The following is a 72,089-nucleotide window of genomic DNA, read 5'->3' on the forward strand; positions in this document are numbered from 1 at the left end:
TGGTAGCATATGATTTTTCTTCTATTTCTACCCAGCAAATGGTTAGTTTTTCTAGATTTAAATAACTTTTTAAATTGATTTACCATCATCGTCGTTTCCTCGTCGTCGAAAAAAGATTCTAACTCTTGTTAATTCATCTTCACCTTGAGGGCAATATTGTGCTTCGACCCCTTCTTTAAATCTACACATCTTGATTCATGGACTTCAAATGTTGAAAATAACTCTTTTAAGGTAACAGATTCTAAGTCCTTAGAGATATAGTAGACATCTACTAATGATGCCCATTTCATATTTTTAGGGAAAGCATTTAGACTGTACCCTAGCGAATCTCGGTTGCTTACCTTTTCTCTTAGATTCAAAAGTCCAGTGATGAACTCCTTAATCCTCAAGTGAAGGTGTGCAATGGATTCGTCTTCTTCAAATCGAAGGTTGGTGAGCTGGTTGCGAAGTAAGTCTCATCTCGCGAGCTTGACTTCGGACGTCCCTTTGTGTAGCTCAAAAAACTTCTCCCAAAGCTCCTTTGTTGAGTTGTAGGCGCCGATCCAGTTGACTTCTTGTGTCGATAGGACTCTTAGCAGATGAAACTCTGTTTTGCCGTTTGCCACGTAGTCAGCCTGCTCCTTCGTCCACTGATATTCTTCCTTACCTTCGAGTGCTACAGAACTGAACTTCATTATTAAAAGCAATTCAAAATCGGTTTTAAAGAATACCTGCATTCTCTTTTTCCAGCTTGTGAACTCCCCCTCAAACTTCGGTGGGTATATGCTTGGTCCGACCATCGATTCGGTGCTTCGATCAGCGATTAGTCCTCCTGAAGCATCCTAGCTTTGATACCATTTGTTAGGACCCTTGGCGGCCGGCTAGAGGAGGGGGGGGGGGGGGGGGGGGAAAAACCCCTGCACAAAAATAAATAAAAGTACCTTCCTCGGCTTATAACTTAAACAAACACTTGCACAAAAATAAATAAAAAATAAACTAAAAAGACGATGCCCACAAATTTACTTGGTTACAACCGGAAAGGTTGTTAATCCAAGGCAGTTAAATCACATTAAGAAACTCCTTCAGGCGGAGAAGCCTCTTACAGTAATGAACGCATAGAAAAAAAAAGCTAAACAAAACAGAAAGCGTCTACAAGTGTCATTGCACTATTTCTTGTTATTTTGAAACTTTGGGAGCAAGACTGCTTATATAGTTGATCCTGTCCGAATCGCTGAACCAAGGGACACTGGGCACGCGGCACGCTCCCAATCGTTGGAGTGAACCTCCGGCTGGTCGAACGAAGTTCCGGCGATCCTGCAACAAAGTCTAGCAGGGAAGGGGTTCCCGGCGACGACCCTCCGACGCTCAAGTCAGGTAAGTGGTGGAGAAAGTGGCTGCCAAATTTGTATCATGCGTACCTTCGGCGAAGTAATAGCCTCTTTATATAGGATGGAGAAGGAACTGATGCACGCTTACCGAGGTGCGTACGTGTCAGCAGCCCATACCACGGTATGCACTTGTCAGAGAGCTTACCTGACACCATGCTGCCACAGTCGAGCATGTTCTTTGATGGGACGACAGGACTAGAAGTATGGCATAGCCATACGACTTGACGGCTGTCAGCAGATATCCCCGTCTTTTACCCACCGTCTGACTGGGGTGCCCGGCCCGCCGAGCGGGCGATGAACGTCGTCCGGACGAGCTTGATTCTTTGCGCCGTCCGGGCGGCACTTCCTTCCGCTCGGTCATTACGCACTGTTTTATTTGAGCGTCGGAACCCTGGTCCCTACCAGGGTGCCTTTTACTATCAGATTTCCCTTTCTTCTGAGTCCGGTCGGCTCGCCCTTTTCCGGCGAACCACTAGACCCTTTGACCTCCCCTCAGCGTTGACTCCTTATGGGGTTCCGGATTTTTACTGCCGGATCACTTGCCTTCCTATCGAGTCTAGTCGAAGGAGGCAAAGTCCGACTGACTGGACCGCCGATCTGTCGAACAATGATCATTGCCTTAGGCCGCTCGGCCATGCATAAGGATGCTCATCCGAGCGGCGATATCTGTCCGTTCGGCAATACTTTGTCCATGCCTTGTATTTTCTTGGAATCGATGTCCGTTGTTCTCCCACACTACCCATCACGTGCTCTGCGCACGGTAAGAGGAGCTCATTAAATGCGGCTAGTAACCGGCTGACACGTGGCGACCGTGCATTTGTTAGAGTATGGCGGTTGCGTCACTTTCGATGGGACAGCCGCCGTTTGAAACGGACGATCCGATGACAACCTCGATATCGCCGACCTGGATCGGACGGTGGAGATCGTTTCCGGGCGGCGATATAAGACCCTTGACTCCGTTTCCGCCGCATTTCGTCTTCTTCGTTTCCAGATTCCTGTCACTCCTCCCTTCGCCGGCGACTTCGTGCTCAGATTTTCCGACGATCACTCGGCAACTCCCGATCATCTCCCTCGTTTGTAAGATCCGTTTTCTCGCTCCAGACGCATTCCTCTTTCTGTTAATCATCCTTGTCAGTCGGTTTTCTCCCGTCGCTTGAACCATTTTCTTCTATCCCGCATTCTGGCCTTTCGATCATGACCATTACCTCGCAGTCAACCGGCGGTGTTCCGGGTCTTTGGTACTCGAACATGGAAAGTCGGTTCGACGAGGAAGATGCCATGCGCCTTACTCGAGCATATGACCTACCGACCGACCACGAAATAGTGTTAGCCACGCCTTCCGATCGGCCTAATGATCCTCCGTCCGGCACTGTTGTCTTCTTCCGTGATCAATTCCTGGGCGTACTACGTTTTCCTCCTCACAAATTTTTCTTAGAAGTTTGCAACTATTTCCGCATTCCGCTCGGCCAAGTAGTTCCCAATTCTATTAGATTGCTGAGCGGAGTGGTAGTTTTGTTCAAACTGAGCGGCATTCCCTTAACCCCAAAAATCTTCCACCACTTCTACTATCCCAAGCAAGCCGAGTGGGGTACCTTTGTTTTCTAATCTAGGATAGGCTTCGTCCTTTTCGATAATATGCCGAGCTCCAACAAACACTGGAAGGAGCATTTTTTCTATATACGCTTTCCCGAGCCACCCTTCCGCACCAAGTGGCAGACGGCTATGCCTGCGCAACCGGAGCTCGGCAAGTTTAGAGGTGACGCAGACTATCTCCACGCAGCCGAACAGCTAGTAGGTCAGCGCTATCACATTGACAAGATGCTTCTCCCAGGAGTAATGCATATATTCGGCTTGTCTTCTACACCAGCCGATCTGCCTTGTAGCATGAGTAAGCTTCCCTATCTCCCCTTTATTTTTTTCTTCTGCAGCTGAGGTCATGTGGAGGCCAAAGCCACCGAGAAGCTCAAACTGAAGGCCGCTCGGATTGAGGCGGTGACGAGCAAGGAGGCCGCCGAGCAGGGTCTTGCTCGGTGATCCGGCCGAAGAAGGTGAGGGCGCCAGCGGTCCCGAAGCCGGACGCCCCGCCCCTCGATGAGGCCATGGGCAATACAGAACCTGCGAGTGAAGCTGAAGTAGAGGGTCGTTCGGCCGATGATGTGCCGCTACGCACTCGGAAACGGCGGCGACCGGAATCCGCACCTGCCTCTACGCTTGATGAGCCACAACCTGAGCAGGGTGTAGATGCGCCGGTGCTGTCCGGAACAGTTTCCGTCGAGAGTACCCCTACCCCTCAGGATTCTCCGAGGGCCAGCTTGGAAGTGCCGCCATCTGGCCCTTCGAGGACTCGACGTCTCAGGCGTTTAGGCGAGCTACCCACCTCTTCTGCTGGCGGGCCATCTCAGAGCGGGCCGAGCGGCCAGAATCTACTTAAAACCGTTCTGCGCCTCCCTTCAGAGGCGTACATGGCTGCCGCCGATCGGCCGATGTTTCCTGAGCAGATGATCACCCTAACGGGTCCTCTCGCGCAAGCTTGGATAGATGCTCGGAGTCGTATAGCCAAGTTGACTCCCGGGCAGCTCGGCGACAGCAACCTTCAATCAGCTACCGGGGTATAGCCCCTCCCCTTCCTTTTCCTATTTGAAGTTTTTAACCTGTCCGTGTTTGCTAGCAGAACTGGGTGGAGCAGATCGCCATTAGCGATCGATTGGCCGAGCTGGAGGAGGACCGAAGAAACAAAAAGTGCGGGGGATGCCGGGCAGTCGACGGCAGGCCAAGAAATCACTAGAAGCTGAGCGAAAACGAGCTGCTGATCTGGCGAGCAAGGTCGTTCGGCTCGAAGCAATGATTAAACAACGAGACAAGGAGATCCGGACGGCGACCACTCGGAAGCAACAGGCCATCAACGATATGGACCACATGAAGGTGGAGATCCGGGGGCTGGAGCAACGCATCAAGGACCTCGACGCTCTGCTGGCCACTGAAAAAGAGAGCCGCTCGGCTGATCTCCAAAGATTCGATGGGGACTTGAAGGATCTACAAGCCGCTAGTGACGCTGCCCATGCCGCGCTCAAGGAATATCAAGAGGGGGAGTCGGCCCGCTCGGACGAAGTGAGGAAGGCGTTCCTCCGCTCGGAAGACTTCGGAGAGAAGTTTACCGACAAGATATCCCTCACGTTCGAGGAGGCCATTAAGGCGGTGGTGGGCTATCTGAAGACCAAAGGTCATCTGCCTGCCGAGCTGACCATCCCCGACGAGGACCTGGCGAGCGTGATGGACACCATCCCCGACGCTCTTTTTGATTTTGATGTGTGAGGAGCGTTTCTGTTTAACTTCTTTTTGAATTTCCACCGTTCGGCCCCGATTATCTGTGTAATGACTTTTTTTGGCTTGCATATTAGACAATCTTCGGTTCCTTCCTATTTTAGCGAGAAATTTTTCCCTCGTCCCAACTTTAAGTGTTTCTTAAAACTCTTCCGCTCGGCACCACTAATGGCGCTCGTTCACTTGTTCGCCTTTTTTAATTCTGATTAACCATCTCTTACTTCGCGCCTCGCCTCAAAGGGGTTTTTGCTGGATTTTCGCCTGGCTTCCCGCTCGGACGTTTATAGACGCCGGCTCGTCTTCCGATCTTTATCGTCGGAGCTCGACGGCGCGGATATTTATAGCCGGTCGGGGTGGCTCTCAATTTTTAACGACGGGGCTCGTCGACGCGTCCGCTCGGATTATTTATAGACGCCGGCTCGTCTCTCGATATTTATCGTCGGAGCTCGACGGCGCGGTTTTTATAGCCGATCAGCGCGGCTCTCGATTTTTAACGACGGGGCTCGTCGGCGCGTCCGCTCGGATTATTTATAGACGCCGGCTCGTCTCTCGATATTTATCGTCGGAGCTCGACGGCGCGGTTTTTATAGCCGATCGGCGCGGCTCTCGATTTTTAACGACGGGGCTCGTCGGCGCGTCCGCTCGGATTATTTATAGACGCCGGCTCGTCTCTCGATATTTATCGTCGGAGCTCGACGGCGCGGTTTTTATAGCCGATCGGCGCGGCTCTCGATTTTTAACGACGGGGCTCGTCGGCGCGTCCGCTCGGATTATTTATAGACGCCGGCTCGTCTCTCGATATTTATCGTCGGAGCTCGACGGCGCGGTTTTTATAGCCGATCGGCGCAGCTCTTGATTTTTAACGACGGGGCTCGTCGGCGTCCCTGGATTATTTATAGACGCCGGCTCGTCTCGATATTTATCGTCGGAGCTCGACGGCGGTTTTATAGCCGATCGGTAGCGGCTCTCGATTTTAAGCGGGGCTCGTCGTGCGTCCGCTTCGGATTATTTATAGGCGGCTCGTCTCTCGATATTTATCGTCGGAGCTCGGCGGCGCGGATATCCGATCGGCGGCTCTCGATTTTTAACGACGGGGCTCGTCGGTCGCCGCTCGGATTATTTATAGACGCCGGCTCGTCTCTCGATATTTATCGTCGGAGCTCGACGGCGCGGTTTTTATAGCCGATCGGCGCGGCTCTCGATTTTTAACGACGGGGCTCGTCGGCGCGTCCCAGTGAGACTACACACCCGGCCGAACGGCTCAGGCCTTCGTTCCAGGCAATAACCTCCCTCTATCACCCTGATCAGCGCAGGGTTTTGGTTTTCCTTCCTGCCACACTAGTATGCAGCCCGGCCGAACAGCTCGGGGTCTTCAAGCCGTTCATCGGAGAATGCTCAATGTGTTTTTATCTTTTTGCTTCCTGCATCGCAAGCATATAGGCGACGAAAAAGTATATACATTTATATTTAGCGCACCTGTCACCCAGCGCGGAGAACGTACTCCTGGCCGAACGGCTCATGGTCTATTTCGTCGAGCATTTTGGCTTGGATAATTTACCTCCGTCCGAACGGTACGGGGCCTTCGATTTTCGAGCGCTTGGCTCGACCCATATACCTCCGGCCGAGCGGCACGGGGCCTTCGTTTTTCGATGATAATGCCTTATTTTCGCTCTTTTGACTTTTCATTTCTGCATTTTCAGTAATCAGTCGAAAAATGTACACATGGTGATTTACAGTGATACACCTTTCACCCCGCCCGGTAAGGCTGGAGGTGGTTCGCACTCCACGGTCTATCTAGCTGCCGACCGTCCTCATCCTCCAGATAATACGCGCCCGAGCGGAGCTTTTCGATGATTTTGAAAGGACCCGCCCATGGAGCTTCAAGCTTGCCGACGTCACCGACCGGCTTGACCTTCTTCCAAACAAGGTCGCCGACCTGGAACGCTCTGGGAATGACGCGCCGGTTGTAGTTTTGCTTCATCCGCTGACGGTATGCCATCAGCCGAACGGACGCCTTTGCCCTTTCCTCTTCTACCAAGTCCAGCTCCATGTTTCTTCGTTCGGCGTTATCGTCATCGTAGCTCTGGATCCGGGCTGACTCAACTCCGACTTCGACCGGAATGACAGCCTCACCGCCATATACCAAATGGAACGGTGTGACTCCTGTCCCTTCTTTCGGCGTCGTTCGGATGGCCCACAAGACGCTCGGCACTTCATCTGGCCAACTTCCTCCCAAATGGTCGAGCCGAGCGCGCAGAATACGAAGAATTTCTCGGTTGGTGACTTCAGCTTGACCGTTGCTCTGAGGATAGGCCACGGATGTGAAATGTTGCTCAATGCCGTAGCTCTTGCACCAATCCTCTAACATCTTCCCTGTGAACTGCCGCCCGTTGTCGGACACTAGTCGGCGAGGGATGCCGAACCGACAAATGATGTGTTGCCAGATGAATTTTTATTCAGTAATCTTTGCAGCGGCTCGGCCTCCACCCACTTGGAGAAGTAATCTACCGCCACTAGTAAGAATTTCCTCTGCCCGGTCGCCATCGGAAATGGACCCACAATATCCATTCCCCATTGATCGAACGGACATGAGATGGTTGATGCCTTCATCTCCTCTGCCGGTCGGTGAGAGAAGTTGTGATACTTCTGGCATGAAAGGCAAGTAGATACTATCCGAGCGGCATCTGTTTGTAAAGTTGGCCAAAAGTATCCGGCCAAGAGGATCTTCTTGGCTAACGAGCGTCCGCCCGGATGACCTCCGCATGATCCTTGATGTACTTCCTGGAGGATGTAAGCTGAGTCCTCCGAGCTTACACATTTCAGCAGAGGACGCGAGAAAGCTTTCTTGTAAAGCTGATCTCCGATGAGCGTAAACCGACCGGCTCTTCTTCTGAGGAGCCGGGCTGCATATTCATCGGATGGTGTGGTGCCCGAACGGAGGAATTCTATAATAGGTGTCCTCCAGTCGCTTGGAAACGTGAGGCCTTGCATCCGGTCGACATACGCCACCAGCAGCGTTTTTTCAATTGGTTGCTGAATGGCGACCGGCGTTATTGAACTCGCGAGTTTGGCTAACTCATCGGCCGCCTGGTTCTCCGTTCGGGGAATCTTCTGAATAAACACCTCTCGGAAAGTAGCTTTGAGTTTTTCAAAGGCCTCAGCGTAGAGCTTAAGCCGAACACAGTTGATTTCAAAGGTGCCGGAAAGTTGCTGAGCGGCTAACTGTGAATCCGAATAAAGTGTCACCCGACCGGCCCCCACATGCCGTGCGGCCTGCAATCCGGCTATAAGGGCCTCGTACTCGGCTTCATTGTTAGTCGCTTTGTAATCTAGCCGGACGGATAAGTGCATCTTTTCCTCCTGAGGTGAGAGTAGTAATATTCCGATCCCACTTCCGAGTCGAGTGGAGGATCCATCCACATATATTCTCCACATAGCTTCCGGCTCTGGTCTTTGCACTTCGGTCACAAAATCAGCCAAGGATTGGGCTTTAATCGCCGAGCGGGGCTGATATTGGATATCAAATTCACTTAATTCTGTCGTCCACTTGATAAGCCGTCCGGACGCTTCTGGATTCAACAGCACCCTTCCGAGTGGACTGTTCGTTCGGACAATGATGGTGTGAGCCAAGAAATACGGTCGAAGGCGCCGAGCGGCTAGAACCAAAGCTAAGGCCAACTTCTCGAGCCCAGTGTAACGAGATTCAGCATCTTTTAAAATGTGGCTTAGAAAATACACCGGCTCGCTCGCCCTCACAAGTGCTGAGCCTACAACATGCTCGGTTGACGACAGATACATATAAAGTGACTCACCTCCGATCGGCTTGGCCAACACGGCAGAGAATTTAGATATGTCTTCAATTCTTCAAATGCTCGGTCACACTCTTCATCCCACTGGAACTTAGTAGCCTTGCGCAGGATCTTGAAGAATGGCAGGCTCCGGTCGGCGGTTCTGGAGATGAATCTGGATAAAGCAATTATTCGACCGGTCAACCTTTGCACTTCTCTTGTATTTCTTGGGGGCGACATGTCTTGTAGTGCTTTCACCTTGCTGGGATTTGCTTCGATTCCCCGCTCGGTCACTATATACCCCAAGAAACGCCCTCCTTTAGCTCCGAACAGGCACTTCTGGGGATTTAGCTTGACTCCATATTTGCGCAGTGTTCGGAAGGTTTCTTCCATATCCTTGAAAAGATCGGCCGCTAGGACGGATTTGATAAGAATACCGTCCACATAAACTTCCAGATTCCGCCCGATCTGCTCCTTGAACACCTTGTTCATCAAGCGTTGATAGGTGGCCCCGACATTCTTCAATCCGAACGACATCACTTTGTAGCAATATGTGCCGTCGGCCGTTACGAAGCTTACTTTTTCTTGATCTTCCCGAGCGAGCGGCACTTGATGATATCCTTGGTAGGCGTCAAGCATGCAAATTAATTCGCAGCCGGCCGTAGAGTCCACCAGCTGATCTATCCGGGGCAGAGGATAAAAATCCTTAGGGCACACTTTGTTTAGGTCTCGAAAGTCGATGCAGACCCTCCACTTGCCGCCCGGCTTGGAGACCAATACCACGTTGGCCAGCCAGCTCGGGAACTGCACCTCGCGTATGTGGCCGGCCTTCAGAAGTTTTTCTACTTCCGCCCGGATGATGGCATTTTGTTCGGCACTGAAGTCCCTTTTTCTCTGCTTCACTGGCCGAGCGTCTGGTCGGACATGCAACTCATGCTGCGCCAGGCTTGGCGAAATTCCGGGCAACTCATGTGTCGACCAGACAAAGACATCATGATTTCGCTGGAGGCATTGGATCAGCTTCTCCTTCTGCTCTTCCTTCAGATCCGAAGCGATAAAAGTCGTGGCCTCCGATCAGGTCGGATGGATTTGAACTTCTTCCTTTTCATCATAAGTTAAAGCAGGAGGTTTCTCGGTTATGGCGTGTACCTCGATTCGGGGCGCCTTCCGAGCGGATCATCTCTATATAGCACCGCCGAGCTGCTAGCTGATCTCCACGCACTTCTCCTACTTTGTCCTCCACGGGGAACTTTATCTTTTGGTGGAAGGTTGAGACAACCGCTCGGAATTCGCCGAGCGCTGGTCGTCCCAAAATGACGTTGTAGGATGATGGAGAGTCGACCACCACGAAGTTTATTGTCCTGGTCCTCCTGAGCGGCTCCTCTCCCAGCGAGGTGGCTAGCCGGATCTGTCCGACCGGCTGAACTTCGTTGCCCGTAAACCCGTAGAGCGGGGTCGTCATGGGCAGCAGCTCGGCTCGATCAATTTGCAGCTGATCGAACGCCTTCTTGAATATGATGTTGACCGAGCTCCCTGTGTCAACAAATATGCGGTGAATGGTGTAATTTGCTATTACCGCTTTAATGAGCAGCGCGTCGTCGTGGGGCACTTCTACTCCTTCCAAGTCCCCGGGTCCGAAAGTGATTTCCGGTCCACTTGCCCGCTCTTGGCTACAGCCGACCGCGTGGATCTGCAGCTGTCGGACGCCCGCCTTTCTGGCTCGATTGGAGTCTCCTCCGGTCGGTCCGCCGGCAATAACGTTGATCTCGCCTCGGGAAGTATTGTTCCGATTTTCCTCTTCCCGAGCGGACGGTCGTGACCGTTCTCTGGACGCCCGGCGATTCTCCTGCCTCGGAGATCGGTGCCGCTCGGGTGTCTGCTGATGTCGTCTCTCGGTGCGGGTCCGGTCGGCTTCATGGGTCCTATGTCTCCTGTCGATGGGAGGAGACCGTCGTTCGGCTTTCCTGGGAACAGGATTGGATACAAAGGGAAGGCTTCGGCAATCCCTCGTGTTGTGCGTATCCGTCTGGTGGAAGGTGCAGAACATAGGGGTCCACCTCTTCTTTGGCTTGGGCCGAGCGGCAGCCACCTCTTGTACGTGAGATCTGGCATGGGGGGATCGGATTGCATCGGCCCTCGGTCCTCTAGGTGGCTGCTGAGCGGTGTGCTGTTTCCGCTCGGCATGAGTAGGTGCCCGCTCGGCTGGAGCTTCCTTTTTCCGAGCGGCTTGCGCTTCTTCCACATTTATATATTCGTTGGCTCGATGTAGCATGTGATCATAGTCCCGGGGCGGCTTTCGGATGAGCGACCGGAAGAAGTCCCCATCCGCAAGGCCTTGCGTGAAGGCGTTCATCATCGTCTCCGAAGTGGCCGTTGGGATGTCCATCGCCACTTGGTTGAATCTCTGAATGTAAGCTCGAAGCGATTCTCTCGGCTCTTGCTTGATGGCGAACAAGCTGACACTTGTCTTTTGATACCGCCGACTACTGGCGAAGTGGTGGAGGAAGGCCGTTCGGAATTCCTTGAAGCTCGTGATGGATCCGTTCGGCAGCCTCCGGAACCACCGTTGAGCGGACCCCGAGAGGGTGGTAAGAAAGACGCGGCATTTCACTCCATCGGTGTATTGGTGGAGCGTGGCTGTGTTGTCGAACTTACCCAGATGGTCATCCGGGTCCGTTGTTCCATTGTACTCGCCGATCGTCGGAGGCACGTAGTGCTTGGGTAGAGGATCTCGTAGAATAGCCTCCGAGAATTGGCGATTGGTCCGCTCGGGAGATGGGTCCGCCCGGGGAGCTTTCCCTTTTCTGTCGTCTCGCCTTGGCATTTCGTCTGAAGAAGAGTCTCTATCTCTCCGAGCTGGTCCGGCTTCAGGGGTGCGAAATAAGGCCCGGTTGAATGCGACGGTGGCTGGAGGTGCTTCCGCTCGGCCACCCGACGCAGATGTTGCTTGTTGCTCCGGCCGTTCGGCCGCTGCTTTCTGTTTTTGTTCAACAATTTTGGCGGCCCTTATCTCGACCAGAGCGTCGAGTTCTTCCCTAGAAAGCGTCACCGTGTGTTGTTGTCCAGCCTCGTCCATTGTTTCCGATCGGATGCAGGAGCGTTCCCACAGACGGCGCCAATTTGATCCTGTCCGAATCGCTGAACCAAGGGACACTGGGCACACGGCACGCTCCCAATTGTTGGAGTGAACCTCCGGTTGGTCGAACGAAGTTCCGGCGATCCTGCAACAAAGTCTAGCCGGGAAGGGGTTCCCGGCGACGACCCTCCGACGCTCAAGTCAGGTAAGTGGTGGAGAAAGTGGCTGCCAAATTTGTATCATGCGTACCTTCGGCGAAGTAATAGCCTCTTTATATAGGATGGAGAAGGAACTGATGCACGCCTACCGAGGTGCGTACGTGTCAGCAGCCCATACCACGGTATGCACTTGTCAGAGAGCTTACCTGACACCATGCTGCCACAGTCGAGCATGTTCTTTGATGGGACGGTATGGCATAGCCATACGACTTGACGGCTGTCAGCAGATATCCCCGTCTTTTACCCACCGTCTGACTGGGGTGCCCGGCCCGCCGAGCGGGCGATGAACGTCGTCCGGACGAGCTTGATTCTTTGCGCCGTCCGGGCGGCACTTCCTTCCGCTCGGTCATTACGCACTGTTTTATTTGAGCGTCGGAACCCTGGTCCCTACCAGGGTGCCTTTTACTATCAGATTTCCCTTTCTTCTGAGTCCGGTCGGCTCGCCCTTTTCCGGCGAACCACTAGACCCTTTGACCTCCCCTCAGCGTTGACTCCTTATGGGGTTCCGGATTTTTACTGCCGGATCAATAGTCTTGCTCGGGGCACCTGGAAGGATTCCAGGCGCTTGGAGTGGGATAGAACTCTATCCCCATGCGTTGGTCAAAGTCCACGTCGATCTTGATAAAATTTGGGTTTCGAATGCCCCGAAGGGGGAAGTCAACATTATGTTGATTTTCTCTCCGAGCCTCCAGCTTTGGCTTCGCTTGCTTCGGTTTGGGTCTTTCGCTCCGGCTCAGCTTGTTTGGGTGATTTCAGTCATCTGGAATAGGGCTCACCCGAATCCAACTTCCGGCCTTCTCGAGCAAGCTTCCGCTCCTAGCTTCTCGTCCCTCGGAAACACCGCGCGCCTCCTTCTCGTCCGCCCGCGTACTCTTCCGCAGCTTCTCGTCCCTCTGATGCACCGAGCCCGTTGGCTCTCTCCTGTGACGTCTTTCTCGGTAGTTGCGTCTTTTGCCCGACGCCTTGTGCTCCTAAGTTCTTGTACACTTAGACATAAGGTTAAACAGAACAAGACCTAACTTAACTTGTTTAATCACATCAAAACAATTCTAGAATACCAACAGATATAATTTGGATCGATTAATCGTTTAGGTGTATGCCTATTGTCATTTTTTAATACATAGATAGTTTATAAAATATTATTAATCATACCAAGTTAGTGTAACACAGCATAAATAAGTTATTTAAAATTATAATTAATAAAATCTTATTTACGTTCAAAATGATTAAATAATTTAATAATTTTATCCATTCAAAACAAATATTATCAAAATATAAATGTATTAGAAAACTAAATTTTATATAAAATATTATTTTTAAAATGAAATTGTTTTCCAAACAATTGGTCTGAAGTCCGAATGAAAAACGGATCAAAGAAAATTTTAAAAAAATATTAAAGGCTTAATTTTTTTTTTCTTAGGAACGGTAACTTTAAGATGGGTCTACATTTGTGGCGAATTATACAGAAGTTTAACATCTCATAGTTGCACGTCTTATTTGGAGAAAAAATTCTTATAAATATCTTATAATTGAAGATCGAATGGTGAATACTTAGATGACAACTTAATATTGGTGCAATATTCCCTAGGTCAAAGTTGACCTGGTTGACTGAGCTTGAAGCTCGAGTCTTGATGTTTGAGTTTCGATGTTTGACAATACATGTAGACAACACATGGAGATTGCAGGTGCAATTGTTCATGTGGGGAGATTGTGAAGAATGAAAGTCTTGGTGAGTGAAGCCAGGCAGAGGAGAAGTCCTAGTGAGTGAAGCTAGGTAGAACGGAAGTCCTAGTGAGTGAAGCTAGGTAGAAGGGAAGTCCTGGTGAGTGAAGCCAGACACAAGAAATCCAGATGGGTCAAGGTTGACCAGACATCTGGTGGAAGTCCAAGTGGGTGAAAGTCTTAGTGAGTGAAGCTAGGCAGAAGAAAATCCTGGTGAGTGAAGCCAGGTGAAAGTCCTAGTGAGTGAAGCTAGGCAGTAAGGAAAGTCCTGGTGAGTGAAGCCAGGCAGAGGAGAAGTCCTAGTGAGTGAAGCTAGGCAGAAGGGAAGTCCTGGTGAGTGAAGCCAGACACAGGAAATCCAGATGGGTCAAGGTTAATCAGACATCTGGTGAAAGTCCAAGTGAGTCGAAGGGATTGACCGGACACTTGGTGAGGGAGTCCTAGCAGGTCAAATGTCTAAAAGCCTAGCTTTTGGTATAAACATTTATCTAGAAATAAGAATCACATTGGTCAAATGTCTACATTTATGATAAATGTAGTTGTTCAATTAATTTATATTGTAGATAACATGGTGTGTGGTGTCACACACAGAGGATCATGTTATCAGTACCTTATAAATTATAAACAGTAGCTCACGATCATAATGGAAAGGAACAAACCATTGGAAGGTCGTAGTGTAATTAGGTATTAGTTTATCTTAATTATATAATTACACTAGTACACTTAGAGTGTATTGAGTAAGACCATTAGAGGTCATTTCTTTTATACTGACTTTATAAAGAAACAAAGACCTCAGTTATTATGGAAGTGTGTGCTATTAATCCTAATATAATAACAAGCACATATATTTGATATTTATTTCTTTAATTTATCAATGAGTGAGATTTAGTTCGATGAATCAATAAGCCCGATAAGTTGGGAAATGATATCACTTATAGTGTGTGTTGTTGATTATAGAAGGAAACTATGTCCTAGTGATCTAGGTTGAGAATGCCCCCAAGAGGAGCTCATAAGGATTGTCATGTTAAACCCTGCAGGTGGACTTAGTCCGACTTGGAAGGAATAATAACCAAGAAGCTTTTAAGTCTAAGGGGTATGGAGCCAAAGATATGTTGGAATTGTTTCATTTTGATTTGTGTGATCCTATGACTATCCAGACAAGAGGTAGTATCGAATATTTCATCTATTTTATAGATAACTATTCAAGATACAAATACATTTACTTAATGTGTCGCAAGACTAAGTGCTTTGATTAGTTCAAATAGTACAAGGCTGATGCGGAGAAACGTTAAAGTAAAAGTATCAAGATACTACGGTGAGATCGTAGTGGCAAGTACCTCTTGAGAGAATTTAGAAGTCACTTATCAGAAGTAGGGATTCAATCCCAACTAACTGCACCTGGTACACCCCAACAGAATGGTGTAGAAAAAGGAAGGTATAAGACTCTTATGGAAATAAGCAGATTGATGAGTTATTACCAAAATCATTTTAAGGATATACTCTGGAAACGGAAGTGAATATAGTACCTTCCAAAGTCAGAACTCTCTACTCATATAGAATTGCTGAATAGGCGTAAGCCTATCTTGAAGTATATTCGGATTCGGATAGTCCAACACATATGCTGAAGAAAGACAATGATAAGTTGGATAGGAATTCACTTGTTTGTGGGTTATCCTAGAGAAATGATAGTAGGTTTATAGTCTTAAAAATCAGAAGGTCATTGTTAGCATCAATGACCGATTTTTAGAAAAGGACTATGTAATAAACCATGTGCCCATAAGAAAATTTGTTCTTAAGGAAATAATAAAAGACATGTCTAATCTAGTACCAATTGTACAAGATGAGATACCACAAGGAAACTGCAACACGTATCACAAATGATACACAATTGCAGAAAAGTGCCTTGTCGTAGTGGGAGGGTTGTTAGGCAACCTAAAAAGATTCATATTTTGGGAGAGTTTTTGGACTCGATCCCTGGAGGACATGAACCTGATCTCCAGACATATGACGAAGCACTCCAAGATTAAGATGCAATATCTTGGCAAAGAGTAATGAATAATAGAATTAGAATATATGTATTCTAATAAAATCTGGAAGCTTGTAGATCCACCAAATGGTGTAAAAGCCTTTGGGTATAAAAAGGTCTATAATCGGAAATGAGGGATAGACAGGAAGGTAGAAACTTTCAAAGCAAGGCTAGATGAAAAAGGAAACTTTTTCACTGGTAGCCATGCTTAAGTCTATCCAAATTCTTTTATCTATTTGGTAAGTGGATGTCAAGACAACATTCCTTAATGGAAGTCTTGAAGAAAGCATCCATATAAAGCAACCAGAAGGGTTCATTGTAAATGGCTAAGAGCATCTTGTGTGCAAGCTCAATCAGTCTATGGACTGATGCAAAGCTTCAAGGTCTTGGAACATCCAGTTTATCAAAGTAATCCAGACCTATGAATTTATTGAGTAAACGGAAAAGTCTTGTGTATACAAAAGGTGTGATGGAAACGTTGTGGTATTTCTTGTACTATACGTAGATAACAATTTTGGTAGTTGGAAACAATATCAAAATGTTGTCAGAAGTAAGGGTATGGTTGTCCAAATAATTCGATATAAAGGACTTGGGAGAATGTATATATTTTTGAGATCAAAGTAATAAGGGATCACAAGAAAAAAATATATTTTACTTATCCCAAGCTTGATACATCGAAAAAATCCTTGCTCGTTTTAAGCATGCAAAACTCCTAGAAAGGTTTCTTACCTTTTAAGCATGGAGTGTCTTTATCTAAAGAGATGTCTCCGATGACATCAAAGGAGATTGAGGACATGTAGGCAGTTCTTTATGCTTCGGCAGTTAGACAACCTAATGTATGCTATGCACGAGATCAGAAATCTGTTTTGCCAAGGGCATAGTTAGCAGATATCAAAGTAACCCTAGACAAGGACATTGGACTGCAGTAAAGCATATATTAAAGTACCTTAGAGGCGCTAGAGATTATATGCTAGCTTACAAGGCAGTTAATTTGGTCCCTGTGGGTTACTCGGATTTTGACTTCCAATCGGATAGGGACAATAATAAGTCGACCTCGGGGTTTTTGTGTTTACTTTAGGAGGAAAAGTCATAACTATGGAAGAGTGATAAGCATAGGTGTTTTTCTGGACTCCACCATAGAAGCTGAGTATATGGCAAGCCTCTGAGGTAGCCATAAAAGTTGAATGACTTAATTACCTCAAGATAGACTTAGATATGATTTCTAGTTTATCCAAAGATTATTACAATTTATTGTAATAATAATGGTGCAGTAACAAACTCGAAGAAACCATGAGTCTATAAGGCAAGTAAACACAATAGAGCGCAAGTACTACCCAATACGAGAAATTGTATAACGAGGAGAAGTTGTTGCCGCCTAGATTGCATCAGATGATAACCTAAGGTCCTTAAGGCAAGAGCTTTTTGAAAGGCATGGGAATCAGATGTATGGCAGTAGATATGGCAGCTTAGTCTTTTAGTATAAGTGGGAGATTGTTAGAGTGTATACTAAAAGCCTAGCTTTTGGTATAAACATTTATCTAGAAATAAGAATCACATTGGTCAAATGTCTACATTTATGATAAATGTAGTTGTTCAATTAATTTATATTGTAGATAACATGGTGTGTGGTGTCACACACAGAGGATTATGTTATCAGTACCTTATAAATTATAAACAGTAGCTCACGACCATAATGGAAAGGAACAAACCATTGGAAGGTCGTAGTGTAATTAGGTATTAGTTTATCTTAACTATATAATTACACTAGTACACTTAGAGTGTATTGAGTAGGACCATTAGAGGTCGTTTCTTTTATACTGACTTTATAAAGAAACAAAGACCTCAGTTATTATGGAAGTGTGTGCTATTAATCCTAATATAATAACAAGCACATATATTTGATATTTATTTCTTTAATTTATCAATGGGTGAGATTTAGTTCGATGAATCAATAAGCCCGATAAGTTGGGAAATGATATCACTTATAGTGTGTGTTGTTGATTATAGAAGGAAACTGTGTCCTAGTGATCTAGGTTGAGAATGCCCCCAAGAGGAGCTCATAAGGATTGTCATGTTAAACCCTGCAGGTGGACTTAGTCCGACATGACGATGAAGTTGAGTGATACTACTCTTGGAGCTAGATATTAATTAAGTGAGTTGTCAGTAACTTACTTAATTAGTAGACATTTGTTATCTTAAACACAGGGAGACTAACACACTCATAATAAGAAGGAGTCCAAAATGTAATTTGGGATTGGTGCGGTAGTTCAATAATAGTTCTCTAGTGGAATGAATTATTATTGATAAAATTAAGTTGTGTGTTCGGGGCGAGCACGAGATGCTTAATTTTATCGGGAGACCAAAACCAATTCCTCCTCTCGGTCCCTATCGTAGCCTCTAGTATATAGAGATTTATACCCACCGCATACCTACCTTCTTACCCATCCAATGGGGCCGACCAAGCTAGCTTGGAACCCAAGCTAGGGCCAGCCAAGACCAAGTGGATGAGCCATGTAGGTGGCCGGCCAAAGCTTGGGTCCCAAGCTTAGGTGACCAACCACTAGAATATTAAAAAGAATTTTTATTAAAAATATTTCTTATGTGGATATCATGATTTTAAAAGAGAGTTTAAAAATTAAAAATTTCCTTTTATAGCTTTCTACAAAAGATTAAGAGAAGAGATTAATCTCTTTCCTTATTTGTAGTTTAAAAGGATGGTTTTAATTTTTTGGTAAAAACTTTCCTTATTTGTAAATCATTTACATGTTTAAAAGAGAGTTTAAAATTTGAAATCTTTCCTTATTTGTTGATTAAAGGAGGATTTTAAATTTTAAGAAAACTTTCCTTTTTAATCATGTTCATGATTTAAAAGAGAGTTTAAAATTAAATATTCTCTTTTATAAGTTTCTACAAAAGATTAAGAAAAGATTTGATATCTTTCCTTATTTGTAGATTAAAAGAGATTTTAATTTATAGAGATAACTTTCTTTTTATCCACATGTTTAAAAGAAAGATTTTAATTTATTAAATTTTCTTTTTATAAACCAATCATAAAGGGATTAAAATTATTGGAGAAATTTTTATAAATTTCTGAAGACAAATTAGGAAGTTTTAATTAATTAAAACTCTCCTTGTTTGTAGCTTTTATATGGCCGGTCAAATAAAATTGAGAAAGAAAATTATTTTTAATTAAATAAATTTTCCTTTTCAATGGCAAAAGAATTAAGGAAGTTTTTATTAAAATTTCCTTATTTGCCAAGATCAAGGATTATAAAAGAGGGGGTAGAGGAGGCTTCAAGGCGAACGACTCTATTCTATTTTTCTTCCTCTTTTCCTTGGTGGTGTGGCCGACCCTTCCTTCTTCTCTTCTTCTTCTCTTTGTGGGCGAACCTCTTCATGCTTATGGAGATTTAATTGGTGGCCGGATCTAGCTTAAGGAAGAAGGAGAGAAAGCCTACATCCCTTGGAGCTTGGTTGGTGGAAAAGATCTTCATCTTTTGGAAGCTTTGTACTTGGCCGAAATTTGAAGAAAGGAGAAGGTGCTTTGGTGGTTTCTCATCTCGGAAGATCATTGCCCACACAACGTCCGAGGTTATAAGAGGAATACGGTAGAAGATCAAGTGATTTTTCTAAAAGGTATAACTAGTATTTTTTCTTTCCGCATCATACTAGTTATTTTTGGAAATAATACTAAATACAAGAGGCATACGATTCTAGAGTTTCGAATTTGTTTTCGATATAGTGTTCTTTTGTTTTTCTTTTCCTTGTGATTTGATTGTTCTTTTCGGTTAACCTAAAGTTATTTTAGGAAATTAAATATTAGCTTTCCATAAAAGGTTTTGTCTAGTCGGTGGTGGTTGCTCCCATATCCAAGAAGGCCATGTGCCTCGCCACGTCAGTACTGGGAACCAATTATGGAAATTAATATTTAATGGAATTAATAACTTAAGGTGACTTGGGTCGAACGTATTAAGTTCCGCAGGAGATCCAAGTCAAAACCTAAAAGAACAAATAGATTAAGTTTTGGATCAAACGTGTTAAGTTCCGCAGGCGATCCAAAATTTAATTTAAAAGAACACATGGTAGCTAGGAAAAGGTTCAGACCTTTGTACAAAATTTTTGTACAGTGGAACCTCTAGGTTTTCCGAGTAGCAACCAACAGAATGAAAGTCTTGGTGAGTGAAGCCAGACAGAGGAGAAGTCCTAGTGAGTGAAGCTAGGTAGAACGGAAGTCCTAGTGAGTGAAGCTAGGTAGAAGGGAAGTCCTGGTGAGTGAAGCCAGACACAAGAAATCCAGATGGGTCAAGGTTGACCAGACATCTGGTGGAAGTCCAAGTGGGTGAAAGTCTTAGTGAGTGAAGCTAGGCAGAAGAAAATCCTGGTAAGTGAAGCCAGGTGAAAGTCCTAGTGAGTGAAGCTAGGCAGTAAGGAAAGTCCTGGTGAGTGAAGCTAGGCAGAGGAGAAGTCCTAGTGAGTGAAGCTAGGCAGAAGGGAAGTCCTGGTGAGTGAAGCCAGACACATGAAATCCAAATGGGTCAAGGTTGATCGGACATCTGGTGAAAGTCCAAGTGAGTTAAAGGGATTGACCGGACACTTGGTGAGGGAGTCCTAGCAGGTCAAGGGTGACCGAATGCTAGGCATGATGAACCAACAGGTCATGGTTGACCTGATGTTGGTGCAGGGGACTTTGTACTTGTTTTTGGGCAAAAACAGAAGTTGAATCGATCAGTCGATCGATTGGCTCATGCCCAATCGATCGACTGATCGATTGGGTGAGTCCCCGTGACAAACCTCCTCCCAATCGATCCGTGGATCGATTGGGGAGAAGTGTCGTGCGAACAGAAAGCCTCCCAATCGATCAACCGATCGATTGGGAGCTTCCAATCGATCAACCGATCGATTGGGAGCTTCCAATCGATCGGGCGATTGATTGGGAGGTGCGTTTTCACGCGATAAGCCCTGGATCGATCAGCCGATCGATCCAGTCAATTCCCGAGAGCACAGAGGCGCTCTGGATCGATCGACCGATCGATCCAAAGCCTCCCCGATCGATTGGGAGCAATCCAATCGATTGAGATTTGACCGTTGGCGCAGGATATAGCTATTGGTGAGCGTTTCCCACAGTAGCACTTCCTTGATTCTTCTCCACGCGACACTGCGATCCTCTCCTGCTCTCTTCGCCAGATTTTGAAGGTTCTTGGAGGCTAGTGCTGGTGCACGTCCAAGTCAAGAGGCGAGTTTTAACAAGAAGAAGAAGCTAGAGTTAGGGTTTTTCTTGTGCATATTTTGTAAGCTTTTGCTTGTATTACATTTTCCTTCCCTTTCTTCTTGTACTGTGAGCTTGTAGGGCTTCTCCGCCTTCGGTAGTTACCGAAAAGGAGTGTTTTCATAGTGGAGTGTGTGTGGATCCTTGGATTAGTCACATCTTCTTGAGGTGGATACCAAGTAAATCCCTAGTGTTAGCGTTGAGTGTTGTTTCTTTGTATTTTCCGCTGTATTTCATCACAAGAAATAAGTAACGATGAACACGAGATCACGTCGAGCTATTCACCCAACCCCCCCTATCTATATTTCGATCCCAACACTTAACACTCTTATGTTGAATTACACTCAACGAAGATAAACCAGTAAGTTAATTTGATCATTGAAATCAAAATTTTTCTTGGATTCACCAAATATTACTACTGAGGAAAGGATTACAATAACTCTAAACAATATGATATATAGGATCATTAGTCAGTTTATGAAAAATAGTAAGAATATGTTTGGTTAAATGATGGGAATGATTATGGGTATGAGTTTGATAGTAGGATAGAATGAGAATAGGAATGGAAATGAAACCCATCAAGTTATATGAGTTTGGTTGATTCTCATAAATTTGGTAATCATTCCCAAAATGTGATTCCCAAACCCACAATCCAAACACTATCTTTTACTATCATTCTATTCCCTCATTCTCAAACTCATCAACTAAAGACCCCATAAATTTATAGCAGGAGGACTAAAATTATAGAAGCTTGATTTGATTATTTATCTTCTAAAGCAACTCCATGCTTACCCGAATTAGCACATCACAGTAGTTTTCTTCAACATAAAATTTATTTTAACTTTTATATTTTAAATAAAAAAAATTTACATTACCTATATTATCTATTTCCTAAATTTAAATTTTATAAATAATACTCTTTTAAATTTAAAGAATGAAATCTAATTTTTAATTATTAAAATATTATCTAATTAGGGAGATAAAAAAATAAAGGATAATGAAACCTAGATATTAGATAAGGGGAATAAAAAAATAATAAAAAAATAAAAGAGAAAAGAAAATAATAAAAAATAATGAAAATTTTAAGATAATTAATATAATGTATAGTGAAAAATGATAATATAAATTTAATAAAGTAAATAATTTATTTTAAATATTAAAAATATTTATAGAAAAATTTACGTGGATGCCCTTACTTTATAATAGGACCCATAAGTCTCCAAGTGAGCCATAAGTCTTGCTCCTGATTAGTTTGAGAATTAATTGCACTCCTTTGCTTCTCTCCTAAGGAAGATCTTTCCAATCCGGCAATTGGTTAGACACGTCAAAAACATGTCACTTTCCTCGATGCGATCTGCATCCATCTTGATCTCCGTTAGGAAAAACTCGCATCAGTCGCGCGAAGACGAAAATGTCACAAGAATGTAGTTGTTAGTTAGCGTTCATTAATGGCAGCACCGATGGAGTCGCTCGCGATCACTGTAGTTGAGCACTGGACCGTTAAACTTATTATAAGTAGGTTATCGTAGAAACAAAGCTTAATCAGTGACGCGTGAAGATGAATGTCAAAACCAGCAACTTCACTTTGGTTGATGGGATTTCATTTATGGTTCCTTTTCATCCAGCTGGCTGTGTTCCTTCAGTGAGATTAAATGCAGCCACCAGAAATTTAGTTTGGAGAAAGTAGCGGAGATTTCTTTTTTATGATTAAATTTTATAATTTCTTGTGATAAATTTCCACTCGTTTTCCGCCATTGTTAATTCCACTGCGAGCTCAGCTGCCTGCGGCCTCATGGCGAAAGAGGTCAACCTTACCCCCTTCAACAGTCCCAGCCCGCTCCTCGCCCACCAGTACGACCATTCGCCGGCGCCTGCCGCGGCCTATGGTGGCGCCGCCAACCCGTGCGGGTTTGTCCTCACTTTCACCGATCTCTCCTACAGCGTGAAGAGGCCCAAGAGGTTCCCCTTCTTCCGGAGCGACCCGGAGGATGTGTTCCCGGGGACGAGGATGCTTTTAGACTCCGTCTCCGGGGAAGTGCGGACGGGGGAGATCTTGGCGGTGCTCGGCGCGAGCGGGTCAGGGAAGACCACACTCATCGACGCGCTGGCAAACCGGATCGAGAGGGCCAGCCTTCGAGGAACCATCGCGGTGAACGGCGAAAGGCTCGAAGGCAGGCTCCTCAGGGCCATCTCGGCGTACGTGATGCAGGACGATCTCATGTTCCCGATGCTGACCGTGGAGGAGACGTTGATGTTCGCGGCCGAGGTCCGGCTGCCGCGTTCCGTCTCCAAGTTCAAGAAGAAGGAGCGCGTGCAGGCGCTGATCGACCAGCTCGATCTCCGCTCCGCCGCCAAGACTATCATCGGCGACGAGGGCCATCGCGGCGTGTCGGGCGGGGAGCGCCGCCGAGTCTCCATCGGCTCCGATATCGTCCACGATCCCGTCCTGCTCTTCCTCGATGAGCCCACGTCGGGGCTCGACTCCACCAGCGCCTTCATAGTGGCTCAAGTCTTGCAGAGGATCGCGCGCAGCGGGAGCATGGTGATCATGTCGGTGCACCAGCCAAGCTACCGGATTCTCGGCCTCATCGACCGCCTCATCTTCCTCTCTCGCGGGCAGACGGTGTACAGCGGGCCGCCCCACGGCCTCACCGAGTTCTTGGCCGCGGCGGGGAGCCCTGTTCCTGAGGGCGGTAATCCGGCCGAGTTCGCCCTTGACCTCGTCTGCGAGATGGAGGACACGACCCCGGACGGCGTCAGGCGCCTCGTCGCCTCAAACTCCTTGAATCACCACGCGCGACCGGCCGCCGTGCCCTGCTTCCCTCTGCAGGAGGCCGTGAGGAACAGCATCGCGAACGGAAAGCTCGTGTCCGGCGAGATGATGTACCGCGGCGTCGCCCCTGCTTCGTACGCGAACCCCATTTGGGTCGAGGTGCTGGCCATCACCAAAAGGGCGCTGCTGAACATGTCGCGTACGCCGGAGATTATGGCCTTCCGGATCGCAGACATGGTCGTCACCGGCTTCCTCCTCGCCACTATCTTCTGGCGGCTCCGCGACACCCCCGAGGCCATGCGCGAGAGAATTAGCTTCATCGCCATCACCATCACCGCCATATTCTTCACCAGCGCCGACACCCTGGCGGTCTTCATCCAAGAGAAGTACATCTACTTGCGGGAGACGGCCTTCAACGCCTACCGCTGCTCCTCCTACGTCCTCTCCAACGCCGTCATCACCTTTCTTCCCCTGGTCATCCTCGCCATCACCTTGGTGTCGATCATCTACTTCGCCGTGGGTTTGGCCGGAGGCATAGACGGGTTCGTCTTTTTCTTCTTGACCATCTTGGCCACCTTCTGGGCTGCCAGCGGATTCGTGACCTTCATCTCCGGCGTCCTGTCGCACGTGGTGTTGTGTTACACCATCTCGGCCGCGGTCTTCTCCTACTTCCTGCTACTCAGCGGCTTCTTCATCAACCGGAATCGGATACCTAGCTACTGGATTTGGCTCCACTACATTTCGCTGGTGAAATACCCGTACGAGGCGTTGATGACGAACGAGTTCAGCTACGACCTGTCCAAGTGCTTCTCCCGGGGAGTGCAGATGTTCGATGGCACCTTGATGGGGAGCTTGCCGACGGCGAGGAAGGAAGAAGTTCTGGCTGCGATCGGCCAAGCTTTGGGGATGAATATTGGTAATGACACTTGCATAATCACAGGGTCTGATGTGCTGCAGTGGCAGAGGGTTGATCAGCTCGGCAAGTGGAACTCTCTGTCGGTGATCGTGGCTTGGGGATTCTTTTTTAGGTTGCTCTTTTATTTCAGTTTGTTGTGGGGGAGCAGGAGCAAGAGGGAGTAGACTAAGGCAGTAAAGAAAAAGATTAATTTAAAAAGAAAAAAAATGGTTAATAAATAATAATAAGAGCTAGAAAGTGGGAGCAATTGTAATTTATGCGTTTTATTTTTTTGTGCCAAGTGTTTTTGTTTTGGTTGACTTTTCTTTTTAATACGGTGGAAGCTATTGTGCAGTAGAAGGCGTTAAGTTATTATGGAGATATTCATAGTTTGATGTAATTATAACTCATTTTAAGGCGTATAAATTTTTAATGTGTATTTATTTAATTAAGTAATTTTTTTTATTTAATTTATATGAGGATATATTTTGTAAGACCGAAGAAAATCATGATATGTCCGAATGAAGGAAGTTGAAAAGTCGAGAATGGAGGGACCACTGATAGGAAAAAGATTTCGATGGCCTTGTAAAACAAAACTAAGATTAGGAAAGTGGTCTCTGACGTTGACCTTCCGACACTCAAGTTAGGATAGAAGAAGAGAGTAAGAAAGTGAAGAATCGTAGAACTCAGAAATATTTTTCCTCCCTGTTCCTTATACCTGTAGATCCTTTTTATACCTTTCTGGATGATCTTTCGTCTTTCCTTATTTAATGGCATGGTTTAATGACAAACCAAAAGTATCTTTATCTTATCTTCTACACATTTATTAACAGATGTTGTGTTCCCCTTATTAATTATCTTTCACTCCTGCGTAGTGTTATTCCTTGTGCCATTCGGACGGTCCGTTTATGAGTACAATGCCAACGCCGCACCTAGAGCCGATCAGACTCCTTGATCGGTCCGTATTACAAGCCTGTTCGACACGAGCTCCTTGCCCATTTGGCGGGTTGATTAATTAGAGCATCAACTGCCGACCGTCTGGCCGACCGAACAGTAATCCCTCTGATCGGCCGAGGCACCCACACTGATTGTATGTTGCTTACCCTTATGCGTTGACCTCTTTGACTTTCCTTCCACGTGGCAATTGACTTACGCCAGGTAGGCTTTTCTTATTGAGCATTCTTCCCATGTGTATCAAAGTCCGTTAGAGTTTCAGGATGATTTTTTATTGGACAGACCACATCATTCACAACCAGATGAGCTAATTGACTTAGAGGACTCTCAAGACCCAAACATTCCTGCTCCAAGTCCGATGAAGATCACAACACATGATTCTAAAGAGCTAATGGTGCAACGGGGGATCCTAGCTTTACAACTATTACTACAAACTTCTAATAAAGCTGTTGATTCCTCTATTGATGCTATTGATGTTAGTGGACTCTTCAATTCTTTTGATGGTAACGTGGTGGATAAAAGTTTAGGGATGTGTACTATGGAGAACACGTCCCAAGAATCACCTACTTTGATGGCACAACCAATTGATGCTATGGAATTTGTAAGAATGGAATTGGTTGATGATAAATGTGTAGGGACTTGTGCAATAGAAGCAAAGCCCCAAGAATCACCATTTTTAGAAGGACCATCACTTGAGTCAGAGCTAGAACCAGTACTTATTTATGAAGAAGTCAGATCCACATGTTTAGAACTTTTAGGTATATCTCAACAATGCAAGGTTAGTATTTCTAGTAATCTTTTGGAAAACTTTATAAAGGTACCTATAATTGATTTTATTGAATGTGATTCAGTTTTTGACACATACTCAATTCATCTTAATAAGGTTTTAGTTCTATCTAATATAGCATGATTGGGAGAGGTATGTTTTTCTTTTGGGTGTGCAGATTTTCATGGGGCCTATAATTGGAAGCTCGATCTGAACCGTTTTCGATCTCCTGAAAGAATTTCCAAGAAGACGAAGATGGAGATAGCGATTCTTCACTTTTTGATGAAAGCTCCCTCCATAATAAGAGCCCTTGGTAAGAGGGTGATGAAATATCTTACCCTTCCAAGAGCGAGATTTAGATGAAGCTAATGAGGTGGTCGAGCTAATGACCTTAAACAAACGCTTCTTGGGAGGCAACCCAAGTTCATTTTCTTCGTTTAGATCTTTCTAGTTTCATTTCTTTATAATAAACATGTATCCTCTACTTAATTTTTGTTGTCTACTTTCTTTTATAGGATTCAAAGATTAGGAGGAGGACAACTACATGGTGGAGAAGTTAATGACATCATTTGGTAACTTCTCTTACTTTTTATCTCCTCCACATTGTTTTTAGTTTTTATTGGGACAATAAAAAGTTTAAGTCTGGGGGATGCATTAGATGTATTTGGTTTAGTTCAGTTTTTGCTTAATAAAATTTTTGCTAGTTGCATCTTACATCACATCATGATTGTTTGTTCCTTATTACAAAATACTAGCACGTGTATTCTAGATTCCATGTGATTTATTGGCTACTTATGGTGCTAGTATGTTTAGTGATCTATCTTTTTCTATCTTTGATAGCATGAAGTGAGCAATGTTTTTACTATAAGAATTTAAGTATTGACCTTGTTTTAGGATCTCTATACACTATGCCTATTTTTGATGGTTGATAACTCTAAAATAGTCATGATTCATAGAATTGGACTAATATTTGTGTTTTTATGGTGACCTCTCAACTACATTTTGGTTACTGGATAAACTCAGATCATGTAAGCTCATTTGGAAAAATCAATCCAAAAAAAAAATGAAAATTTGTTCAAGTTTGGTACTATGCAAACATTCAAAGAGAAAAAAATGATGAAAAAAATAAGGGATAAAAAATAGTTGTCGTGAGTGGAAACTAACAATTCACCCCTTTGAGACCGAGTTAGGTTACTGGGGAAATGAATGCTATATTTCTCTTGATACTGAGTATTCCTTTGAGACCTTGTGTAAACGATGCATAACATTTTTAAGGGGAACGAACCCTGCGTGTGGCAGGTAAGTGTCTATCACCGGAAGCATAAGGAACACAATTTTATGACGACTTGACTAGACTTAGGGATTGAAACTTGATAGATTTAGGCCACTTTCGCACTGAGCACGGAGGACTATTACTCATACTCAAACTACTTTTGTAACTTGCTCACCAATGAAATCATCTGATAGGATTAGATTGACTTGCTAGAGATTATGATGCACTATTTTACCACATGAATCTAGATTGCGGGTTTTGCCTGAGGACAAGCAAAGGTTCAAGTCTGGGGGTGTGATGTGCGTAGATCTTATGATTATTTATACATGTTTTGATGCACATTCACTTACTTTATTCACGTATATTCTATGCATATTCACCTCTCTTAGCATATGTTCCTGTCGGGAAGCTGAGAAGACGAACCTGCCGGGGTGTGATATGGCTGGAATGTAGACCGCATCCTCATGACCCGGTGGTGAGCTGTCCTCGACGTTGACCAGATCGTCAGAAGTCCTCCTCCAGTCAACTGTACCTGTATCCAGCGACCGGGTTCCCCCGGTCTCTGGTACCTCGGTGCTCGAGGCGAATCCCACAGACATATAAGTAACCGCATAATAGTATAGCAATAAAATGAACAGATACCAAGTACGAGAACTTACCCTGGCCCAGGGGGGCGCCCTCGGAAGGATGGATGAGCTGGTCGTGTCACTAATCGAGCCGTAGCAGCCCGGAACAATACAGCGGCTCACAGGCCGGCACACGGCACGCAAGCCGGATAATACGAATGACTCACAAGCATAATAATGGTACGAAGAATGAAATACAATAGCACGATGGCCGGATCCACATCGGCTCACAAGCCGAACATAATCTTGGCGTGAAGGCCTGAATAAGCAAACCTAAGCCCGTCAGATGACGGCTGCTTGGAGGGTGATGACGGCTGCCCGGAGGTGTCGGTGGCTGCGACAGGGGCTGCCGGAGGTGACGGCGCTGGACGCCGGAGGCGCTGTCCGCCGGAGGCACTGTCCGCCGGAGGCACTGTGGCGCTGCTGGAAGAAATGTCGCTGTCCGCTGGGGGCCTCGGCAGTGGCATCCATAGCCGCCGGAGGCGGCGTGAGACAGTGGTGATGGCCGCCGGGGGCGGCAGCACCCGCCGGAGGTAGTAGCGCCTGCCGGAGGCAGCGGTAGTGGCTGCGGGAGAAGGTGGCAGTGGCCGGGAAAGGAGGCGGCGACGACCGCAGGAGGAGGCGAAGGCCGCAGGAGGCGGCGCCGGCCGTTGGAGGCGGCGCCGGCCGCTGGAGGCGGCGATAGCCGCGAGAGGCGGCGTCGTGCCCGTCCGGTGGCGGCACCACGAGGAGGAGAAGAGGAGGTGCTTGCGGCCGGAGGGAGAGGAGAAGGAAGGCGACGCCCGGAGCGGCTGCGTGCGTGAAGCGGCGGCGCAGTTCGTGAGGAAGCTACCAGCGGCGGGCTATGCACGCTGTGATAGAGACGACGAAGACAGTGGCGATCGGCGATGGAGTTGGTGAGCAGCAGGAGAGGAGGAGGAAGAAGGGGGACTATGAACAGCCACCGATGCTCGAGGATGGCGGCGAAGGGCGCCCAAGCTTCTCCTTGGCTGGCGGCGGAGAAAGCCAGCGCCTGAAAAAACCCCCCTCCTTGTTGAACCGTGCCTGCTTTTTCAATACAAACCCTTAACATCCCAAAAGACCAAATTGCCCTTTCTTTTCCTCCTTATTCCCTCTCTGCCCCCAACACTATCCGCATCAGCATATATTCAGCATAACTACTCTTTTGTTCGGAGACATGCTCTTTTGTGTGTTTTCTTGTTGACAGGACGTTATTTGGAGCGAAAATGGAGCAAAAGCGCTTGGGCCGTGTAGGCCACACGACCGTGTGGCCATAGCATGTTCCGGTCGTGCCAAATGGCACGACCGTGCTTGTAATCCAGATTTGAAGAAGGCCTTGGCCGTGCCGAATGGCATGGCCGTGCCAATCATCCCGTGGCCAAGCAACACATAGCCGTGCCAACATTCCAGAGGTAGAGAAGGTCACGACCGTGTGAATCCACACGGCCGTGTGACCTTGGCAGAGAAGAAAAAGGCCACGACCGTGTGAGTGCCACACGGCCGTGTGACTCAACTCAAGAAGAAGCCTTGTGGATTCCACACGGCCATGCGATGAAGAACACGGGCCATGCCACGCCAAAATAGGGTTGTGCTGAATTCTGAGCAGATTACAGACCGTTCGTAATTTGGCCATAACTTTGCGCTCTATTGGAGTTTCAGGATGTTCTTTTTATCGAAACGTAGATGACTTCAATATCTACAACTTTGATTCAGATTTAACAGAGAGAAAGCATTGTCTTCCCATGCTAGATGGCACGACCGTGCCTCCCAACAGCGGGTTCAACTGGACCTCCGCCCAGACCGCAGACTAAATTTCGAACCGCCATAACTTTCGGATCAGTTTGAACCAGGGCTCGATCAAAGTATCAGATTGAAGATAATTTCAAGAGATACAACTTTGGTTCAGGGTGAATCATGAGAAGACCTGGTTTAATGGGTGAAAAACTCAGTTTACAGGACCCCTGTAATCCTGGTTTACCTGGACAGCTTGGAGGAGGTATAAAAGGGTCAAGAACCCTATTCTTGGCATCTTTGGTTTTGGGATTTTGCCCCCTCTCCTTGGGAAAGGGTTATCCCCTTCGGGAGAAACCCTAGAGTTTCATCCACCGCCATCTCTTGACGTTCCGTCCATCTCCAGAGCAAGGAGGCATCACCAAGACATCGGAAATCTCGGCAAACATCTCTTCTTCCCCTTCTTCTCACATCAAGGGTTGTAAGTGTGCTTTACTTTATGTTTTGGGGTTGTTCCTCTCTCGCAATGGAGTAGATCTCCTTTTCTATGGATGTAGGGAGTAGTTTTGGATAGGGTTTGATGTAAGACTCATGTTTGTGCCTTTACTCGTTGGATGATTTCTCTTGCTTTGTTTCTATTTGATATGCATGAGACTTGTTGCCTTATCATGTTAATTGATTGTGTAGGAATTGCTAATTTCGTAAAGAGAGGATCTTAGATCGTACACCCGAGGGGCCCTAATGATAGGGGTAACCCATTCATGGACGTCTAGGATATTCCCTTGAAAGGAGAGGCAACTTCTCCACTAGGAAGTAAGAGACCAAACCAAACCCCTATCTCTATCCTTATGATACCGATTAGATTTATATTCTTGTGATCTACTAAGACGCCCTAGTGACAGGGGTTAACCGTAATAGGATTTCACAAGGATCTTCTCTGATTAGTATTTAAGGATAGTAGCTTTAACTTCCGGTGAATGTATGTTGATTGACAATGAGTAAAAGATAAAACATGATGCATCAGGTTCCACCACAACGAAACCGAAATCCTAGAATCTACTTCCTAAAGCTCAATTCCCTCTAAGATCGATTCTCTCCTCCTTCTCTTTCTCTCTTCAATCACTCTCGTTAGTTTGCAAGCGCCAAAGCCGACTTTCGACCATCTAGATAACTTACTTTGCGACATCTCTAGTGCTTAATCAATAATCCCTGTGGTTCGACAATCTTATATATTACTGACGACGAATCCATGCACTTGCAGAATCGTAACATTGCTCAGAGTGGCTAGCGCCACATAACTGCAGTCATCCACCTGCCCATGGATGAGTGGAGCGACACTACAAGCGCTGAGTCTTGAGCTCCGGAGCATCAAATAATCATCCAGGACCCTCTTGCACAAACCTGAGCAGACACTTGTGCCCATGCGGCGATCATGCCCTTGGGGGCACTCGCTGATAGCCATACCTAGATGTCTATTGGGGTAAGTACTTTGTATTTATTATTGTCGCCGCTCGACTCTTAATAAATGCCTTTGCTTTCTTGTAGTACTGGGTGGAGAGCCTAGCCATGTGCCAGCGGCTCACCTTTTTGGAGGAGGAAGTTAAAAAGCTGTGCGCTCCGAGCAGCTAGGCAGTAGCTTCCCAAGCGCAGTTGGAACAACTGAATGCCGAACTGGCTCAATTAAGAGTCGATCTGGGTAAAAGCACCGAGCAGCTGAAGGCTGAGAAAAAGAAAAGCTCTGAGCAGGCTACCCAACTGGCTCGACTAGAGAAATAGGTTAGCTCTTTTGAGACGAAGCTGAATTTGGCTAACACTAAGAAGCTCCGGGCCATCGAGGACTTGGAGATTAAAAGCAAGGAGTTCAAGGTGTTAGCCGAAAACCTAAAAGAGGCTAAGACTACACTGCAGGCTAAGCGGAATGGACGACTGACCAAGCATACTACAGCAAAGGCCCAGCTCGACGCTAAGGATGAGGAGCTGACCAAATTAAAGGAAGAACTGGCAGCCTCCCGGGCGGCCCTAGAGACTTATCAGGGAGCTGAGTCGAGTAGGTTTGATCTTATGAAATAAGCCTGCATTCGCTCGGATGCTTTTAATGATAAGGTCGTCGATCGGGCTCTTCGTCTGTTCGACCTGGCGATCGAAGGGACGTTCTGTAACAACCCAAAATTTCTCATTTGAGTCCCAAAAGTAATTTAAAAATATTTAAAAATGCCTTAGAAATATTCTAGAGATTTTAAAAAAATTTAGAGTATTTTTATGCAATTTTTGGAGGTCGTTTGGTATTTTTACTAAACGAAAGAAGATATCAAAAATAAAAGGGCCGAGCCGAGGTTCGAATCCGCGACCTCGGACTCGAACCGAACCTTAAGTTAATTCGGCTGACCAAGTATCCAGAAGATGTTTCATAAAGAAAACCCAACCGAATTGTATTTAAGAGGTTTTAGAAGCCGGAAGTAAACCCTAGGTAATAAGGATGGGTTAAAGAGGGGATCGGGAAAATTTTACCCGAGACCTAATTCCTCTCTTCCTCACTTCTCACCCGGCGATTTCCTCTCGGGCGAAAATCAACGCCGGCGTTAGGGCTCCTCCTCCGGTGGCAGGCCAAGGGGTTCTTTTGTGAGATCTTCACATCTACGAATCCCTCTCGTCGAAGAGGACACGCGGACGCAAGGAGTCGCCGAAAGTTGAGCTATCCGAATCCCTAGAGGCCTTCTTCTCGGTTTGAATCCAAGAATCAAGTAAGTTGCTACTCACCCGCAGTAGAGTAGTTCCGGATTTTTATTCCTCTTGTTTTCGAATTTTTCTGTGAAGATTGTTGGTTTAGGGTTTGCTGCCGTGGGTTTCAAAGAAAGAACATGAGAGGGATTAGTATGTTGAGCATGTAGGTTTTGGTAATTTGGTTTTCCTTTGCTCCTTGCCATGGTACTGAACCTGAAGCGGGATTGTTACTTTTTTTGTTGGGATCCAGTAGCAAATTCTACACTACTTGCAATTGTACACATTGCTATGTGTTCATTGGGTTCTTCAGGATTTGGATTTCGGGTTTTTCTTTCTGTACAACAGTGGGTGGCTAGAAATTTAAGGGCAGCAAGTATTCCTTGTTTTAGGATTTTCCCTTTTGTACAGCATTAGGATGGTTTGAAATGTAAGAGTAGTAAGTGTTCCTTGTTGTCTTGCTTTCGGATTTCCTTCCTGTACAGCATTAGGATGGTATGGGATTAAAGAGTGGTTTAAGAAGTTCTTCTGCATTGCATTATGTTTTGGTTCCTTGTATGTTCTAGTATATTATCATGTTCACGTATCAACTTTTGATAGCAGCAGCATTATTTTAGTAGATGGCATTTCTTTTGCTTGAGCTAATTGACTTGTCTTTACTAAGGGGATTTGACTGTTCCTTTTTAGTGCTGTTGTAGCAAGATATAAGATAATGTAGTGCAAATTTTTGTTAGTTATATATGCAGATTTCTATTTAAGCTTGAAGGCATATTCTGTTAAAGCTTATAGTATGCAGAATTTTGTAGCGTAGTATGCAGAACTTTAGTACAGTTTAGACTTCTTGGTTGTGCAGTTTAGTATTTCAATGTTAGAAATTGTTTTAAACATTTCAGTTTCTTTTTAAGAAGCATTCTTTTATTAGAAGTATTAACAAGTATAAGAAAGATAAAGAAAAGAAAGAAAAAGGCCAAGGCCTTAAGTAGATCCCAAAAGTCAAGACTTTAGGGATTTTGGCACACAAGGTGCTTATTAAAATACCGAGGTATTATATATTAGAAGTAATAAAAGATAACAAGTATTTTACTTTTTAAGAGGCTAGTACCCGACTTTCGAGGTTGTCATTAAACAAATCCAGGTGTCCAATTTCGAGGTCTTGACCCTAGTAGACCGAGGTCTGCTCTTTTAGGATTGGTGGCTCGCTACCCCCAACCTATTAGGGAACGCGCATAAGATGGTACTATGCCTGGGCCCAAGAAGAAAGTTGATTATTATTTTAAAGTATTAAAGAATAAGTTTTCAAACAAGTGAAATAAAAAAATAAGTTTAGAACAAATGAAATAAGTTTCACTTTGTTTTAAAATCAGCAAGTTTTAGTTTTCTTTTATGCTAGCATGTTATTTAGATTAGCTTACTGTTAATTGCTAGTAGATGAGCATGAGCAACTTTACATGTTTAGCATTTCAACCTGTTTGATTCCTTACTATTAGATGAGCATGAGTAGTTTTCAGTAAGCATTCAGTTAGTTTATGTTATAGATATATGTACATGCATATCGAGATTTTGTGAGTTAAATAGCGCTTACTAAGCAATTTTGTTTATAGATTGCATTTCCTCTTACTGCAGATAAAGGAAAGGAAAAGCTATAGCAAAGGAAGGCGACGAGAAGGTGCGGATGGTGTGTGATGCCAGGACTATGGGAGAGACTTGGGATGTTATTGAGTTTTCGTGTTTTAGTGGATAAGAAACATTTGAGATGCATTTTATATTCCATGTCATTTAAGATTGTATTTTTTACTCCATGTCATTTGAGTTCATTCTTGTTTTAGATTGCATGCTGAGATGAGTTCTGATTAATAAGTAGATACTGTTGTGTTTGCATTGAGATATAGTGTGTATAGTTTCTGTAATTATGTGTTATATATGCATGTCAGTATTGTATTGCATTTTAGTCCTGCTGTACTGCATACACTCTGTCGAAATTTTAAGTTTTCTGAAAAAAAAGTTAAGTACAGTTTGTCATACTAGTTAAGTAAGAATTTATAGTAGTTAAGTAACGATCACCCTTAGAGAGTAGTAGTAAGAAGGGTGGTCGTTACACGTTCGGCCAACTCTAGGAAGGCAGTTATCTCCCTACCGCTCTATCAAGCAAGATTATCAGTCAGGACCAGCTGACTGCGTCGTAGCCTGACGATGTATTAGATTATCTGGAGTGAGCCACTTGATAATGTTTTGCCTTCAAAAGTTTCAATGGATGCTTGTCCATCCGGCTAGCCTTTATTTTCTCATATTTTAATTTCGTTTGACATTGTGTTTCTTTTGATCTGATCAACAATGATTTATCTACTTGGTCGTTTTGTTTTCAGGGTTAAAAGACTTCGCGTAGACGAGAGTTTAAGGTCGTTGCTCGACCATTCATGAAGACTAGGGTTTAAGGTCGCCGCTCGATCGTTGATGACGACAAGGGTTTAAGGTCGCCGCTCGACCGCTAATGTCGATAAGGATTTAAGGTCGCCGCTTCACTGCTGATGACGACAAGGGTTTAAGGTCGCCGCTCAACCACTGATGTCGACAAGGGTTTAAAGTCACCGCTCGACCACTGATGACGACAAGGGTTTAAGGTCGCTGCTCGACCCCTGATGTCGACAAGGGTTTAAGGTCACCGTTCGACAACTGATGACGATAGGGGTTTAAGGTCGTCGCTCGACCACTGATAACGACAGGGGTTTAAGGTCGCCGCTCAACCGTTGATGACGACAAGGGTTTAAGTGTTGGAATCCTAAGGTAATTTTTGGTGTGATCAACCAAGTTAGGTTCCTATTTTGGTTTGATTCCTGTGCCTAAGTGTGCAGGAGCTTAGGAGCACAGGAAGTCCAACGGAAGACGCGGCTAGCAAGAAGGACGACACGGGATAGAACTGATGGGCTCGGTGCGTTCGAGGGACGAGGTGCCACGGAAGAGTACACCGATGGACGAGAAGAACACATGCGACGTTTGAGGGACGAGAAGCCGGAGCGAAAGCTTGATAGAGGAGAAGGTTAGAAATTGGGTTCGGATGAGCCCTATTCCGGTGGCCGAAATCACCCAAGTGAGCGGAGCGGAAGACTCGGACCGAGGCGAGCAGAATCGGAGCAGAGGGCTTGGACCGAAAAAAGCAACCATGTAGACTTTGGTGGTCCGAGCGCCCGGAACTCAACTTTTATCAAGATCGGCATGTACGTTTACCAACGCGTCAGGGATAGAATTATATCCCACTCCAGGCGCCCGAAACAGAGCTATAAATATAGCCCTGATTTCAGTAGTTTAGATAACAACTTGTAATTCCTTTCTTTCCGTTCTAATATTAATTGTGAGCTGTTAACGTTGTAAGAGACTACTCTGTCCAAAGGAGATCTTCATAAAGTGCGTTTCATTTTCCTTGGATTAGCAATCTTCTGATTGCAAACCAAGTAATTCTCCTTGTGTCTTTGCCTGTTTAATTAGTCTCTTAACTTTTATTACAAGTGTTCTTAATTAAGTTATAAGTCGAGAAAGGGTTGAGTTTGTTTGTGCAAGACAATTCACCCTTCCCCTTTTGCCGGCCTCCAAGGGACCAACAAGTGGTATCAGAGCCAGGAGGCCCAGGACACTTTAGAAGGACTAATCGCCGACCGAAACAAAGAAACCAATGGCCGGACCAAGCATTGTTCCACCAAAATTCGAGGGAGAATTCACACACTGGAAACACCGAATGGAGGTATTTCTAAAAACTGACTTTTAGATTTGTTTAATAATCAAGTATGGTTTTGTAGTTCCTATGAATCAAAACGGAGAGGAGAAGGAGCAGAGTGTTTGGACGAAGAAAGAAGAAAATGATTCCGTAGCAAATAACAGAGCGGGATATCACTTGTTGAGTGTACTGCCGTCTCAAGAAGTCAATCGCATCGGAAGCTACTCGTCGGCCAAAGAACTCTAGGAAAAATTTCTAGAACTCCACAAAGGCACATCCGAAACCAAGCTCATAAGATGAGACATACTTCGGAACAATCTAACGAATATCCGTATGGAAAGAGGTGAGAAGGTAGCCGACCTACACGCGAAGGTAAAAGAACTAATCATCGGACTCGAAAACCTCGGTGAAATTGTAACCAACCGGGACTCGGTACGCTATGCACTCAATGCCTTTCCCAGGACTCTAGAATGAACCTCGATAATCAACGCCAACTACATCTCAAAGGACCTGGAGGCAAGTATCCTAGAGGAATTTTTTTTCTACTTTAGAATTACATGAAACCAGATGTGCAGGTACAACAAAAGAGTCAAGCCAGACTCTGGCGCTAAATACAACCAAGAATAATGAACCTGTGTCGGACTCAGAAGAAGATTAAGAAGTTTACATGGTAAGGAAATTCAGAAAATTCTTTAGATCTAACAAATTTAAAGAAATGGAAAACAGGAAAAATCCAAGAAATATAAGAAGGGTTCGATGCTACCAGTGTCAAAAGGAAGGACACATAAAAGAGGACTGCCCAGAACTCAAGGTAAAAGACAAGATGCCCAAGCAAAACAAGTACAAGACTATAAAGGCTACTTGGGACGATAGCTCATCATATGAGTCAGAAATAAAAGAATATGTCGGACTAGCACTGATGACAAACTATGAAGAGCAAAGCACCTCAGAAGCCAGCATCGATGAAGGGGGAACAACTTCAGATGAATGCAACAAAGCAAGGGGAGAATCAGGCTTTAAATCTGATATGGTAAGTGAGGTATGTCTCTTACCTCCTAAACAACTCTATTTTGGTATTAAATTTATGGCAAAATCAATGTGCAAGTTAAAAAGTAAAAATGATAAATTAAACAAAAAATGAAAACTTAGAAATAAAAAGAATTTTGGCAAAATTATGTCTAATAGAAGATTCTGAAAAAGTAAGACTTGAAAATGCTAAATTAAAGGAATAAATAGAAAACTTAAAAAATTCTGCATGTTCAAATGTTTCTACTTTAATGTTAGAAACTATAAAGGATTAAACTGATTCTATAGATTGCACAAAGGTCAAATCAGAAAAGTAGCAAAATCTTATATCCTTAGAAAATACCTGATTAACCCTGTAGGAAGGAATCTATATTGGGTTCCAAAAACTTGTATGAATTAAAAGTGAAATTAGACTTAGGGCTTTTAGATAAAAGATTAAATATTTGAATTCATTAAAAGACTTTGTCTAGAAGTGGTTTATAATCCAATAACCAAGAAGGTTTAGTACTTCGCCATAGCCTGGAAGTCAATTTCTGAATTGAATATTTAATTGACAAACTAATAAACATGAAATATTTAAACGCTTTCAATTTTTGTTAATGGTTTTGTTGGTGCGGTTAGCACTAACGATTTAACCCAAGTTTTGATGAATGACAAATAGGTTAAGTTAGTTTTGTTGTTGTCTGACACTTTGATCGAGTGTGCAGGAGAAGTCCAGCTAGGTCGACGGGCTGACCGGATAGCTGGCGAGAAGTCCAAGCGGGTCGACGGGCTGACCGGACGCTTGGCGAGAAGTCCAGACGGGTCGACGGGCTGACCGGACGTCTGGCAGGTAAGTGAGGTAAGTCACTGGAGGGGAGTGACTGTGAGGACGCGTTCCCGGGAAGGGGACATTAGGCGTCGATCCGGCTTAGGTCCATTTCGGATGTCTAAGTCGAGATCGTGACTAGATTCCGGTCTCGGAAAGACGGAATCTAAGTCATACTCTTTTTTATCCATCTGTTGAACTTTAACTGTGCTAACAATCTGTTTTACAGGATACATATTTGCCTCGGACTAACTTTGTTTTGCAGGAAAAGGGAGTTTTCTGAAACAAGGTTGTCCGGGCGCCCGGAAGGCGAATTCTATCCAGCCGAGTCGTCGCCACGTGGAGCATCATGGTTTGTGCAGCTACGTCACATTCCAGGCGCCCGGAAGGGATCCAGGCGCCTGGAACAGCATATAAAAGAAGCCCCAGACAGGAGCTTCAGAACAATCAATTTTTACTGAGAACTCTTCTACTGCTGGTCTTGCTGCTCGACGTTCAAGTGCGACGTCAACAACGCTCCGACAAAAGTGCTCCTCCGGTTTTTATTTAAATTTTCTTTGTCGGTATTGCTTTATTGTCACTAGCATTTCCTGTACTTATTCTGTAATCATATTTCGACTTGTTAGTGATTGCCCAACGAAAGTGGTCAAGGACCACGGGCCTTCGAGTAGGAGTCGTCACAGGCTCCGAACGAAGTAAAAACATCTGTGTCTATTTTATTTTTCCGCTGCGTTTATACTCGTCTTTTTTCGAATCGATATTCACCCCCCTCTATCGAATCTAACGGTCCTACAAGTGGTATCAGAGCAGGTACCGCTATGATTTGGTGCAACAACCAATCAGACAAGGGGTGAATTTTCTTTTGTTTTTTTTATTAATTTTAAAACTGGTGTTTCGTTAACTTAATCAATTTATATTAGTGCAACACGAATCTAGATTTATTTTTCCTATTTTTTCCCGCACTACTAATCCAAGACCAAGTCTTGGGATATTTTTTTTGGTTATTTACCTGTGCACAGAATGTCCCAACAAGAAGGATTCAGCACAGTACGACATCCACTCTTCAACGGGGACGACTTTCCATACTGGAAGAAGCGCATGGAGGTCTACCTCAAAACTGACTTTGACCAGTGGATGAGCATTACGAGACCTTACAAAATTCCAGCAGACACCTCCGGGAATATACTGGATCCTGAAGAATGGACAGCTGACTTGAAGAAGAAGGCGTCAACAGAAAACAAAGCGATCAACACTCTACAGTGCAGACTAACAAGAGAAGAGCTAAACAGAGTCGGTCCACACAAAAACGCTAAAGAACTGTGGGACAAACTGATCGAGCTGCACGAGGGAACAAGCGACGCTAAGGTAACAAAACGAGACCTGCTTTTAAATAAAATTTTTAATATAAAATGCAGAAGGAGAAACAGCGAATCAACTCCACGCGAGGATCAAGGACATCCTCAACGGGCTTCATGCGATAGGCCACCAGATGGAGAACAGAGACTTGATAAGGTACGCATTAAACGCCTTTCCACGTAATAGTTTGTGGGCATCAATAGTGGATGGCTACAAAATTTCTAAGAATCTTTCTAAATTAAAATTAGATGAGCTTTTCTGTGAATTAGAATTACACGAACAAACTAATGCTGGAGCCGAGAAAGGTATAGCTCTATTTGCAGGGTCCTCCAAAGAAAAGAGAAGCAAGCCTGAATTTGAAGAAGACTCCGACCAAGACTCCGAAGATGAAGAACACTTGGTAAATTTGGTAAGAAAAATGTTCACCAGGAGAAAGAGGAGCTTCAGCAAAAAGGACCTTCAAAAGATCAGCTCTCCCTCAGAACAAAAGAACGTGACCTGCTACGGCTGCAATAAAAAGGGACACTACAAGAACGAATGCCCAAGACTGAAGTTCGACAAATCAAAGCCAACCAAAAAGAAGGCACTCAAAGCAACGTGGGACAACTCCTCGGACGAATCGGAGGAAGAAGAGCAGAAACATCAGAGCCACCTGCGAAGCTGAAACAAAAAACGAATCGGAAGATGAAGACGGGTCTGAACCCGAAACAAGCCACGAGTCCGTACTCGTTTCCGAAGGCCCGAATGAGGTATACTTTAATTTAAACAAAAAATTTTTAGAATTATTTCCTGTTTAAATAGTAAATTAACTAACTTAGAAAATGAAAACAAATCACTTCTTGAGGAAAATCAAAACCTCAAGGAACAAATCATAAATTCAAAACCAACTCAAGATCCAACACTTGAGGAAGAAAATTTATCACTAAAAAATGAGATCAACAATTTAAAGGAAATGTTAGAAAAGTTCACAACAAGATCAAAAATTTAGACTTAATCCTAAATAATCAAAAGGTATGTTATAATAAAACCGGACTCGGATACAAGTCAAACTCAAATAAAACTTTTAAGTCGTTAATAACTCAATACAAATCAGCTAATCAAGCTTGGGTCCCGAAAGCGTGTCTGACCACGCAAGTAGGACTTAATCAATATTATATACCTAAAGAAAAAATACATTATATAAAATTGAATAAACCAAACCAAAATCCAAAATACAAACCTAAATCAAATTCAAAATCTAAACAGTTTAAAAATCAACAAAATTATCACCAAGTTAACTATAACTATAAAAAGAATCGACACAAGCCTAAAATCAAAACTTAAATTAATGGCCAATAATTCAGGGGGAGGCTCCAAAACTAACCTACCCGACAGGGTAACCCAAAACAAACTAACCCGGCAGGGTAATTAGGATTAGTTAAAAAGAGACCAAGTTTAACTTGAATCATGGTACTGGTGAAATTTTTGGATGATAGTACGTTAGGGAAGCTTGGGCATCGCATGTCTAGAAAGATATGGCTTCGATCTGGTGCATTTGGCCAAGTGGAACTGACCGAAGCTACCCTTAAATGAATCCTAACCAGTTAGACCAAGATTTAGTACTAAGTTCCGTGGATAGGACTATTCGGAAAACCTCAAAAGGTTGGTTACTTCTAATGATGTCCATGTGACTCACCAAGCTTAGAAGTTTATCCGAAGAATGCCTATTTGTGGAAACCAAAACTAAATCTGAATCTAACACACATTAAACCAAAACTCCATAATTAAAAATCCAATTTCATCTCACGAAATCATAGGATTCCCTGATTGAAAATATAGATCGGGTGAGATGAATAAGGCTTCAAAATTTTAATTTTAAACTTAAAAATTATTTTCAACTTAAAAAAATTAATTTCAAAATTTAAATTTTAAACTTAAAAATTTATTTTCAAAATTTTAATTTTAAACTTAAAAAAAAAATTTATTTTCAAAATTTTAATTTTAAAACTTAAAAAATTATTTTCAAAATTTTAATTTTAAACTTAAAAAATTATTTTCAAAATTTTAATTTTAAACGTAAAAAATTATTTTCAAAATTTTAATTTTAAAACTTAAAAAATTATTTTCAAAATTTTAACTTTAAAACTTAAAAAATTATTTTCAAAATTTTAATTTTAAACTTAAAAAATTATTTTCAAAATTTTAATTTTAAACTTAAAAAATTATTTTCAAAATTTTAATTTTAAAACATAAAAAATTATTTTCAAAATTTAAATTTTAAACTTAAAAAAAATTAATTTCAAAATTTTAATTTTAAACTTAATTTCAAAATTTTAAACTTAAAAATTATTTTCAAAATTTTAAACTTAAAAAATTATTTTCAAAATTTTAAACTTAAAATTATTTTCAAAATTTTAAACTTAAAAATTAATTTCAAAATTCTAATTTTAAACTTAAAAATTAATTTCAAAATTTTAAACTTAAAAATTAATTTCAAAATTTTAAACTTAAAAATTACTTTCAAAATTTTAAACTTAAAAAATTAATTTCAAAATTTTATTTTTAAACTTAAAAAATTATTTTCAAAATTCTAAACTTAAAAAATTATTTTAAACTTAAAACTTAACTTCAAACCTAATTTCAAAAAAAAAAAAAAAAAAAAGGTCAAAAACCAGGGGCGGGCGCCCCTGGTATTCCCCTCCGGGGCGCCCGGAAGGGGATCCAGGCGCCCTGCCCTAGCAACCCCGGGCGCCCGGAGTCCCCTATAAATAAGGGGCAGCAGGCGCCCCCAATCTTTGCACCACTAATTCTCACTTTTGCCAAGGTTCACTCCGAACCTCAGTGCGAAAGTACTCTAAATCAAAATTTTCTTGCGGTGAAGACGCTATTGCGATTCAACCGAGGTCGTCAAATCTATATTTTTCGATGACTCCTCGGTAAAAATTCTTCTCCTATCTAAAAATTTTATTAGAATTTGTCTTCTCAATTTTTTCTTAGAATATTCTTTTATTTATATACAGTAGGAAACGAACAAATACTGGTGCTGGACCCTCCAATGCTAGTACAGACCCTAGGTTTCCCACAGACGAACTTAGGATTAAGTTTGAGTCAACCATTTATAAGGCCATTAGGACTACCTGCATAGATAGATCGTTCTTTCTAAGGTCCTGTCCCTCCGCTTTAGAGGTTATAGGCCACTATAATTTAAGGAACCTTGTCGAATGTACCAGTCCAATAAACATAAGTCTGTGTGTCGAATTTTGCAATAACCTAGTAAAAGTAGACGATCTCACCTATACCACTAGGGCAGCAGGCACTGATATCGTATTTTCCCCTACGACTATCCGAGAGTTTTTAGAGTTGCGTCCATCTACTTGCTCCTTTTTGTGCTATCCTCCGAGGGATCTACCATTCGAAGATCCCTACTCACATATTACTCTCGATACGATTTATTCGTATTTTTTCGGGGGGGAGAGAGATCCCACTGTGACACAGTTTAGGTAAGTAGAACTTCGGGTCCAGGACTATGCTCTTTATAGGGTTGTAGTTCTTTGCATTTTACCACTGACTACTCGGGACATCGCTGTGATGCGCCCATTCCATTCGTTCTTACTTTATGCCCTGATTCATAGGTTAGACATTGACATCAGCCTACATATCTTCTCCACCATTATCTACTCAGCTGGATTCGTGACTGATAGTTGAGTCCATATGCCATTTGGTCACATTCTGACAGCCTATATGTCCTCGTTGCACATTGATGTCACTAGAGGAGACGTTGCCCATATGACCGAGTTCGATGTTATAGCCGCTCGGAACTTTTCCCTAGCCGGTATCCAGATAGATAGAGATGACGGGACTATGTCTTGGCGGAGGGGGGCACAACACCAGCCCGATGGACGAGTTCATGCTCGCACTATTTCCAGAGGAAGCCGCTCCGGCTCCACCACCGCCCCCAGCTCGAGCACCACGTCACGCTCATCGCTCTCTAGCCGACCGTATGACCGGACTAGAGAGAGCTATGGCGAGTCTCCAGCAGGAGAACTCTGACTTTCATCGGGACATTCGGCGAGAGGTAGCCGAGTTACGAGCTGCCGGGGATACCCGACACACTGAGCTGATGGCGCTTCTCCGATCCTTGGGATCTGGACCACCCCCTTCATCTTCTCAGTAGATCTAGTTATGACTCACTTCTGTAGCTACACTACCTGTAAATTATTTTGGATCTATCTAGTGGTATTTCAGACTTACATTGAAAATGTTCTATCTTGATAGGCTAGGATCTTTCAAAAATACTTTCAAATATGATTTTACCAACTTATAAGTTAAAACTGTATGTTTTCAAACTTTCCATTTTTAGACTTTCAAAAACAGTTTTTGGCCTTAGACTAGTTTTACATCCTTAGAAAGCATGTACCCATAGGACTAGTTGTTGAGCATCTCACTAACACCTTAGGTTTACCTTGCTTGTGTTTGACAAACATAGAAAGGGGTGAGATGCATAGGCCAACTATCTGGACTTAAGATGCTTATTTCAGTGCATCAGCATAAGTCTGGACGTTAAATACAATTCAGATATTAATCAGATTAAAGTTCATCAGTCAAGTCAAACACTGACTGGTTATAATTAACTTAATCTGACTAACCAAGTGAAAGCTACTATCTTCTGATAGTTAGTTAGTACCTAATTGGTTAGACAGCTGGTTAAAGATAAGTGTCAAGTTAAGGGGGAGAAATTAATGTGTGTTTGAAAAATATTTTTTTACATCTATGTTAAAACTAACTTATTTTTAAAACACCAGTTTTTCAAAAAGTTAAATTTAACTAAGTTTAATCCACCCTAATCTCAAAACGTGATTTTAAAAGATGAATATTGTAAATTTAAACTTATTCAGTTTTGTAACATATGCTTGAAAAATCAACTTTCCAAACTTAGCTTTTATCAAATTAGCCTTCAAAATTTATTTTAACAAAATTTTACTTCTTGAAAAATTCTTACTTGCTTAATTTTTGCTGTGTTTTGAAAAATCGTAGTTGAAAAATTCAATTTTTTAAAAGAAAATGAAAAGTAAATTTGAAAAACCTGTTTTGAAATTTTTTTTTACGATTGAAAAGTTACACTTGATTACCTTTAAATTTATACTTTTCAAAAATCAATTTGTCTCCCCCAAGTCAACTCGACTATTTTTCTTGGTGTTAAAAATTGTACTTTTACAAACTCTTCACTATGATTGTGTACCCTTGCTTATTTTTGATGAATGCCAAAGGGGGAGGGTTAGGTGGTTAAGTTAGCTAAACCAGAATTGAAAATACAAACTAACTTAAAAACCACATAAATGCATGTTGTTTCTTGCATATGTTTTCACTAACTTAACCAGGTTATCATTCCATCAAAAAGGGGGAGATTGTTGGTGCGGTTAGCACTAACGATTTAACCCAGGTTTTGATGAATGACAAATAGGTTAAGTTAGTTTTGTTGTTGTCTGACACTTTGATCTGTTAGGACCAAAAGTAGCTAGAGGGGGGGGGGTGAATAGCTCGTTGCTCGCTCGTTGCTTGGCGTTGTTTGTTTCTTCAAGAATATGCAGCGGAAAATACAGAAACAAAACACTCAATGCTAACACTAGGATTTTACTTGGTATCCACCTCCAAAGGAGGTGACTAATCCAAGGATCCACACCACGCACACACCCTCCACTATGAATAACACTCCTTTATGGTAACTACCAAAGGCGGAGAAGCCTTACAGCACTCTCAATACAAGAAGAAGAAAGGGAAATACAAGATAAGCAAAAGCTTACAAGATGTGCAGTAAAAACCCTAACCCTAACTTCTCTTCTTGTTGTTGATCCGCCTCTTGACTTGGAAAACCTCCAAGATCCTTGAAGAACTGGCGATCTTAGCTTCAAGAGCGCTGTGGAGGAGTTGGTGAGAGATCTGGAGTGAATCGGTGAAGAGGTGCCGCAGCCATCGCACGCCTGCAGCTTAAATCGACGCCAACGGTCGGAACCCGATCGATTCAAATGTTCCCAATCGATCGGGGAGGCTTTGGATCGATCCACAGATCGATCCAGAGCGCCTCTGTGCTCTAGGAAAAACGCCTGGATCGATCCACGGATCGATCCAGCGCTTATCGCGCGAAGCAGCCGCGTCCCAATCGATCCACTGATCGATTGGGACATCTGGATCGATCCACGGATCGATCCAGAGGCTTTCTATTCGCTGGGAAAAGCCTGGATCGATCCACTGATCGATCCAGCTCCTGGATCGATCCCCTGATCGATCCAGCACTTGGTTTTTGCCCAAAACTAAGTTCCAAGACTCCCAAACCAACATCCGGTCAACCTTGACCCGTTGGTACATCATGCCTAGCATCTAGTCACTCCTTTGACCTGCTAGGACTTCCCACCAAGTGTCTGGTCAATCCCTTTGACCCACTTGGACTTTTCTAGTCGTGCCAAGTATCCGGTCACTCCCTTGACCTACTTGGACTTCCACCAGATGTCTGGTCAACCTTGACCCATCTGGATTTCCTCATGCCAAGTATCCAGTCAATCCTTTGACCTACTTGGACTTCCCAACACCAGATGTCCGATCATCCTTGATCCATCTGAATTTTCCCTTGCCTGGCTTCACTCACCAGGACTTTCACATAGTTTCACTCACTAGGGTTTTCCATCTGCCTAGCTTCACTCACTAGGACTTTCCATCTGCCTAGCTTCACTCACTAGGACTTTCCATCTGCCTAGTTTCACTCACTAGGACTTTCCATCTGCCTAGCTTCACTCACTAGGACTTCCCAGTCAAGTATCCGGTCACTCCCTTGACCTACTTGACTCTTCTTCAATCAATATCTTATTGTCAAACATCTAAACTCAAACCAAGACTCAGCTTGGTCAACCAGGTCAACCTTGACCTGAGGGATGTTGCACCAACATTCTCCCCCTTTTTGATGTTTGACAATACCACAATAACACTTACAATACCACATGTAAGTTAGGCTAATCCTATAGCCTCAATCTTCATGCCACTAGGCAATGAACACATAATTTAAGCTCTTCATTCTCCCCCTAAGAGGGCACACTCCCTCTAGGTAATGAAAGCCTAACTTACACCCATTCACAGGTCCTTTCATTCTCCCCCTATTGGCACACATCAACTCATCTTTGGGCACACATCAACCCATGCCCCAATTTTGGGTATACATCAACAAATCCATTTGTTGACGACTCTCCCCCTGAAGAGTTGCTCATCGTTGTTCACAACATCACTCGTTGTGATCAACACAATAATGAAGGTCCCATACCCTTCATTTATCATTAACTTCTCCCTCAATGTAGACAAATACCCAACCTTGAGCATTTTCTAACCACTTGAGTTCCCACTTGAAATAATGAGGATATCCACTCCCCATTTCAAGTTCAAAAGCTCATCCATGAGCATTTTCTTTAAAGAAGGTTAACCACCTTCCAAGGTTCATGAAAAATAATTTTCATGCCTTTAAAGAGTCCCTCCCCCTAAAGACATGGTGGTAACTTCTGTCATTGCACCAACAATGACTTGGAATCCCTAAACCTTTAGGAAACCCAGATTTAGAAGTTTTGAGGTTCAAATGTTCAAGATTTGAAACAAACCTCAACCTAAACTTCAATGAAGTCTTCCTTAACCATTCCATCCTTGTTTTCAACACGAAAACACCCTTTTTATGTATACAAATATATTTTAAGGGTTTGGAATGGTTACCTAGACTAAAATAGGTTTAGAGTGCTGAAATCAGACATTCCCAGCCAAAATCAGCGTCCTGGATCGATTGGAGGTGGGTTCCAATCGATTCAACCTATTTGAATCGATCCACTGATCGATTCAGGATGTGTGGATCGATCGGCTGATCGATCCAGCGAGCTTCTGCTCGCAAGAGTTGCCTTCTGAATCGATCCACGGATCGATTCAGGCACTCCAATCGATCCATGGATCGATCAGAGCCTCTAATAGTTGTTGAATTTTAAATTCAGCCAACTTCAGAAACCCCTAGAAAATTCTACAAAAATCCAAAAATCATGAAATTTCGTGTAGACATTATTTAGGGCATACTTAATCATGGAAAAATAGTTTTCTATGAAAATACTTCATATTTTCAAAGATTGACACAAACTTGAAAACTTGCAAAAACTTTAGCGTTTTCTTCAAGTTTGTGTCTAACTATTCAATGGTGATTACTATCAAAAGATAGTCTTCACCAAGGTTTTCCAAAAACATTTTAAAAACATTTTCAAAACCAATATCCCATCATGTTCCTTGGGCATAATGCACATGACTTGTACATTAGCTTTCCCAATGATAGGAAAAACACATAACTATGTGTTTTGATGAACCTAAAAACTCAAAAGAATACACTAAATCAACATCTTAAGCTTTGTTCATCATCCTAACATCTCACTTGTATCTAATGTGCACTAAACCACATACAAGTCACCTTATAGTCTTTGTGAGATGTAGATTTTGGTTTTGCCCTGAACTAGGGATCATGCATATCTATCTAGGCATTTTAGAGATATTAGACATCCACCTAGGATGTCACTCGTTAATAAGTGTTGTTAAATGCCATTTGTCCTTAATTACAAGGAATTAAACTAATGCATGATAATGTTATGGCATACATCAAAATAAAATAACTTTCAAAAGAAAGATTCCTATAACTACATGATGTATGAATGTCATGACATGGTATTTTTGGATTTTGCATAATAAAACATGAATGCAAAAATAGACATGATGTCATGGCATATGATAGGCAAACACTCATGGCAAGATTTAGCCTAAATAAAATATACCTAGATTAACTATCTAAGTATCCTTGAAATCTTAGCTAAACTTACAACTTAAACCTAGATTGCCCTAAAGTGCTTCATGAAAATGCCAAAGCCTAAATTGGCATTTCTACTTCCCTTGATTAATTTATGCCAATTGAAATTAAGCATATTCCTCAAATGTTGGTATATTTCATTTTTTCACAAGAGTAGCACAGTTAAATTAAGGGCCGGATTGCCTTAAATTTCCTAAGAGCATACCAAAATCCCAACTTGGTAGTTCTTATGAATTTCCCAATATGTGCCATTTTAAGATAAAATCAATTTTCCACCATTAGGCACATTTTACTCTTTCAAGGAGTAAATAATACTTCCATTTCATTTTCAAAGGTTAACAAAAACCTTGAAAATGCTCCTTGAGTGTCAATTTCCTCAAAGTTGGGTTAACTACCCTTCTAATCGGAGTTGACACTCTCTAACCCATCTATGGGGTAGAGAAGATGCTCCTAGGAACCCAACACCTATTGGTGCTCCTTGGATGCTCTAGGTATTCACTAGGGATAACTTCCCTAGATACCTTCCTAGTGATCTTGTTTGGCTTCTTGGAGGCCTTGGTCACACTTTCTAGGTCAACTCTAGGGATAGCCTCCCTTGTGACCTTGTTTGTGACTTTCTTCGACTTCTTAGAAGCCTTAGTCACATTTATTACAAAAATACTCTTAGGGATGACTTCCCTAGTATTTTTGGCTTGACTACTAGACCTAGGGTTTGTTCCATAACTATATGGAACTCTATGGTAAGTGGGCACATCCTTCTTAGCCTTTGGTTTGTATCCCAAACCTCTATGGCCATTGGATGGCTTTTGTACCCCTAAACCTAGGTTATGCTCTTTTTGCCCTAATAGGATATTTTCCATCCTTTTTAGGGTCTTTTCCATTTTATCAAGTCTTGACCTCAAGACTTGATTTTCCATCACTAAGTCCTTAGTTTTTGTTTTTCCATTAAGTTCATGAGCATTTTTGTTTCTAGGCTTGTAGCTACAATCCTTAGAGTTCTTGCCTAGACTTTTACCTACATTCCTAGCCTTAGGTGTAGTAGTTTTGGCATGTAGGGCCACATGCTTTTCCTTAAAGCCCTCATGCTTCCTATTCTTATGGTAAATCGCATTAAAATGATAAAAGTTAGAACTATCATGCTTTTTACCATAATGTAAAGGGGTAGGCTCAATAAATGTTACCTTCTTCTTTACCTTGGAGGCTCCCCCTTGACTAATGCCTCCTTGAGCCTTGACCATCTTCTTCCCTTTGGGGCATTGACTTTGGTAATGCCCTTTTTGGTTGCAAGAAAAGCACACAATGTGCTCCTTGCTCCTTTTTGTTCCGGGGATGGTCTCCTTGGGCTTCTCCTAGCCCTTTTGTGCCACTTGGTCCTTCTTCTTGGCCAAGTTGGGACACTTGCTCTTGTAGTGCCCATTTTCCCTACACTCAAAACATATTATATGATTTTTATTTTTAATTGAAACATTTATACCTTCTTGTGTAGGGTTGGCACTTCCTCCTCCATTTGCTATTTCTTGAATTTCGGAGGTGGCACCACCTTCTTCTTCTTCACTTGACCCGGATGTCGAAGCTTCTCCTTCTTCTTGATCCGGCGTCACCAAGGATTGCTCCCCCTCAATCCTAGAGGTGGAGGCTTCATCATCTTGAACATGAAACAAGGAGTATGCTCCCTCCTTGTTCCCTTCGTTGCATTCCCTTGAGGATGAAGTTTCTTGGATTTCCTCTTCTTCGGAGGTTGAGCATCTCTCAACCTCGGAGTCCTCCTCTTGGTCTTGCTCCAAAGAGTCACCCTCTCTGGATTCTTCATGATCTTGTACAGTGGAGGGGATCTCTTTATGAAGCTTGTCCAATTTGCTCCATAATTCCTTTGCATCTTCAAATTCTCCAATTTTGCAAAGGATGGTGCTTGGCAATAAATTGACCAAAAGCTTGGTCACTTTGTCATTAGCCTCGCACCTTTGGACTTGCTCTTGGCTCCACTTGCTCCTCTTGAGAACTTTGCCCTTTGAATTTCTTAGAGCCTTGAAGCCTTCCATTAGAGCAAACCATTGCTCTATCTCCATCATAAGAAAATTTTCGATTCTTGATTTCCAAGAATCGAAACTCGTAGAGGTGTATGGTGGAGCCACCCTTGTGTCAAATCCAAGTCCATCTTGGAATTGCATCTTGAAGTTGAGCTTGATAAAGTCTTGAACTTGAAGAATTTGCTCCAACTTCTTCACCCTCTAGCTTTTCTTGTTATGCTTGACCCTTCCGGCGATGATTCTGGTGAAGAGCAACCTCGCTCTGATACCACTTGTTAGGACCAAAAGTAGCTAGAGGGGGGGGGGGTGAATAGCTCGTTGCTCGCTCGTTGCTCGCTCGTTGCTCGCTCGTTGCTTGGCGTTGTTTGTTTCTTCAAGAATATGCAGCGGAAAATACAGAAACAAAACACTCAACGCTAACACTAGGATTTTACTTGGTATCCACCTCCAAAGGAGGTGACTAATCCAAGGATCCACACCACGCACACACCCTCCACTATGAATAACACTCCTTTATGGTAACTACCAAAGGCGGAGAAGCCTTACAGCACTCTCAATACAAGAAGAAGAAAGGGAAATACAAGATAAGCAAAAACTTACAAGATGTGCAGTAAAAACCCTAACCCTAACTTCTCTTCTTGTTGTTGATCCGCCTCTTGACTTGGAAAACCTCCAAGATCCTTCAAGAACTGGTGATCTTAGCTTCAAGAGCGCTGTGGAGGAGTTGGCGAGAGATCTGGAGTGAATCGGTGAAGAGGTGCCGCAGCCATCGCACGCCTGCAGCTTAAATCGACGCCAACGGTCGGAACCCGATCGATTCAAATGTTCCCAATCGATCGGGGAGGCTTTAGATCGATCCAGAGCGCCTCTGTGCTCTAGGAAAAACGCCTGGATCGATCCACGGATCGATCCAGCGCTTATCGCGCGAAGCAGCCGCGTCCCAATCGATCCACTGATCGATTGGGACATCTGGATCGATCCACGGATCGATCCAGAGGCTTTCTGTTCGCTGGGAAAAGCCTGGATCGATCCACTGATCGATCCAGCACTTGGTTTTTGCCCAAAACCAAGTTCCAAGACTCCCAAACCAACATCCGGTCAACCTTGACCCGTTGGTACATCATGCCTAGCATCTGGTCACTCCTTTGACCTGCTAGGACTTCCCACCAAGTGTCTGGTCAATCCCTTTGACCCACTTGGACTTTTCTAGTCGTGCCAAGTATCCGGTCACTCCCTTGACCTACTTGGACTTCCACCAGATGTCTGGTCAACCTTGACCCATCTGGATTTCCTCATGCCAAGTATCCAGTCAATCCTTTGACCTACTTGGACTTCCCAACACCAGATGTCCGATCATCCTTGATCCATCTGAATTTTCCCTTGCCTGGCTTCACTCACCAGGACTTTCACCTAGTTTCACTCACTAGGGTTTTCCATCCGCCTAGCTTCACTCACTAGGACTTTCCATCTGCCTAGCTTCACTCACTAGGACTTTCCATCTGCCTAGCTTCACTCACTAGGACTTCCCAGTCAAGTATCCGGTCACTCCCTTGACCTACTTGACTCTTCTTCAATCAATATCTTATTGTCAAACATCTAAACTCAAACCAAGACTCAGCTTGGTCAACCAGGTCAACCTTGACCTGAGGGATGTTGCACCAACATGATCGAGTGTGCAGGAGAAGTCCAGCTAGGTCGACGGGCTGACCGGATAGCTGGCGAGAAGTCCAAGCGGGTCGACGGGCTGACCGGACGCTTGGCGAGAAGTCCAGCTAGGTCGACGGACTGACCGGATAGCTAGCGAGAAGTCCAAGCGGGTCGACGGGCTGACCGGACGCTTGGCGAGAAGTCCAGACGGGTCGACGGGCTGACCGGACGTCTGGCAGGTAAGTGAGGTAAGTCACTGGAGGGGAGTGACTGTGAGGACGCGTTCCCGGGAAGGGGACATTAGGCGTCGATCCGGCTTAGGTCCATTTCGGATGTCTAAGTCGAGATCGTGACTAGATTCCGGTCTCGGAAAGACGGAATCTAAGTCATACTCTTTTTTATCCATCTGTTGAACTTTAACTGTGCTAACAATCTATTTTACAGGATACATATTTGCCTCGGACTAACTTTGTTTTGCAGGAAAAGGGAGTTTTCTGAAACAAGGTTGTCCGGGTGCCCGGAGGGGATCCTGTTGGAGTGTATACTGAAAGCCTAAGCTTTGTAAACATTCATTATGAATAAAGAATCACATTTGGTCAAATTGTCTACATTTGTTTGTAGTTGTTCATTTAATTTATATTGTAGATAACATAGTATGTGGTGTCACATACAGAAGATAATGTTATCAGTACCTTATAAATTATAAACAGTAGCTCACGACTAAAATGGAAAGGAACAAACCATTAGAAGGTCGTAGTGTAATTAGGTATTAGTTTATCTTGACTATATAATTACACTAGTACACTCAGAGTGTATTGAGTAGGACCATTAGAGGTCGTTTCTTTTATACTGACTTTATAAAGGAACAAAGACCTCAGTTATTATGGAAGTGTGTGCTCTTAATCCTAATATAATAACAAGCACATATGTTTGATATTTATTTCTTTAATTTATCAATGGGTGAGATTTAGTTCGATGAATCAATAAACCCGATAAGTTGGGAAATGGTATCACTTATAGTGTGTGTTGTTGATTATAGAAGGAAACTGTGTCCTAGAGATACTAGGTTGATAATGTCCCCAAGAGGAGCTCATAAGGATTGTCATGTTAAACCTTGCAGGTGGACTTAGTCCGACATGACGATAAGGTTGAGTGGTACTACTCTTGGACTTAGATATTAATTAAATGAGTTGTCAGAACTCACTTAATTAGTGGACATTCGATATCTTAAACACGGAGACTAACACACTCATAATAAGAAGGAGCCCAAAATGTAATTTGGGATTGGTGCGGTAGTTCAATGATAGTTCTCTAGTGGAATGAATTATCATTGATAAAATTAAGTTGTGTGTTCGGGGCGAACACGGGATGCTTAATTTTATCGGGAGACCAAAACCAATTCCTCCTCTCGGTCCCTATCGTAGCCTCTTATTTATAGAGTTCTATACCCACCTATACCCACCTTCTATACCCACCAATAAGGGGCCGGCCAAGCTAGCTTGGGAACCAAGCTAGGGCCGACCTAGGTATGATTTTGGGTGGCCGGCCCTAGCTTGAACCCAAGCTAGTGGGGGCCGGCCAAATTAAATTAAAAAAGAAATTTAATTTTAATTTTTATTATTATGTGGAAGATATATTTAAAGAGAATTAAAATTAAAATATCTCTCTTGTAAAAGATCTACAAAAGATTAAAGAAAGAGATTAGATCTCTTTCCTTATTTGTAGATTGGAGAGATGTTTTATTTTCTCTTTAAAATTATTCACATGTTAATAAAATTAAAATTATAGAAATTTCCTTTTATTAACCATGAAGAAATTTTTAAAGAGAAATTTTATTTTTTAAAATTTCCGGAAACAAATTAGGAAGTTTTAATTTGTTGATTGAAACTCTCCTAATTTGCTCCTTTTGATTGTGGCCGGCCATTACAAGTTGATTGGGAAATTTTATTTTATTTTTCTCAATTAATTCATGTCAAGGAAAATTAAGGAAATTTTATTGTAATTAAATTTCCTAATTTGCCTAGGCCAAGGAATATAAAAGAAGGGGTGAGGGTGCCTTCATGAGACACAACATCTATTATTTCTCTCCCTCTTTTGTTCCTTGGTGTGGCCGGCCATCCTCTCCCTCTCTTCCTCTTGTGGTGGCCGAACCTCTCTCTCTCCCTTGGAGCTCTTGTGGTGGCCGGATACTACTTGGAGAAGAAGAAGAAGAAGGAGAGAAAGCTAGCATCTCTTGGAGCTTGGTTAGTATTTTGGTTTTCCTCCTTGGTGAAGTTTTTCCTTTGTGGCCGAACCTTGCTTGGAGGAGAAGAAGGTGGTTGGTGGTTTCTCATCTTGGTAGATCGTTGCCCACACAACGTCCGAGGTTAGAAGAGGAATACGGTAGAAGATCAAGAGGTCTTTCTAGAAGGTATAACTAGTAGTTTTTCCTTTTCCGCATCATGCTAGTTATTTATGGAAATAATACCAAATACAAGAGGCTTACGTTCTAGAATTTCGAATATGTTTTTCGAAGTTGTGTTCTTTTGTTTTTCTTTTCCTTGTGATTTGATTGCTCTCTTTGGTTAACCTAAAGTTATTTTAGGAAATTAAATATTATCTTTCTATAAAAGGTTTTGTCTAGTCGGTGGTGGTTGCTCCCATATCCAAGAAGGCCATGTGCCTCGCCACGTCAGTACTGGGAACCAATTATGGAAATTAATATTTAATGGAATTAATAACTTAAGGAGACTTGGGTCGAACGTGTTAAGTTCCGCAGGAGATCCAAGTCAAAACCTAAAAGAACAAATAGATTAAGTTTTGGATCAAACGTGTTAAGTTCCGCAGGCGATCCAAAATTTAATTTAAAAGAACACATGGTAGCTAGGAAAAGGTTCAGACCTTTGTACAAAATTTTTGTACAGTGGAACCTATAGGTTTTCCGAGTAGCAACCAACAGATCCGGGCCCCCGGAAGGCGAATTCTATCCAGCCGAGTCGTCGCCACGTGGAGCATCATGGTTTGTGCAGCTACGTCACATTTCAGGCGCCCGGAAGGGATCCAGGCGTCTAGAACAGCATATAAAAGAAGCCCCAGACAGGAGCTTCAGAACAATCAATTTTTACTGAGAACTCTTCTACTGCTGGTTTTGCTGCTCGACCTTCAAGTGCGACGTCAACAACGCTCCGACAAAAGTGCTCCTCCGGTTTTTATTTAAATTTTCTTTGTCGGTATTGCTTTATTGTCACTAGCATTTTCTGTACTTATTCTGTAATCATATTTCGACTTGTTAGTGATTGCCCAACGAAAGTGGTCAAGGACCACGGGCCTTCGAGTAGGAGTCGTCACAGGCTCCGAACGAAGTAAAAACATCTGTGTCTATTTTATTTTTCCGCTGCGTTTATACTCGTCTTTTTTCGAATCGATATTCACCCCCCCTCTATCGAATCTAACGGTCCTACAGGTTTAACATTTATTAAAATATATTTACTTGACTTGAAAATTTCACTTAGACATTTTTTTAATTGCAAATTTCATTTAAAACTTATTTTGTTTACCCTTAGATTTTATTGAGTACCTCAGTTTTTTTTATGTGGTCAAAGGGGGAGAAAGGAATGGAAGATTAAGTCTAGGGGGAGGTAGTTTAAATTTAAATTATGATTTTTTTTAATTATTGCATAATTACAACTTTACTTACTTGGTATCGCAATTTTATTATCTTTACTTTATGATTGTTTTACCCTAACTTAACTTGGGTTGCTCACATCAAAAAAGGGAGAGATTGTTGGAACCCCAAGGTTATTTTTGGTGTGATCAACCAAGTTAGGTTAGATCCTATTTTGGTTTGATCCCTGTGTCTAAGTGTGTAGGAGCTTAGGTGTACAGGAAGTCGAGCGGAAGACGCGGCTAGCGAGAAGGACGACACGGGATAGAGACGACGGGCTCGGTGCGTCCGAGGGACGAGGTGCCGCGGAAGAGTACACCGGTGGACGAGAAGAACGTACGTGACGTTCGAGGGACAAGAAGCCGGAGCAGAAGCCTACTCGAGGAGAAGGTCGGAAATTGGGTTCAGGTGAGCCCTATTCCGGTGGCCGAAATCACCCAAGTGAGCGGAGCCGGAGCGGAGACCCGGACCGAGGCGAGCAAAATTGGAGCAGAGGACCTGAACCGAAAAAAGTCAACCATGTTGACTTTGGTGGTCCAGGCACCTGGATCCATTCCGGGCGCCCGAAACTTAACTTTTATCAAGATCGACGTGTACGTTGACTGACACGTCAGGGATAGAATTCTATCTCACTCCAGACGCCTGAAACCCTTCCAAGCGCCCAGAACAGAGCTATAAATATAGCCCTGATTTCAGTAGTTCAGATAACAACTTATAATTCCTTTCTTTCTGTTCTACTATTAATTGTGAGCTGTTAACGTTGTAAGAGGGTACTCCGTCCAAAGGAGATCTTCATAAAGTGCGCTTCATTTTCCTTGGATTAGCAATCTTCTGATTGCAAACCAAGTAATTCTCCTTATATTTTTGTCTGTTTAATTAGTCTCTTAACTTTTATTACAAGTGTTTTTAATTAAGTTATAAGTTGAGAAAAGGTTGAGTTTGTTTGTGCAGGACAATTCACCCCTCTCCTCTCGTCGACCTCCAAGTGACCAACATTAAGGTCGTCGCTCGACCGTTGATGACGATAAGAGTTTAAGATCTCCACTCAACCACTAATGACGACAGGGGTTTAAGGTCATCGCTCGACCGCTGATGACGATAGGGTTTAAGGTCGCCGCTTGACCGTTGACGTAGACAGGGGTTTATAGTTACCGCTTGACTTTTATCTTTGCCGATCGACTAAATCGTCCGGAGAACTTTGCTTTTTATTTCATGTCTGTCCTGCAGCCAGCACATATATGCAAAAAATACATTCATGTTTGCTTGCGCACCTCTCATCCGAGCCAGTAGGATTGGAGATGAGTCGCACTCCATGGTCGATCGAGCCTTTTTCCATTTTCATCCTCCAAGTAGTATGCCTCCGAGCGGAGTTTTTGCACGACCTTGTATAGTCCCACCCAAGGTGCTTCGAGCTTAGTGACATCGCTGACCGGCTTGATTTTCTTCCACACCATATCATCGACTTGGAAGAATCTCGGGATCACCCTCCTGTTATAATTCTGCCTCATCCGCTGTCAATAGGCCATTAACCGAACGACTGTTTTATCTCATGCCTCATCCACCAGGTTGAGCTCCATTAATCTTCGCTGCCATTTTCCTCGTCGTAGAGTCGCACCCGGTCAGATTCCACTCCTAGATTTATAGGAATCACAACTTCTCATCCATACACTAGCTGGAATAGTGCTACGTCGGTCACCTCCTTTGGAGTCGTGCGGAGTGCCCATGAGACACTTGAGAGTTGATCGACCCAGCTACCCCCTGCGTGGTCGAGCCGAGTTCGTAAACCTCTAAGGATCTCCCGGTTTGCAACCTTCGCCTGGCCGTTGCTCTAGGGGTAGGCGACTGAGGTGAAGGCCTGTTGGATGCTTTAGTCTTCGCACCATTCCCTAAGCTTTTGACCTGCGAACTGCCTCCTATTATCCGAGACGAGCCGACGAGGGATGCTGAATCGACAGAGGATGTTCTACCAGATGAACTTGATGACCATTTGCTCACTTATCTTGGCCAAGGGCTCAGTTTCCACCCATTTTGAAAATAGTCCACAGAAACGAGCAAAAACCTTCGCTGACCCATTGCCATGGAAAACAGTCCCACTATGTCCATACCCTACTGGTTGAATGGGCAAGCTACCGTGGATGACTTCATCTCTTTGGTCGGTCAGTGTGAAAGATTGTGATACTTTTAGCAGACCAGGCAGGTGGCTGTCGTCCGAGCGACATCCTCTTGGAGAGTTGGCCAGAAGTACCCGCATAGGAGAATCTTTCGAGCTAACGATCGGCTGCTCGGATGACTTTCGCAGGAACCTTCGTGAACTTCTTTCAAGATGTACACTGCGTCCTCTGGCCCCACACACTTGAGCAAGAGCCTAAGAAGGCTCTTTTATACAGCTGATCTTCGACCAAGGTGAACCGTCCGACCCTCTTCTTTAATAGACGTGTCGCTTCCTGGTTGGTCGCCATACTTCCCGATTGGAGAAACTCGATTAACGGGGTTCTCCAGTCGCTCGAAAAGACAACTCCCTCTATCCGGTCAATATGCGCTACCAAGGAAACATGTTCGATCGGCTGACTTATCATGATCGGTGATAATGAACTAGCTAATTTAGCTAGTTCATCTGCAACTTGATTGTCCGATCGGGTTATCTTCTGTACAGTGACTTCTTGGAAATTTGTCTTCAATTTCTCGAAGACTTCTGCATATAACTTGAGACGAGGATTGTTAATCTCGAACGTTCCTGACAGCTGCTGGACAACCAACTAGGAGTTCGAGTGGATGAGGACTCTTGTGGCTCTGACATGCCACGCTGCTTGCAAGCCGGCTATCAAAGCTTCATACTCGGCTTCGTTGTTGGGGGCACGATAATTTAACCCAACAGACAGTTGCATCCAGTCTTCTCTTGGAGAAGTGAGCAGGATGCTGATGTCGCTGCTTTGCTGGGCGGAAGAGTCATCAACATATATTCTCTGGGTTGCTTCTAGCTCGTCACTCTAGACTTCTGTGACGAAATTAGCCAAGACCTGGTATTGGATGTCGAACTCACTTAACTCAGTGGTCCACTTGATCAGCCGATTGGACGCTTCTGGGTTAAGGAGGACTCTTCCCAAGGTACCGTTGGTCATCACCATGATTGGATGGGAGAGGAAGTAGGGGCGAAGTCTCCGAGCGGCTAGTACCAACGAATAAGCTAATTTTTCCAGACCAGTGTAGCGGGATTCAGCGTTTTTTAATATATGACTTAAAAAATACATGGGTTGTTGCTCTTACCCATTCTTCTTAACTAATGCTGAGCCGACCGCATTTTCAGTGGATGACAGATAAATCTAGAGTGGCTCTCCTGCGCTCGACTTAGCTAGTATAGGCAAGGAGTTGAGATAGTCTTCGAGTTCTTCGAACGCCCGGTCGCACTCGGCATCCCACAGGAATTTATTGCCCGATGCAGCACCTTGAAGAACGGTAAGCTCCGATCGGATGATTTGGATATGAATCTTGACAGAGCGGTAATACGCTCGGTCAGCTGTTGGGCTTCCTTCAAGTTGTGTGGTGGTGGCATATCTTGTAGAACTTTGACCTTGCCTGGATTCACCTCGATCACCCGCTCGATGATGATGTATCCCAGAAATCGGCCGCCCTTAGTGTCGAACATAAATTTGTTTTGGTTCATCCTTATTCCATAAGCCCTCAGAGTTTGACAGGTCTCCTTGATATTTGCGCAAAGATCAATAGCCATTGGAGATTGTATTAGTATATCGTCGACATATACCTCTATGTTTCGACCGATCTATCGTCGAAACACCTTGTTCATGAGCCTCTGATAGGTGACATTGGTGTTCTTTAGTCCGAACGGCATGACATTGTAGCAGAATGTTCCATTATACTCTTCGATCATTAACAGGGTATAGTGCTTTGGCAGGGGGTCACTTAGGATTCCCTCCAAAAATTGTTGATTGATCCGCTCGAGCTAGTCGTCTTCCCTTGGCGCTTTTCCCTTTCGTTCATTCCGTACGGGTGCCTCATCCGAGGAGGATCTCCGGTCTATATCCGCTCAGCAACTTTCTACTGGGGGAGCCCATGACAACGCTCGATTGAAGGGAATGTTGGTGCAACATCCCTCAGGTCAAGGTTGACCTGGTTGACCAAGCTGAGTCTTGGTTTGAGTTTAGATGTTTGACAATAAAAAATTGATTGAAGAAGAGTCAAGTAGGTCAAGGTTGACCGGATACTTGACTGGGAAGTCCTAACTGGGATGTTAGGTAGAATGGAAGTCCTGGTGAGTGAAGCCAGGCAGAAGGAAAGTCCTAGTGAGTGAAGCTAGGTGAAAGTCCTGGTGAGTGAAGCCAGGTGAAAGCCCTAGTGAGTGAAGCTAGGCAGATGGAAAGTCCTAGTGAGTGAAGCTAGGTGAAAGTCCTGGTGAGTGAAGCCAGGCAAGGGAAAATCCAGATGGATCAAGGATGATCGGACATCTGGTGTTGGGAAGTCCAAGTAGGTCAAAGAAGTGACCAGATACTTGGCATGAATATAAAAGTCCAGGTGGGTCAAAGGGATTGACCAGACACTTGGTGGGAAGTCCTAGCAGGTCAAAGGAGTAACCAAATGCTAGGCATGGTGTACCAACAGGTCAAGGTTGACCGGGTGTTGTTTTGGTAGGCTTGGGACTTGGTTTTGGGCAAAAACCAAGTACTGGATCGATCCAAGCCTTTCCTAGCGAACAGAGAGCCTCTGGATCGATCCGTGGATCGATCCAGATGTCCCAATCGATCAGTGGATCGATTGGGACGCGGCTGCTTCGCGCGATAAGCGCTGGATCGATCCATGGATCGATCCAGGCGTTTTTCCCAGAGCACAGAGGCGCTCTGGATCGATCCGTGGATCGATCCAAAGCCTCCCCGATCGATTGGGAACATTCAAATCGATCGGGATCCGACCGTTGGCGTCGATAAAGGCCGCAGGCGCACGATTCCTTCGATACCTCTTCTCCGATTCACTCCAGATCTCTCGCCAGCTCCTCCACAGCACTCACAAAGCTCAGAGCGCCAGTTCTTGAAGGATCTTGGAAGTTCTCCAAGTCAAGAGGCGGATCAAAGCCAAGAAGAGAAGCTAGGGTTAGGGTTTATACTCATTGTAAGCTTGTAAGCTTGTATTTCTTGTATCCTTTCCCTCTCTTCTTGTATTGAGTCTTGTAGGGCTTCTCCGCCCTTGGTAGTTACCATAAAGGAGAGTTTTATTTAGTGGAGGGTGTGTGTGTTGGTGTGGATCCTTGGATTAGTCACCTCTTGTGAGGTGGATACCAAGTAAACCAACCGTGTTAGCGTTGTGTGATTGTTTCTTTGTATTTCCGCTGCACATCTTTGAAGAAACAAGCAACGCCGAGCAACGAGCGAACGCGACGAGCTATTCACCCCCCCTCTAGCTACTTTTGGTCCTAACAAGTGGTATCAGAGCGAGGCCGCTCTTCACCGGAATCATCGCCGGAAGGGTCAAGCATAACAAGAAAAGCTAGAGGGTGAAGAAGTTGAAGCAAATTCATCAAAAGTCAAAGATTTCAACAAGCTCAACTTCAAGATGCAATTCCAAGATGGATTTGGATTTGACACAAGGGTGGCTCCACCGTACACATCCACAAGCTTCGATTCTTGGAAATCAAGAATCGAAAATTTTCTTATGATGGAGATAGAGCAATGGTTTGCTCTAATGGAAGGCTTCAAGGCTCCAAGAAATTCAAAGGGCAAAGTTCTAAAGAGGAGCAAGTGGAGCCAAGAGCAAGTTCAAAGGTGCGATGCAAATGACAAAGTGACCAAGCTTTTGGTCAATTTATTGCCAAGCACCATCCTTTGCAAAATTGGAGAATTTGAAGATGAAAAGGAATTATGGAGCAAATTGGCCAAGCTTCATGAAGAGATCCCCTCCACTGTACAAGAGCAAGAAGTATCCATAGAGGGTGACTCTTTGGAGCAAGACCAAAAGGAGGACTCCGAGGTTGAGAGATGCTCAACCTCCGAAGAAGAGGAAATCCAAGAAGCTTCATCCTCAAGGGAATGCAACGAAGGGAACAAGGAGGGAGCATACTCCTTGTTTCATATTCAAGAAGATGAAGCCTCCACCTCTAGGATTGAGGGGGAGCAATCCTTGGTGACGCCGGATCAAGAAGAAGGAGAAGCTTCTACATCCGAGTCAAGAGACGAAGAGGAGGAAGAAGATTCTACCTCCAAAAGTCAAGAAAAATCAAATGGAGGAGAATCAAGGTCCGATCAAGAGGAAGCTTCTACCTCCGGATCCAAAGGAAAAGATGCCATCCCTACACAAGAAGGTAAAAATAGTTCAATTAATAATAAAAATCATATTATATGTTTTGAGTGTAGGGAACATGGGCACTACAAGAGCAAGTGCCCTAAATTGGCCAAGATAAAGGGCCAAGTGGCACAAAAAGGCAAGGTGAAGCCCAAGGAGATCATCCCCAACACAAAGAAGAGCAAGGAGCATATTATATGCTTCTCTTGCAATCAAAAGGGGCATTACTGAAGTCAATGCCCCAAGGGGAAGAAGGTGGTCAAGGCTCAAGGAGGCACTAGTCAAGGGGGAGCCTCCAAGGTAAAGAAGAAGGTATCTTTTATTGAGCCTACCCCTTTACATTATGGTAAAAAGCATGATAGTTCTAATTTTTATCATTTTAATGCGATTTACCATAAGAATAGGAAGCATGAGGGCTTTAAGGAAAAACATGTGGCCCTACATGCCAAAACTACCCAACCTAAGGTTAGGAAGGTAGATGGACACTTGGGCAAGAACACTAAGGATAATAGATACAAGCCCAAAAACAAAAATGCTCATGGGTGTAATGAAAAATCAAAATCTAAGGATTTAATGATAGAAAATCAAGTCTTGAGATCAAGACTTGATAAAATGGAAAAGACCCTAAAAAGGATGGAAAATATCCTAAAAGGGCAAAATGAGCATAACCTAGGTTTAGGGGTACAAAAGACATCCAATGGCCATAGAGGTTTGGGATACAAACCCAAAGCAAAAAGGGATTTGCCTAGTTATCATAGGGTTCCATATAGCTATGGAACAAACCCTAAGTCTAGAGGTCAAATCAAAGATACAAGGGAAGATATCCCTAGAAGTCTCTTTGCAACCAAAGTGACTAAGACTTCTAAGAAGTCTAAGAAAGTCACTAACAAGGTCACAAGGGAGGCTATCCCTAGAGTTGACCTAGAAAATGTGACCAAGGCTTCTAAGAAGCCCAACAAGGTCACTAGGAAGGTATCTAGGGAAGTTATCCCTAGTGAGTACCTAGAGCATCCAAGGAGCACCAATAGGTGTTGGGTTCCTAGGAGCATTTTCTCTACCCCATAAATGGGTTAGAGAGTGTCAACTCCGATTAGAAGGGTAGTTAACCCAACTTTGAGGAAATTGACACTCAAGGAGCATTTTCAAGGTTTGTTAACCTTTGAAAATGAAATGGAAGTATTATTTACTCCTTGAAAGAGTAAAATGTGCCTAATAGTGGAAGAATTGATTTTAATCTTAAATGGCACATATTGGGAAATTCATAAGAACTACCAAGTTGGGATTTTGGTATGTTCTTAGGAAATTTAAGGCGATCCGGGCCTTGATTTAAAGGTGCTATTCTTGTGGAAAAATGAAATATGCCAACATTTGAGGATATACTTAATTTCGACTGGCATAAATTAATCAAGGGAATTAGAAATGCCAATTTAGGCTTTGGCATTTTCATGAAGCACTTTAGGGCAATCTAGGTTTAAGCTGTAAGTTTAGCTAAGGTTTTAAGGATACTTAGATAGTTAATCTAGGTATATTTTATTTATGCTAAATCTTGTCATGATTGTTTGCCCATCATATGCCATGACATCATGTCTATTTTTGCATTCATGTTTTATTATGGAAAATCCAAAAACACCATGTCATGACATTCATATATCATGTAGTTATAGGAATCTTTCTTTTGAAAGTTATTTTATTTTGATGTATGCCATAACATTATCATGCATTAGTTTAATTCCTTGTAATTAAGGACAAATGACATTTTAGCAACACTTATTAACAAGTGACATCCTAGGTGGATGTCTAATATCTTTAAAATGCCTAGATAGATATGCATGATCCCTAGATTAGGGCAAAACCAAAATCTACATCTCACAAAGACTATAAGGTGACTTGTATGTGGTTTAATGCACATTAGATACAAGTGAGATGTTAGGATGATGAACAAAGCTCAAGATGTTGATTTAGTGCATTCTTTTGAGTTTTTAGGTTCATCAAAACACATAGTTATGTGTTTTCCCATCATTGGGAAAGCTAATGTACAAGTCATGTGCATTATGCCCAAGGAACATGATGGGATATTGGTTTTGAAAATGTGTTAAAAATGCTTTTGGAAAACCATGGTGAAGGCTATCTTTTGATAGTAATCACCATTGAATAGTTAGACACAAACTTGAAGAAAACGCTAAAGTTTTAGCAAGTTTTCAATCTTGTGTCAATCTTTGAAAATATGATGTATTTTCATAGAAAACTATTTTTCCATGATTAAGTATGCCCTAAATAATGTCTACACGAAATTTCATGATTTTTGGATTTTTGTAGAATTTTCTAGGGGTTTCTAAAGTTGACTGAAATGGAATTTCAGCAACTATCAGAGCTCCGATCGATCCATGGATCGATTGGAGTGCCTGAATCGATCCGTGGATCGATTCACAGAAGCTCGCTGGATCGATCAGCCGATCGATCCAGGTAGTCTGAATCGATCAGTGGATCGATTCAGAAAGGTTCAATCGATTGGAACCCAACTCCAATCGATCCAAGTTGCTGATTTTGGCTGGGAAGGTCTGATTTCAGCATCTTTGAACCCCTTTGAGTCTAGGTAACCATTCCAAACCCACCAAAATACATTTGTATACATACAAAGGGTGTTTTCATGTGAAAACAAGGATGGATTGGTTAAGGAAGGCTTCATTGAAGTTTAGGTTGAGGTTTGTTTCAAATTTTGAGTATTTGAACCTCAAAACTTCTAAATTTGGGTTTCCTAAATGTTTAGGGATTCCAAGTCATTGTTGGTGCAATGACAGAAGTTACCACCATGTCTTTAGGGGGAGGGACTCTTTAAAGACATGAAAAATTATTTTTCATGAACCTTGGAAGGTGATTAACCTTCTTTAAAAAAAATGCTCATGTATGAGCTTTTGAACTTGAAATGGGGAGTGGATATCCTCATTATTTCAAGTAGGAACTCAAGTGGTTAGAAAATGCTCAGGGTTGGGTATTTGTCTACATTGAGGGAGAAGTAAGGATAAATGAAGGGTATGGGACCTTCATTATCGTGTTGATCACAACGAGTGATGTTGTGAACAACGATGAGCAACTCTTCAGGGGGAGAGTCGTCAACAAATGGATTTGTTGATGTGTACCAAAAATTGGGGCATGGGTTGATGTGTGCCCAAAGTTGGGTTGATGTGTGCCAATAGGGGGAGAATGAAAGGACCTGTGAATGGGTGTAAGTTATGCTTTCATTACCTAGAGGGAGTGTGCCCTCTTAGGAGGAAAATGAAGAGCTTAATTTATGTGTTCATTACCTAGTGGCATGAAGATTGAGGCTATAGGATTAGCCTAACTTACATGTGGTATTGTAAGTGTTATTGTGGTATTGTCAAACATCAAAAAGGGGGAGATTGTTGGTGCAACATCCCTCAGGTCAAGGTTGACCTGGTTGACCAAGCTGAGTCTTGGTTTGAGTTTAGATGTTTGACAATAAGAAATTGATTGAAGAAGAGTCAAGTAGGTCAAGGTTGACCGGATACTTGACTGGGAAGTCCTAACTGGGATGTTAGGTAGAATGGAAATCCTGGTGAGTGAAGCCAGGCAGAAGGAAAGTCCTAGTGAGTGAAGCTAGGTGAAAGTCCTGGTGAGTGAAGCCAGGTGAAAGCCCTAGTGAGTGAAGCTAGGCAGATGGAAAGTCCTAGTGAGTGAAGTTAGGTGAAAGTCCTGGTGAGTGAAGCCAGGCAAGGGAAAATCCAGATAGATCAAGGATGATCGGACATCTGGTGTTGGGAAGTCCAAGTAGGTCAAAGAAGTGACCAGATACTTGGCATGAATATAAAAGTCCAGGTGGGTCAAAGGGATTGACCAGACACTTGGTGGGAAGTCCTAGCAGGTCAAAGGAGTAACCAAATGCTAGGCATGGTGTACCAACAGGTCAAGGTTGACCGGGTGTTGTTTTGGTAGGCTTGGGACTTGGTTTTGGGCAAAAACCAAGTACTGGATCGATCAGTGGATCGATCCAAGCCTTTCCTAGCGAACAGAGAGCCTCTGGATCGATCCGTGGATCGATCCAGATGTCCCAATCGATCAGTGGATCGATTGGGACGCGGCTGCTTCGCGCGATAAGCGCTGGATCGATCCAGGCATTTTTCCCAGAGCACAGAGGCGCTCTGGATCGATCCGTGGATCGATCCAAAGCCTCCCCGATCGATTGGGAACATTCGAATCGATCGGGATCCGACCGTTGGCGTCGATAAAGGCCGCAGGCGTTCATTTCCTTCGGCATCTCTTCTCTGATTCACTCCAGATCTCTCGCCAGCTCCTCCATAGCACTCACAAAGCTCAGATCGCCAGTTCTTGAAGGATCTTGGAAGTTCTCCAAGTCAAGAGGCGGATCAAAGCCAAGAAGAGAAGCTAGGGTTAGGGTTTATACTCATTGTAAGCTTGTAAGCTTGTATTTCTTGTATCCTTTCCCTCTCTTCTTGTATTGAGTCTTGTAGGGCTTCTCCGCCCTTGGTAGTTACCATAAAGGAGAGTTTTATTTAGTGGAGGGTGTGTGTGTTGGTGTGGATCCTTGGATTAGTCACCTCTTGTGAGGTGGATACCAAGTAAACCAACCGTGTTAGCGTTGTGTGATTGTTTCTTTGTATTTCCGCTGCACATCTTTGAAGAAACAAGCAACGCCGAGCAACGAGTGAACGCGACGAGCTATTCACCCCCCCCCCCCTCTAGCTACTTTTGGTCCTAACAGGGAATTGGCGCATTGCAAACGTCCTCATAGGAGTCGATCGGTCTTCTATTCCACTCTCGAGCGGAAAATTGATCCGCTCGATCTTCTCTTTCAGTTTGCCAACCTGCTGCAGAGGCAGCAGGCTCATGCGTTGGCCGATCGGTCATCACCTGTTGTTGTTGCTCTAGTATTTTCGCTACTCGAGCTTGTATGAGTGCATCGAGTTTCTCTTGCGTCAGTGTCACCGTTGTGAGTTGTCTAGTGTCTTCTATCTTCTTATCCGGATACAGGAAGTCTTCCCACAAATGATGTCTAAATTGATCCTATCCGAATGAAGGAAGCTGGAAAGCCAGGAATGGGGTGGCCACTGACAGGAAGAAGATTTTGATGATCTTGCAAAACAAAGCCAAGACCAGGGAAGGGGTCCCTGGCGTTGGCCCTCCGACGCTCAAGTTAAAACAAGAGAAGAGAGTAAGAAAGCGGGGATCGTAGAACTCAGAAATATTTTTCCTCCATGTTCCTCATACTTGTAGATCCTTTTTATACTTTTCTAGATGACCTTTCATCTTTCCTTATTTAATGGTGTGGTTTAATGACAAACCAAAGACATCTTTACCTTGTCTTCTACACATTTATTAACAGATGTCGTGTTCCCCTTTGCTTTTTCTTCTCCTTATTAATTGTCTTTCCCTCCTGCGTAGTGTTATTCCTTGCGCCGGTCGGATGGTCCATGTATGAGTACAATGCTAACGCCGCAATCAGAGCCGATCAGACTCCCCGATCGGCACGTATTACAAGCTTATTCGACACGGGCTCCTAGCCCATTCAGTGGGTCGATTAATTAGAGCATTGATTACCGATCGTTTGACCGACCGGACAGTAATCCCTCCGATTGGTTGAGGCACCCACATTGATTGTACCTTGCTTACCTTTACACATTGACCTTTTTGACTTTCCTTCCATGTGGTAATTGACTTGCGTCAGATAGACTCTTCTTATCGCCGCATCAAATCATATCTAATAACTTAGATGAGTGAAAGTGAGGTACTCATAATTGACAAGATTTTTTATGAATAATAACATAAAAAACAACTGATGCCATTATTTCCAAAGTCGTAGGAAATATCTTAGGACAAGCAACTAACTTTCAAACTCTTTTATCAACTTAATAGTCTTTATATTATATTATGATTTTTTTCCATCTAATTTTTTTGGATTGATTAATTCTTGAGCGGACGCCTCGTGCCCTCGGAATGGTCATCTGGTAAATCTGGAAAGCCCGAACGGATTCGAAAGTTTCCAGTGTAAGAATTGAATCTTCACCGTTGGATTTACACACTCCGCTTCTTACCGCTGCACCGTGGCAAAAGGTTTATATTATTTTTTTAATTTTTTTTATAATTCAGGTATTAGAACTGATTAATGCTGAATGAGCCCATGAAAATCCTTCCTGATCATGTCCGAATGTGAGTAGACGGATACTGAGAAAATGATGCTCATGTTGACTGGATGTCGATTGAAGATGACGTGAACCTTCGATGGGCTAAGCCTGCAATCACAGAATCGTTAGTGCCGGGCCGGGGAGGGGTTCTCCGGCGATGGCCCTCCGACGCTCAAGTCAGCTACCGGCGACGAGTAAATAAAGTAGAGAAGAAATGAATGTTGGTGCAATTTCCAGTAGGTCAAGGTTGACCTAGTTGACCAAGCGTAAACCTTGGTCATGGTTTCGATGTTTGACAATACAGAAAGATATGTAGACATGGACAATGCAGGTGCAGTTGTCCATACGGAGAGATACTGATCAGGGTCTGATCAGGTTGGATGAAGAAGAGTCAAGTAGGTCAAGGTTGACCGGATACTTGACTGGGAAGTCCTAACTGGGATGTTAGGCAGTTCGGAAAGTCCTGGTGAGTGAAGCCAGGCAGTTCGGAAAGTCCTGGTGAGTGAAGCCAGGCAGTTGGAGAAAGTCCTGGTGAGTGAAGCTAGGCAATTGGGAAAGACCTGGTGAGTGAAGCAGGCAGGGGAAAGACCTAGTGAGTGAAGCTAGGCAGTTCGGAAGTCCTGGTGAGTGAAGCCAGGCAAGGGGAATCTAGATGGGTCAAGGTTGACCAGACATCTGGTGAAAAGCCCAAGTATGGAGACTTGGCACGGGAAAAGTTCAAGTATGGAGACTTGGCACGGAAAAGTCCAAGCAGGGAGCTTGGCACGGGAAAAGTCCAAGTATGGAAGCTTGGCATGCGAAGTCGGAGAGGGCTCGGTAGCTCGTTCTCCGGACTAGGTCAGAGAGGGCTCGGTAGCTCGTTCTCTAGACCGGATGGAGTCGGAGAGGGCTCGGTAGCTCGTTCTCCGGACTAGGTCAGAGAGGGATCGGTAGCTCGTTCTCTGGACCGGACGAAGTCGGAGAGGGCTCGGCAGCTCGTTCTCCAGACTAGGTCAGAGAGGGCTCGGTAGCTCGTTCTCAGGACCAAGTAGGGTTTAGTGCTGGGAGCTCTAAACCTGGATCGGTCTGGTGACCGATCCAGTGATACGCTGGGTTATCTGATCGGTCTGGTGACCGATCAGTAACCAAACAGAAGCATTCTGTTGCTTATCTGATCGGTCAGCAGACCGATCAGTGATCGATCAGAAGGAGATCACCTTCGGGAGGGAAAGGTCCTGATCGGTCATGGGACCGGGAAGGACCTGATCGGTCACCATGACCGATCAGGGAAGGTCCTGATCGGTCTTGTGACCGATCAGGACCCTTGTGGACCAATCAGGATGAAGCCTGATCGGTCCACGTCCTAGCCGTTGCGTAGCAACGGCTAGTTTCTTCTGTGTCTTCTTCGCAGGTATAAAAGAGGGCTGAGGGATTCTACAGTATCGAATTTCACCGAAGCTTCTGCTTCTTCTTGATCTTCTTCTTGCTTCTGCAAGTGCTGTGCTAGAGCTTTGTTAAGCTCACTTCCGAAGCTTCGCGTGAGCTTCCTCGACTTCTTCGACTGGGTTCCTGCTGTTGTAGGCGTCGCTTGAAGCTGCTGCTTCATCCAGTCGACAAGAAGGCAAGCTAGGGTTATTACATCTTTGTATTGTACTTAGTTTCTTGCTGTATTCTTGTACTCCTGTTTACCTTGCTGTTGCAAGACATTGTGGCGAGGTTTCTCCACCCAGAAGGAGTGATTATTAGCAGGGTTTCCGGGGACTCATCCACCGACGGATTGATAGGCTTCGTCCACCTTACGGACACGCTGAGGAGTAGGAGTTTCATCTCCGAACCTCGTTACATCCATCGAGTTTGAGGTTTGTCTTTTTCCTTTACGTTTCTATTTAGTTATTTCCGCTGCGCTAACCCTAATCGTAGGAAGAAACGAAAGAATTTGGGGTCGACTATTCACACCCCCCTCTCTAGCCGCGATCATCGATCCTAACAATGAACAGCGTAACTGTAGCAACAGTAGTAAAAACATACCTCCGATGAAGCTCTAGGGCTCCTTATATAGAGCTACCGGGGGGTGTGTGCACGTTTCCCAAGATGCACACGCTTCTCAAAGCATATCTAGAAAAGACGTGTCAGAAAAATGTGCCTGACACCATACCTTAATAGTCCAGACATATCCTTGATGTGACAGTGGAAGGTTCCACCATACGATCCTCTGCCTGGCCATGCCGCCAATCATGCCGCCTGTCGACGACACTGGTCCCTAGGAAGATATTGTCAACTGCTCCATTTGTCTATTATTGGGTCGAGCGGGAAAGCCGCTCGGTTAGTCTGCCATCCGGGTAATGCAACGGCCAAGCCGAGCGTCCACTCGGCCCATGAGCTGTTGTCCGGCTCCACCCTATCGAGCGAGGGAGCCCTGCTTGCCGGGTCGAGGTTGCGTCCATTGCTTAGCCAAGCGGGCCGACCACTCGGCCTTTGTCCTTTCCTGCTTTGAGCTTCATGAGCGTCGGAAGCTCGGTGCCTAACCGAACTGTCGGAGTGTCGGACCGGCTACTCTTCCTGCTGATCGGGAAGGTAGTTCGCCCTATCGGACGCCTGCCCAGGACGTTGACCACTTTGACCTCCGACTGGGCGAGCCCCACCTTTCCACCGGATCACGAGCCTCTCCCTCAAGTCTAGTCGAAGGAGGCTGCAAGTCCGATTGACTGGACCAATAGTTTGATGACCGATCGATCGACAAATAGGTGAGTTGGATCTCGATCGGCCTCTGTAGGACTGATCTTCCTCTTTCGGTCGGCGCCTCAAGACTTTGTACTCGGATATTTTCCTCACCGCCCCGGGGGGGGGGGCACGAGCCGGGTGGTCAATGCTGACGTCGCCCAAATCTCCCCGAAGTACGCGCAAATCACCCTCATTAAGGCCGAGCACGCGACCGCGCCCATTAAATGCCACCTTGTGGGAGGACACCACGTGTCGCTGGTGCAGGCACCGCATGTCTGAGGTGACAGCTGTTGATGTGACGTTTGGCTATTCGAATTCAACGATCGGATGTGTGCTCCGAGTCCCGTGCCCTAGATCAGACAGCTACGGTCGGCCGTGCCCATTTTTATAAAGCCTTAGCGTCGCCGTTTCTTCCTCTGCATTCTCTTTTTGCTCTTCGACAGTTTACTCTAATGATTTTGCTTGCTTCTGTTGGTTGCTACTCGGAAAGCCTAGAGGTTCCACTGTACGAAAATTTTGTACAAAGGTCTGAACCTTTTCCTAGCTACCATGTGTTCTTTTAAATTAAATTTTGGATCGCCTGCGGAACTTAACACGTTTGATCCAAAACTTAATCTATTCGTTCTTTTAGGTTTTGACTTGGGTCTCCTGCGGAACTTAACACGTTCAACCCATATCACCTTAAGTTATTAATTCCATTAAATATTAATTTCCATAATTGGTTCCCAGTACTGACGTGGCGAGGCACATGGCCTTCTTGGATATGGGAGCAACCACCACCGACTAGACAAAACCTTTTATGGAAAGCTAATATTTAATTTCCTAAAATAACTTTAGGTTAACCGAAAAGAACAATCAAATCACAAGGAAAAAGAAAACAAAAGAACACAACATCGAAAAACATATTCGAAATACTAGAATCGCATGCCTCTTGTATTTGGTATTATTTCCAAAAATAACTAGTATGATGCGGAAAGAAAAATTACTAGTTATACCTTTTAGAAAGACCTCTTGATCTTCTACCGTATTCCTCTTCTTACCTCAGACGTTGTGTGGGCAACGATCTTCCGAGATGAGAAACCACAAAAGCACCTTCTTCTCCTTTCTTCAAGTTTCGGCCAAGCACTATGCTTCCAAGAGATGAAGATCTTTTTCCACCAATCAAGCTCCAAGGGATGTAAGCTTTCTCTCCTTCTTCTCCAAGCTAAAATCCGGCCACCACTTGATCTTCAATGAGGAAGAGAGGTCCGGCCACAAGATGGAGAGAAGAGAAAGGAAGGAGGCCGGCCACACCAAGGAAGAAAAGAGGGAGAAAATAATAGAGGTTGTTCACCCATGAAGGCTCCTCTACCTCCTCTTTTATAATCCTTG

General features: G+C 44.0%; 1 protein-coding gene across 1 annotated transcript; it reads left to right on the plus strand.

The window, feature by feature from the left end:
- Window positions 1-22,316: 22,316 nt before the first annotated feature.
- Window positions 22,317-24,900, plus strand: LOC122027529 (ABC transporter G family member 1-like). The gene has a single exon (XM_042586518.1). The coding sequence runs from the start codon at window positions 22,577-22,579 to the stop codon at window positions 24,635-24,637; it is 2,061 nt and encodes a 686-aa protein (XP_042442452.1). The 5' UTR covers window positions 22,317-22,576; the 3' UTR covers window positions 24,638-24,900.
- The last annotated feature ends 47,189 nt before the right edge of the window (window positions 24,901-72,089 follow it).

This window comes from Zingiber officinale, chromosome 10A (genome assembly GCF_018446385.1).
Source record: "Zingiber officinale cultivar Zhangliang chromosome 10A, Zo_v1.1, whole genome shotgun sequence".
Classification (NCBI taxonomy): Eukaryota; Viridiplantae; Streptophyta; class Magnoliopsida; order Zingiberales; family Zingiberaceae; genus Zingiber; species Zingiber officinale.

Excerpts from the sequence above, each read along its gene's own strand:
- LOC122027529 (XM_042586518.1), top strand. The coding sequence starts at position 22,577 with ATGGCGAAAGAGGTCAACCTTACCCCCTTCAACAGTCCCAGCCCGCTC.